The 72,089-nt window shown below is 31.0% G+C and overlaps 4 protein-coding genes across 7 annotated transcripts; 3 read left to right on the forward strand and 1 right to left on the reverse strand.

The window, feature by feature from the left end:
- The first annotated feature begins 17,952 nt into the window (after window positions 1–17,952).
- Window positions 17,953–23,461, forward strand: LOC108322679 (zinc finger CCCH domain-containing protein 64). 3 transcript variants are annotated; one of them, XM_052871488.1, is made up of 12 exons: window positions 17,954–18,164; window positions 18,256–18,529; window positions 18,609–18,736; window positions 18,868–18,989; window positions 19,464–19,581; window positions 20,763–21,199; window positions 21,430–21,715; window positions 21,980–22,073; window positions 22,347–22,492; window positions 22,681–22,896; window positions 22,997–23,056; window positions 23,157–23,461. In XM_052871488.1, the coding sequence occupies exons 1-10, from the start codon at window positions 18,093–18,095 to the stop codon at window positions 22,726–22,728; spliced, it is 1,725 nt and encodes a 574-aa protein (XP_052727448.1). In that variant the 5' UTR covers window positions 17,954–18,092; the 3' UTR covers window positions 22,729–22,896; window positions 22,997–23,056; window positions 23,157–23,461. The 3 variants fall into 3 exon arrangements, with proteins under 3 accessions (XP_052727447.1, XP_052727448.1, XP_052727446.1); XM_052871486.1 differs by having other exon boundaries at window positions 17,955–18,164; window positions 22,653–22,896; XM_052871487.1 differs by lacking the exons at window positions 22,997–23,056; window positions 23,157–23,461 and having other exon boundaries at window positions 17,953–18,164; window positions 22,564–22,698.
- Window positions 23,462–31,335: 7,874 nt separating this feature from the next.
- LOC108322702 (uncharacterized) lies at window positions 31,336–33,268 on the forward strand. Its single transcript, XM_017554882.2, has 4 exons — window positions 31,336–31,470; window positions 31,550–31,650; window positions 32,913–32,991; window positions 33,077–33,268. The coding sequence occupies exons 1-4, from the start codon at window positions 31,468–31,470 to the stop codon at window positions 33,122–33,124; spliced, it is 231 nt and encodes a 76-aa protein (XP_017410371.1). The 5' UTR covers window positions 31,336–31,467; the 3' UTR covers window positions 33,125–33,268.
- Window positions 33,269–39,588: 6,320 nt separating this feature from the next.
- LOC108322708 (probable polyamine oxidase 5) lies at window positions 39,589–41,601 on the forward strand. Its single transcript, XM_017554893.2, has one exon. It carries the CDS (start codon window positions 39,764–39,766, stop codon window positions 41,372–41,374), a length of 1,611 nt encoding a protein of 536 aa, XP_017410382.1. The 5' UTR covers window positions 39,589–39,763; the 3' UTR covers window positions 41,375–41,601.
- A 6,341-nt stretch (window positions 41,602–47,942) lies between these two features.
- LOC108322725 (beta-galactosidase) lies at window positions 47,943–53,774 on the reverse strand. Of its 2 annotated transcripts, none has more exons than XM_017554937.2 (19): window positions 53,423–53,774; window positions 53,234–53,329; window positions 53,004–53,116; window positions 52,806–52,872; window positions 52,615–52,707; window positions 52,293–52,436; window positions 51,875–51,963; window positions 51,696–51,801; window positions 51,475–51,562; window positions 51,170–51,288; window positions 50,918–51,079; window positions 50,503–50,678; window positions 50,270–50,379; window positions 50,083–50,192; window positions 49,875–49,985; window positions 49,655–49,765; window positions 49,349–49,554; window positions 48,920–49,247; window positions 47,943–48,583 (listed from the first exon to the last, which is right to left on the reverse strand). In XM_017554937.2, exons 1-19 carry the CDS (start codon window positions 53,582–53,584, stop codon window positions 48,473–48,475), a joined length of 2,502 nt encoding a protein of 833 aa, XP_017410426.1. In that variant the 5' UTR covers window positions 53,585–53,774; the 3' UTR covers window positions 47,943–48,472. The 2 variants fall into 2 exon arrangements, with proteins under 2 accessions (XP_017410426.1, XP_017410427.1); XM_017554938.2 differs by having other exon boundaries at window positions 47,945–48,583; window positions 53,004–53,099; window positions 53,234–53,319; window positions 53,423–53,557.
- Window positions 53,775–72,089: the final 18,315 nt, after the last annotated feature.

The following is a 72,089-nucleotide window of genomic DNA, read 5'->3' on the forward strand; positions in this document are numbered from 1 at the left end:
CACTAGTGGTTATGTATTCACACTTGGGGGTGGTGCGATTACATGGAGATCAGCCAGACAAACCATTATTGCAAGATCAACAATGGAATCTGAGTTTGTCGCTCTTGAGATGGCTGGTAGTGAGGCTGAGTGGTTGAAAAACTTCTTAGCGAACATTCCATTAGGAATGAAACCAACCCCATCGGTATCTATACACTGTGATTGCCAATCGGCAATAGCTATAGCTAAAAATAAAAATTACAATGGAAAGAATAGACATGTTCAATTGAGACACAATTTGGTGAAGCAGCTGCTAAAGAGTGGAACAATTTCCATTGACTATGTGAAGTCAGAAAGGAATCTAGCAGATCCTCTGACAAAACCCTTGGGAAGAAATATGATCTTAGAAACATCGAGGGGAATGGGACTTAAGCCACTGGCAAACAAACAAGTGATGGTAACCCAACCTTTGTGATTGGAGATCCCATGAATAAGGTTCATATGGGTAAAAACAAGTCACTTGTTAGTTCTGATGGCACTAAATTGATTTTAATCAATTATGTCCATTCCTATGGTGTATGAGAAAGTGCTAGAGACTGCATTTTGAGAGGTTAAACTTTGTCATTAAAATTCTTTATGGTGAAAGAATTTTAGCCTAAACAAAGTTTTTAATGATTTTCATATCCCTTATGGGTGGTGTATGATTTGCAGCATACACTTGATGAAATCACCTATATGAGTGTCAAGTGGGGCCGCTTGCATGAGATCTTGGCATGATCTCTAGAGCACTCATGAATACCGGGCACGCGCATGGCCTAATTAGCGCAACACAGCGATAACAGCAAGAATTGTGGGGGTGTATTGTGATTGATAAACCTCTAACACACGTCAAGTGTTTTTGGTTCATATAGCTTGCTATACCAACTACACTGAGTGTTAAGTTTCTCGATCTAAGACTGGTTCATATAGCTTGCTATACCAGCTCTGATGCATTACATCTTATGAGACTCAGGATATAAATACTCTTATCTTATTTTAATCTTTGATTATTCATCAGAACAAAGATTTGCGCTATTGCTTTATACAATCATTTTCCAAGTTTACACAAAGATGACATACCTTTCTTTTGAAAAAGGATTACCTGCAAAAATGAGAAATCACTTTTGAGACAGAACTATTTGGGTCAAAGACATTTCATTTTCTTTTGCAATATGTGGGGGATTGTTGTAAAATATTAATATTATTGCAAAAGAAACGTTTGTTTTTGAACGTTGGCAGAGAGTTCGGTTTCTCATTTTGCCACATGCAAACATTACTTTATTTTTCTTTTGGCAACGTTCCATTCCTTTTGCAACGGTGCAAAATCCACTTTTGGTTGGCAACGTTCATTTGGCTTTCCAACGGCATTATATATTTGTTCTATAAATAGAACAACCATTTTCATTCATAATAATCATCATAAAAATTCTCTTCTCTCATTCTCTCATTCTTTCTCTCAATTTTCCTCTCCAAAACTATCCTGAGTATAAACTAGAGAGTTTCTTGCTAGTTCTGTGATCCTCGAATATTATTCGAGAAGTTCCTGTTGTATCCTGGGGGACTTGCGCATACACCGCGGATAAGTCCTTAAGGACAGTGAATCTACACGCCTCAGGAAATAGCGGTTCAAGTTTTTGTCAGCACAATTTACTACAGTGGGTTCATTTTGAATAATTTCTTTTCTAAAAAACTTTCATTTTACTTTTAAATAAATGTAACTTTCATTTTACACATGTGATTTTACTAATTATTTTAATTATGAACAATAATTTTATATAGTTTATTGTTAAATTTTAAATAAAAATATCATACCAAAAATAAAATTTAAGATTTAAATATGTTCATAAATATTAAACTTTACTTTTAATTTGGTTGGAAATCTAAAATATTGTAATTCACTACTCAAACTCAATTATTATTATTATTATTATTCAATTTATCGATTTAATGAACTGAGATTTAAAAATCATGAAATTTTTGTTAGTAGAACATTTGACAAAAGTCATTTAATTATGGAGGTATATGATCATGATTGATAGTTAATTTGATTTAATTTTATCATAATTAAGATAGCTATCGGCATGAATTTGTAGTTGCCTGGATAAAATAAATAGTGTTATAGTGAAGTATTTGGATGTGTTTTATTACTACAATATTAACGTCAACCAAACGTTAATGTTAATATTAACTTTGCGAAACCTAGAATCTTATTTATAGTTTTTGAATAAATTATGGCCAATGCAAGATGGGTAATAAAATAAAAGCAAGGTTAGACGTGCTCTGTAATTGTTGCATTTTTTTCTTTAAAAGTTATTCTGTAATAATATTATAAGTTGATTATTCTGACTCAAATTCTTCTAATGTTAAGTTATTATGATAATTTTAGAGTTGAATTTAAGGTATAATTGTATTTAAAAAATTACCCACTCTAAATATTATAATTTCATTACAATTTTATTTTTAAAATAATATCAACACTTAAAAATATATATATTTTAATTATTTTTTACCATGACCCTTAAATAAATAAAATTAGTAAAACTACCGAAAGACATATTAGTGACTGTTAAATAAAAAGTTAAAACCATTTTTAAAGATGCTAAATAACTATTCAAATATTCAATATCTTTATTATATGCTCATATTAGGTTTAATTCCAATTTTAGCAACAACTATTTGAATAAAAAAAGTTTGCCAACAGTGAACTTTACACAGTAATAATTATTAAGTTGATGAATTATTTGAAAGGAATGATGCATAAGTTATGAGATTAAATCCACTACACTTTTTTCAGTTTTCGAGTTTTCTCATTTTCCACACCCACCACTACTATAAAAAACACAAATGTTTTTTTTTTGTGAATTTTCCATTAATCAATATCATAGAGGTATTAAAAGTACTTATACTAAGTTGTATACTGTGACACCCGGGCACGGAGATGAGGGCGGGGAGTGACGCCGGTGCAAGAAGCATGGTGCAGGGGGCACAGACAAGGAGTGGCTCCTGGCAGCTTCGGGTGGAAGGGGTACATGGACGAATCGAACATACACCGGAATGAGAGGGATCTGGAGACTGTATAGGTATGGGACTATACGGTTGAAGGATATCTTAAAGGGATTGATTGGGCTACTCATATCACCAAAAAATGCATTTACTTTTCGGTAGCCTGACCCATAAGAACTCCATGTTTAAGCGTGCTTAGCTTGGAGTAATTCTGGGATGGGTGACCTTCTGGGAAGTTTTCCCGGAAAGTGTGCGAGTGGGGACAAAGCACACTGGAAAGCCTGGTGGTGATCTGTGGGGGCAGTCGATGGTCCCTGCGAGTTGTCGGGACGTTACAGATGGTATCAGAGCCTAGCCTCTCCCAGTACGGTGTGGTTCGAGGACGAACCAGACAGAAGCTGGTGCTCATGTGACACCCGGGCACGGAGACGAGGGCGGGGAGTGACGCCGGTGCAAGAAGCATGGTGCTTCATACACCGGAATGAGAGGGATCTGGAGACTGTATAGGTATGGGACTATACGGTTGAAGGATAGCTTAAAGGGATTGATTGGGCTACTCATATCACCAAAAAATGCATTTACTTTTCGGTAGCCTGACCCATAAGAACTCCATGGTTAAGCGTGCTTAGCTTGGAGTAATTCTGGGATGGGTGACCTTCTGGGAAGTTTTCCCGGAAAGTGTGCGAGTGAGGACCGGAAAGTGTGCGAGTGAGGACAAAGCACACTATAAAGCCTTGTGGTGATCTGTGGGACCAGTCGATGGTCCCTGCGAGTTGCCGGGACAAGTCAATGAAAAAATTACAAAGCTAAAAGTTTGTATTGGAATTGCACATCCATTTCTCCATTTATGAGTTTGAAAAGTCTTTTTTATTATTCCACTACTTTATTTTTGTAAAGTGCTAATAATTCTTCATAATGTTCAGATCGAATGTACATCAATGACTCACCTGACCCAGAAAAGTCACAAAGATTCCACTTTCCTTAAAGATAAGATTTCAAAATTTTGTTTTAACTATAATTTAATGTTATCCGCACTTTTTTTTTTAAATTTTAAATTACAAAGCTAAAAGTTTGTATTGGAATTGCACATCCATTTCTCCATTTATGAGTTTGAAAAGTCTTTTTTATTATTCCACTACTTTATTTTTGTAAAGTGCTAATAATTCTTCATAATGTTCAGATCGAATGTACATCAATGACTCACCTGACCCAGAAAAGTCACAAAGATTCCACTTTCCTTAAAGATAAGATTTCAAAATTTTGTTTTAACTATAATTTAATGTTATCCGCACTTTTTTTTTTAAATTTTAAAAACTAATATTAAAAATAAAAACTTTGAACATCACATCACTCTAACTAGTTAATAAAGACGACAAAAGAAAACTGTACTGACAGATATTCACAGATAAAACTTGTGATAAATATCTTTAGTAAATATTCACGTGTTTTATGTAACATCCCGATTATATAATAATCAATATTATATAATAAGGACGTTAACATTCAAATATAGAGAACAGTCGGAGTATGACGTGTAATTAAATGTGATATTACAGTCATCCAGAAATAAAAGAAACTGAAAATTTAAACTTAAACAGTTGAAAGGATTAAACACTACAAGTGTTTAATCAAGAAATTCTAAGAAGATTACTCTGCAATATCAACAACCTCCAGCTATTGCTCCAAGGGAAATCTCCTCGACAACGTCTGCTCCCATCCAAGTGGATGATCATCGCCAAAGAAACATACCCAAACAGCACATAACAAAAGCAGTGTAAGGGTGAGCTAGATATAAAAAGCATATTATACATATAGCACAGTTAACTCATGTTATCATACTTAGATTCGTATAAAAGAACAATTAGAGCATATTCATTAAACCATAATTCCACCCACTCATACAACATGCAAAAGTCATCCAAACATGGTAAATTGACATCTAAAGACTTGTTACTTTATAGACCGACTCGTTACTTCATAGACAGACTCGTCCGGACTAGAATGAATGTAGAGTTGGGGCGGGTTGTGCACTTGTGATGGACCCTACTGCTTTGCAAAGCCATTGCCGAGGGGTTTCACCCGACCATACACAAGGTTAGTCCGTTACCGCGGAATAGACCTCCAGTGATAGCGTCTACCCTGGGACCTCCCTCTACTCCCACCACACGCGTCAATCCTCTCTAAGTCAGAATGAAAGACCGTTGGAGTGTAGGGATAACCCCCCATATGGAAGCCTCTTACATTCATTCAATACACTAACCGATCCCACCGAGAGATCTTAATTTCCGATTTAATCCCACCATTTTAAATCTCATGATATTTCTTTTGGAACCATGTTCATCATAAACCACTTATAACCATACACTTTCATCGCTTTGAATCACATACCCTTTCACTATAATGCCAACAATGATAATGCATACATACACTCTTAAAGCCACGTAGAATAATCAATTAAAATAGTATACTGGCATGAATAAAACATCAATCGAACACTTAATGAGTAAACCACAAACACTCTGACTTACACAGACCGAATGTTATAAGCTCTAGAAGAACACTAGTACATCACGAGTACAACAGAGATCATGATTTAGATGTTGAGGAAACATTTAGATATTTGTGAGGAAAGAACCTGACAAGGCATTGCCTTGCTCCTACGTATCTCCATTTTCGGTGGAGAATCAAGGCCTACGTAGTTCTGGCTTAAATTAAATGATGAGAATTGATACATTTGGAATTTTCTGAATATTTTAAACTTTTATGAATTTATAAATTTTTAATTTATTAACAGGCTCACGAAATGGGCCAAAGAGAGGAAGAACGGGGTTTTTCTGATCTAAGCCCAACTGTAAGGGGTGCACATAAAAAGATTGAGGGTGTGAGAAGGCAAAATGGCCCAAGGTATTTCCTGATCAGTCCTGGATGACTTAAGGCAGGGGGTGTAATCCTTTAGTACAGAAGTGGGCTTAAAGCCCAATCAGCTCTTTGATTTTCTTTTTCGGTCCAACTAAGGAAAGGGGTCTCCACTTCCATTTTTGTTGAGATGTGATGACCACACAGGAAAGGGTTTTCACCAGAGCAACCCTTTCCTTCTCTTTCGCTCGGCAGCTACGACAGCAGCTTAGAGGCGACGGCGTTAGTGTCTGGGTGGCAGCGAGTTTGCGGCTCAGGGAGGTGGAGGCGCGAATGAGGGTAACCGACTTTGTCGCGGTGGCGCGATGTTGAAGGTGAGGAAACGTGAGAGAAGCGACAACCCCAGAGCGGCGGCAGCGTCCGATTAAAAGAGAACGACGGAGGCAAGGAGGATGGCTCGTGGTCACAGGGATCGTCGCAGCAGTGACGGTTGACGAAGGCAGTGCTGACGGCGGAGATCCGAAGGAGAAGCGTCGAGCTGGGTAGTGTCCGCGGTGGAGGAGAATGTTGCGGTGGTGGCGGATAAGGGTCGCACGACGAAGAGGGTGGCTCGCGATGGTGAATATGGGTTCGATTGGAATGTGACTGGCTCGTGGAGGCCAGACCGAAGAGAAGCCAAGGTCTCCTGCGGGTTGTGGTCACGCGATGGCAGTGATGATGAGTGGGAAGCTGAGTGGCGGTGAGTGCGGAGAGAACGTGGTTCACGGTTAGCTTGGGTTGTTCGCATGGGTTCTGGTTAATCTGTTTGTATTGTGCTTGTGCAGGGGAAAGATGATGACGAGCTTAGATGCGGTCCGTGGACATCTTTCTTGCCCAGGGATATGAAACAGTGGAAGATTAAGTTCGGACAGCCTTCATGTTGAAAGAAATTGGGCTGGCAAGTCATAATGAGACTGTGATGAAGTAGATGGTTCGGTGTGAGGGTGACCGGCGACTACCGTGGTCGGTGAGGAGGACCAGTGACGACAGCAGTCATGGTGGCATATGGGAGCTTTATTGATTGGATTGAAGGAAGAATAGGAAGAAAGTAGAATTTGATTTTGATATATCTTTTCTGTATTAGACATTAGATATGCAGGGATTGTGGTTCGATATCTATGATCAATTACTATGCAAATGATTTACGTATATAACATAAAGGAGAAGCATGCCTCATAAGACTGATATGTTAAGACGGGAAGAGTACCTCCGTAGCTTTAAAAGATTTGATCTTGTATCTCTTCTTCTTACCGTTGTGATGTGTTCAGAGCTTTCTCCTCCCTTTCTTCTTCGCAGCAGCTCCCCTTCTCCCTAGCCTCCTTGTCTTTTTAATTTCTTTTGCACATGATCCCACCACCAAACATTGATCCCCCCGTGAAGAGAAGATAATCATAAAAATGTAATGGTGGCATGTGAACTACAATAATGTTCACGGAGTGGCATATCACTATTCTCTTGCATGAACATGGGGACACCAACTTTCAAGTAGAATATAGACGGCTGCTCTCATTTTTATTTATTTATTATTATATTTTTTTTTAACAAAATTAATTAAATAAAATAAAGATAAAAACAAGGATCTTACATTTTAAGTATGTTTAATTACTCGTTTATTAAATGTGACAAATACTAATATCATAATATTTGATCCATACACATTCATTATTTACCCGTTAATAGTTATTAATAAATTTTATTTGAGTGATTAAAATTCAAGTAATTATAATAAAATTATCAATAAAAAAAATATTAATCATAGAATAATTGTTTAAAATTTGACTTTATTTATTTATATATATTTTTATATAAACTTATGACACGAAGATATTTGTAAAAGATGATTTTTTTTATAAACTTGTATCTTTATGCAACTTATTTAAATTTGTCTTTTTAGAAAAACTAAATTTATTTGTATCAATATTTTATTTATTCATTTAATTTGAATTGGACTGAAAATTTATTATTTTTTATTTAATTTTATATTTTAAATATATTTTTTCTAAATAATTTTATTTAATTTTAAATATATATATATATATATATATAAATATTCATGAATATAAAATTCTTTCAAAAGTAAATAATTTATATTCATGGATAAAAACACGTACCTGCTACGTTAATAAAGATATAAGTATTATAATAATTAATAACTTACGATAATTTTTATTGAGTGTTAATTTGGTTTAAGAAAATTGTTATAAATAGTAAAATAATAAGTACTTATATAAAAAACAGTTGATAAAATGAGATTTTTGTAAATGATAATATAGATATAAATTAATGATATTGATAGAAAAAAAAATAGTTGTATATTATATAATGACTAAACAAGTCAATCTATTACATCTTCATCCTTTATAAAGATAAGAGACGTTTAATAAGGTTTTGAGGGCACAAAAGAATATTATGAAATTTAATACTGATCACTTACAACAAAAAATCAAGGACTATAAAATTTTTACATAATGGTTGATTAAAAGTGAAAAAAAAGAGTATAATAAATAATTGAAAATAGAATTAATAATTAAATTAAGAAAATTAAAAATATTTAACATTTTAATGTTATAATAGTTAAAATACTCAAGTGGTCAACGTATTTATTTAAAATTTTAAATAGGTCTCAAATTTTGATGAGTCTTAATTAGATTTTTTTTACTGTTATCCCAATAACATTAAATATGTGTTATACATGTGAATTTTTTTTGTTTTTAATTTTGTGTATGTGTTAAGTCAGTGTTGTGTAACATATCAAATTGTTGAATCTCAATTTCATTTTTATATTTTTTATTTTAATTTAATTAAATTCTATTTTTTAATTTCTGTCCAAAGACCATATTTAATTATCATATAATTGTAACATTGATATTTTTATAAAATTGATATTTTTATTAAATATTTTTAATAAAATTAAATTTATTTAAATTTATATTTTACACTGAAATGTATTTAAAACTTGTTTTAAAATTTTAAATATATTTGTGTTGATATTTCATTACATCAAACTTTAATATTGTTTTTTATTTGAATTTGTAATTCAAATAATTGCATATAAATTTATATAGATTTATAACTTTATATTTCAAATATTTGTATAATATCATATATCAATAATTTTTATACAGATGTTAGAATTGGTCTAAAAATAATAATTTTATAAATTCAAATGTAAAATTTTAAAACGATTTAATAAAAATTTAAAATAAATATATTTAAAATTTTAAAACAATATTTAAATAAAGTTTAATGAAAAATATAAATTAAATAAATTTAATATTGTTAGAAATATTTAATCAAAATATTATTATAATGTTTATTTTAAAGAAAGACAAAAAAAGTATTCAATTAAAAAAATAAAACTAAATTGAATTAAAATAACAGATAAAGATTATATAATACGAGACATAATTATTACATATTTTAAAAAATAGAAACTTAATTGAGACCAAATAAAATACGAAGATATATTTAAAAATTTCAAACAAATATGAAAAACAAGTATTTTTAAGTTATATAACCATAAATTAATATATAATTTACTTAGAAGAAAATTTCATGATTCATCAACACTTTCTTGAGAGTTGAAATAGCACAATATTTTTCTATAAAAAGAGAGCATAATCTCTGTTATTTGACATGCTCATTTTCTATATCATCGAGAGAGAGATTCAGAAGAATGCTTAGGCATATATTAGAATATTTTTAAGAAGTTATGAAAGGAGAAAAAGTACTCCATGCATTTGCTGGAAATATCATTATGACTAGTTATATTTTTAAAGACAATATGGAAGGAATGAAACCTTGAGAGTAGGGAGCATCAAAGTTTTGAGTAAATTGAAATTTAATTTTCGATGTGAAATAAAATGGAACCATATAACCCGTAAGGCAACAAATTTAAAAACCTAACTTAAACCAAATCAAATTCTAATCTCCACAATTATTAGGCTTAACGATGAAGTTCTAGGCGCAACGACAGTGTGCATTGCGATGTCGGTGTAACAAAGCGGTTCTGTTTTGGTAGATATTTTGTGGGACAGAGACTCACCATCCTGACGTGGCTTGCCTGCTTTCTGACGTTGGAATCGAGTGTTCCGCTCGCTTGGACTCTGGATGTCGTTCTGGGGAGAGGTACCTTAAAATCCGGTCGGTTGTTCATAAACAGCTTTTTGAGTATATTTAATAAGATATTTTATCCAATAGTTTAAATGATGGCCCGATTGTGACCCACCACCTTTTAATCTGGTTTGACCTGGTTGACGAGCGCTGTGGCCCAACATCCTTTAACCTAGTTTGTTGATGAGCGCTACTACAGTAGAATTGACGAACGCTGCTACAGTAGATAGACCAATCGGTCTTAAACGCTAACCGTTTGGCCTAGATATCATACTATACAGGTTCCAATGTTGTAGTGCAAGTACAGCGATGCGACGCAAGTCTGATGCGATACATGACGAAGGATTGAGGTACGTGAATCCTTTGAGAGAGCTAGACTAAGGGTTTAAAAGGGAGAGCAAACCCAATAGTTTAGTAAAAATATAGTAAAAAAAACAAGAATGGAATTTATTAAAATTAGTTTTTTTTAATTTTTTATTATAAAAATATTCAAAAATTATTTCATTATATACTTTTGTTGGAATTTGAAATAAATGTAGATTAATTTTCTAAGATTTAAAAATAAACTTATTAGCAATTAAGAGAGTTCCACATATCTCCCTTACTTAAAACCATTATGGGTTATATTAAGCTTGGCTAAATAATCTTCTCAAATACAATTTGTTTTTAGTGATAAACGACTAATTTCGTCCCTTAAAAATTTCTTGAAAATAAAGTGACGTTCAATATTCTACAAATCATATTCAAAATTTGTTGACGTTGAAGTAAATTATTTAATCAACTTTAAGCATTGGCATCAGAAATGAAGACCAAGACCAACCAGTCGTTTTCTTTCTTCCTCAACTCACTATCACACAAAAGAAATAAAACTTTAGTGATGAATGAAGGTGTGTTGTCGTATTTTCATTCACAATATTAAAATATATATAATTATGATGTAGACTTAAAAGGTTGAACTCAAAAAGATACGTAATTGGTACAAATTTAATTTTACTTAAAAATGTAAGAGTGTGTTATCATTGGAAAAGAATGTCATACTTTTAGAGTTGAAAAAAATCAAGGTGTTTAAAGAAAAAATTTCAATATTTAAATTCAGTAATAGATTTATGGTAACACATCATATATATGTCGAAATAAATAAAACAATTAAAATATATTTTTCTTACATAATTTTTCAATACTTATTTTAAATATAAATTTGTAATTTTGAATTTTTTAATCAAAATATTTCTTTATTTTATATTTTAACTAAATAATTTTTTGTGGGTCCCACCAATAGTATGGAGAAAGAGAAAATTGGTTGTCTAAATGTAAGATCCTTGAAAATATTTGTAAGTTAGATACTAGATAAAAAAAAAAATTTTAAAAAAAATAGTGAATAGTAATTTGTGAATAGTAAAAAGTGAATAGTAAAAAAAAAAAAAAACAAAAAAAAATTATTTTTGGAAAGGATAAGTGTTACACGTAGCTTTGAGATCAGAATTCACCAATTTGCAAATAAAAAATTATTTTTGTAATAGTAAAATGAATAAAAAAATGAATAGTACAAATGAATAGTAAAAATGAATAGTAAACATGAATAGTAAATTTTTTTCTATAAATAGCCAAGGGGGGAGGCTGAAAATTTACACCAAAGAACTTAGAAAAATGTTGAGAGAAGAGAGTTGGAAGAATTTCTAATTGCAAAGGGGATATTCTGGAAGTTTTCAGAGAGCGAGGAGATTAAGTCTGTAATAGAGGACGAGAAGTTGTCTAACCGGCTCTGCCAGATTCAACTTCTTGTTTCCCCAAAACTTTGGTTGTTTCTTATATCTTTATACGGTATTTTTGGAAGGACGAGAAGTTGTCTAACCGGCTCTGCCAGATTCAACTTCTTGTTTCCCCAAAACTTTGGTTGTTTCTTATATCTTTATATTGTATTTTTGGAAGGACGAGAAGTTGTCTAACCGGCTCTGCCAGATTCAACTTCTTGTTTCCCCAAAGCTTTTGTTGTTTTTTTTTATATCTTTATATTGTATTTTTGGAAGGATGTGAAGTTGTCTAACCGGCTCTGCCAGATTCAACTTCTTGTTTCCCCAGAAATTTTATTGTTTTATCTATTCTTTTTATTGCATCTTTGTGGAAGGATGAGAAGTTGTCTAACCGGCTCTGCCAGATTCAACTTCTTGTTTCCCCTGAATTTTTATATTAATATTATTTTGATGGTAAGGGCAACTAATTATTTTTGTATGAATTTATAAATATACGAATGTTGAACTGGTGTTCTCTTGCGAAATTGTTTTATGACTTTTATTATATTGGGTGTTATAACTGAAACTGTTAAATTGTACATGTTGTGATGTGATGAATTTATTGAATGAGTTTGTTGGCTGAAATTGATCTTGTTGGAAGGTCTGGAGTAAGGGTTCTGTAATAGCTTATATATGAGTATTAAATAGATATACAGATACTGTTTGAGGTTGTTGTGAGAGGAAGTAAAAATATTAAAATTAGGCATTTTAGATTTAGTGCATAAGACAACAAGGTAGATAAATTAAATAAATAAATTGATTAATTATTGAGGGCCTCCCTTTGTTGGTAGGATAGAGGAACCTTAAAAACCTGAGTTGGCACATCCCTGATCATAGAGCAGCCCTGGCCTGGTCCAGTCAGTTGTGACTAGTCATATGTGCTGGCGTCGAAGGTGAGTTTGATGCGTTCAGACATCTGGGTCCTCTCCGGTGACCAATTGGGGTAAAGAAAAATCTCTACTAGGATGAAAATAAAATAAAACAAGTTGATTGTAGATGCATAATATTATCATGGTAAAAATTTCATATATATTTTATTTATCATTACATTGAGCCCAGACTTTAATATGTAGTTCCTACGATATGTTGATATATTTTGGTTGATCCATGATCTTTGTTTGGTGAAAATATGTTGAGTTATACTCGTTATGGGCAAAATGAGTTTATAATATGAAGCATGATATATGGCAATATGTTTAATTTATTGATACCAAAACGGGTTATTATGAATTCATGATTAAAGAATGAACATGATTGAGTTAGGTGGATAAGAGGGTATGAATTGTTGGTTTTATGAAATGTTGGAGTGGATATGAGAAATCATTACTTATGAAATGATGTTTACTACCGGGAGTAGTATGTTCGAGTTATACCATGAGAGTTTGGTATGAGCAAAGTAACACCTGAGGTTTATGAAAGCAGGCAGAAAGTGGTCTGACCATAAGGCTTTGACATAAACATATGATTCGTAAGTTATATAGAAGCAGGCAGAGAGGGGTCTGACCATAAGGCTTCAGAAAGTAAGACATAGTATATAAGTGAGGCTTAAGGAAGCAGGCAGAGAGCGGTCTGACCATAAGGCTTCATGAGTAAGCATGGTACACTTGTAAGATTTATGGAAATGGGAAAGATGATTTTGATAATGATGAATTAATGACATCGGAATAATGATATTTTATCAATTGCAGAAATACATGATTATAATATTTTTATTACAAGTTTAATGATTTTATGATATGGTTGGCTTACCCTTATTTGTTTGTACTATGATCATATAACTCATGTTATATGTGATTAGATAATGTTGCAGATGCGGTTGAAAAAGCTTAGAGATGAGAGAGATGCGGGGAAAAACTTTCAGGGATTTTTGTAAAAAGAATAAATTTGTATTGGGAAGATTATGTTGTGTAAAACTTATAAGTTGAAATTTCAATGGTGAAGACTATATTGTTTAAAGTTTGTAAGTTTGGTATTGTACTTTGGAGTAATTGAAATAAAGTTTGATTGTTTATATGAGATATCAAATTAATTTAGTCTCTACTATCAGTAATACCCTTTAAAATATTAGGGTGTTACACTAAAGACTAGGTAACTTTTTTTCAATAAAAGTCACGTCATTTTGTTTTAGTTTTAATTGATTTTTTTTATTTAAAAAATTAAGAAAATTATGAATTTTTCTCAAGAAAAAAAATCACGGATGTCATTTTAATTCTAACATTGAAATTCAATAGTGATCTCTCACAAAACTAATGGACGAACTTATATTATCTAATTTCTTTTTTAAATGTTCTTCACTTTACTGGAATGATATTAAATTAATTTTTGCTTTTAAGAGAATTCCAATTGTGTTTTAACTTATCAAATAATGTTTTTACTTTAAAGAATAATATACGTGTCAATGTGTGTTTATTTTTAATTTTTAAAACTTTTTTCTAAATTTTTTTGTTGTTATGTGTAAAGTTTCTAGTATAATATATGATATTGAGAAAGTACTACTATGGGTTAGTACATAGTATCGATGTTTTGATTTTAATTTAATTTTTATGTATGTCTCCTTGAGACACTTTTCAAAAGTTATTATCTTTTTTAAGATATTGTAGTATCTAAATCATTGTAAGCCATAATAAAAGTAGTTAGGTTGAAGAATATCATGACTAAAGAATTTTGAGCTATACCTCTTATATAGATAATATATATATATATATATATATATATATGAGAGCGTGTCACGAGAATGGATGGAAGATTTATTGTAAGCCATGATGAATTGCAAAAAACATGATCAAATTAATAAATGTGCATCTTATCCAAAAATCACAAATAAACATCAAATTTTTTCAAAAAAATCTTAACTTTTGTTTAATTTATTTATATTTTATAATGATGCCTAAATCTTAACGACACAGTGTTAAGGTGAATCGTCATTAGTATAACTTTTTGACATATATGACGACTTAAAAAAAAGATAACATAAAAAACACGATAATTAAATGTAACTACGTAATCGTTTTTAACTTTTCACCACCCAAAATCCTAACCACCATCAGAATAATAAAATGTATTTAAACGAAATAAAAATTCATCATCTCCAAAGCATAATTTTTCATCAATGAATAAGTAACATAATTTTACTTCATTGAATAATCATTCAAAGTAATGCATATGATAGAAAGGACCACTTATTGAACATGGCAATAGGAGCACTTCATATTCTATTCATAAATAATGATTTAAATCAATGAACGAATAACTATTGGGGTGGAAAGTGTAAGACCCATGAAAAAAAATATTTATAATAGTAAATTTTAGCATTTTATTAGTAATAATAATTTTAATGGATAGAAAAATATATATTTTGAATATAAAATTATAGTAATTTTAGAAGGAGAGGTTAAAATTTTTGATAACTTATTTAGTATTTTTTTTTTAGAAAATCGAATAGTAAAAAAAAAATGAATAGTGAATAGTAAATAGTAAAAAGGGAATAGTAAATAGTAAAAAGTAAATAGTAAAAATAAATTTTCAGCATTTGGATTCCTTAGCATGGAAGTAAGTAGTAGGTAGAAATTAGGATCAGATTTGGTGAGAAAATGATTGAAATATTATTTTTAAATAATATTAAAATAATAAATAATATTAAAATATTAAGGAATAGTAAATTTTTTTTACTATAAATAGCCATGGGAGGGAAGGGTATTTTGCACCAAGAGAAGAGGAATCAAGTGAGAGCTTGAGAAATAGAGAAGAAATAGTTAGGGAGAAATTTTTAGTTGCAAGAAGAGTAGAGGTTCTGAAGAGTTTTCGGGGAAACAAATTCGGAGCAGGAGATTAAGTCTGGAATAGAGGTAGGAGAGCTAACTTTTCTAAGCTTTTTATATTATGATTTAGTACTGTTTTATTACTATTCATGTCTTGAAATTATGTATGAATATTGTTAATGCTTACTGTATGTTTATCTATATTGATATTCGGTGTAAATATTATATGTTGTTGTTTTGAATCTGTTAATAAGAAATTTGTTAAAAACTAGTTGAGGAACACTTTGGCTAAGGAAAGACTTGGTACTTAAGTTGTCCATTGTGACGCACCTCTCTTTCCTGGAAGTCTACTCGACAGGTTTTTAACTTAAATCTTGTGTACAGATTATGTACTGTTAAATTATCATGTAATATATCTTGTTGGAATATATTCAGTTTGTATGATTTCTGAAATGATTGAAGTTTATTTGATTTGAATTTATGCATCTAAACATGTATGAGTATTACGGGGAAATGTCGTAAGGGTATAATATGAGTCGAGGAATGTGAGTATGATATGAGTATCGCGGAGAGATTCTGTAATGTCATGGTATGTGTATGAGGATTATGGGTAGATTTCGTAATGGTATAATATGAGTTAAGGAATGTGAGCATGGTATGAGTTTCGTGGAGAGATTCTGTAATGTCATGGTATGTGCGTATATGTTGATGTTGAGGGTCATGAAGTTGGAGGTTATCCTGATACTCTAATAATCATTCAGTCTCAAGTAGAGAATGATGAATTATGTGGTGAGAGGGGAAGGAGGTCCTGGTCTATGTGCCGGTTTAGGACATAGTGAGGGGACTAACCTTGTGAATGGTATGGAGGGCAGAATGTCCTGGTCTATGTGCCGATTTAGGACATAGTGAGGGGACTAACATTATGAATGGTATGGAGGGCAGAATGTCCTGGTCTATGTGCCGGTTTTGGACATAGTGAGGGGACTAAGAATGACATCACAAGTGAAAAACCTTCCGTTGTATCGCTCATCAACATATCGTTGGGATAAGTGCCTATGGAATATCGTTGGGATAAGTGCCTATTGAATATCGTTGGGATAAGTGCCTATTGGGTATTGTGGAATGAGTGTCTATTGGGTATAGTGGTGTTTATTGGGTATTTTGGTGTTTATTGGGTATTGTGGGACGAGTGTTCAATGAGTGTTTATTGGGTATTATGGAATGAGTGTCTATTGGGTATTTTGGTGTTTATTGGGTATTTTGGTGTTTATTGGGTATTGTGGGACGAGTGTTCAATGAGTGTTTATTGGGTATTATGGAATGAGTGTCCATTGGGTATTTTGGTGTTTATTGGGTATTTTGGTGTTTATTGGGTATTGTGGGACGAGTGTTCAATAGGAATTGTGGTACGATGGTATGAGGGTGTCTGACATAATTATTATATGATGTTTGTATCGAAGTAATTATGCATGTCTTATAAATGATTTGTTGCATGTTAGCTCACCCTACTTGTTTGTGTTTTGTGTTTGGGTATGTGCGATGATCGTATAATTCGTTATACGGGAGCAGATGAATGTCGCCTCACATAGTACCAAGGAAAGGAAGGAGTAGAAGAACTATAATTAGAATCTTTTTACATGTATAGACTTATATCAACTAGGAAATTTTAAAGGGTGAGATTACGGAATGTTACCGTAAATGTAATGTTAATTATCAAGTGTGAAAATTTGTGATGTTACATTAATGTGAAAAGTTAGGATGTTATATTAATGTGAGAATTTGGGATGTTACAGAAAGAGATTATGTTCAGTTAACACATGTTATTTTATTATTCTTTCAAATTACTGGTCAAAATACTTATTTTATATTATTTTAAGTAGTTTTAATTAATATAATGAAACTAAAATCATAGTCAAATAAAAAATTTTTAAAATTACAAATGTCAAGAATACCGGATTTGTACATTTTATTTAATTATAATTTAAGTTAATTTGTTTTACTTTTTATTAAGAAAAAATAAAAAATTAAAGTTATTTAATTATTAAAATTTACTTCTAGCTTTATTTAAATTTGTAAGATTATTTTACTTTTAAGTATCTAAAACAATATTTTATCAATTATTTTCGTGAAATTATTAACCGTTTATTATTTAAATTTATATTTTAAATATTATTTAAAACAATTGTATGATAAAATATATTTTATTAAAATTATTCCATGAAGAATTGAAATACATCTCCATAATAAAAACAGTAAAGGTTTATCCTTCAGTTTTATAAAATATAATGCTTATATTAAATTTTAATTATATTTTCATAAATTTGAATTTGTGTAGTAAGTATATATTTTTTAAAATGTGCATAGCAATTTCTCATCCCCATGTAAATAACGTAAATTCAAATGGGTATAGCCTTCTTGAGATTGAATAGAACCAAACCCAGGTCGCTGCCCTGAGTGAAGAGTTACACTGTGAAATTGAGTGCGTCAAGTGTGTTTCTGTGTTGGTGGTTTCATTATGGCTCCGAGAATCCTTCTATGCGGCGACGTTTTAGGTCGCCTCAGCCAACTCTTCAAGCGCGTCTCTTCAGTGAGTCTCACCCTATCTTTTGTTGTTTCTAATCTAGGGTTTGTTTCTATCGTTACTCTCTCGGAACATTGTTTTCATGTGGTTGCTGCAGGTGAGCAAATCTGCAGGTCCATTCGATGCGCTCTTGTGCGTAGGCCAGTTCTTCCCGGACTCACCGGAGCAACTGGATGAATTCACCGCCTACATTGAAGGTGGATCACAGATTCCGCTTCCGACTTACTTCATCGGAGATTACGGCGTCGCCGCCCCTAAATTTCTCTTGCAAGCTTCCAAGGACTCCGCCAACCGCGGCTTCATGATGGACGGCTTCAAGGTTTGCCACAACTTATATTGGTTGAAAGGCAGTGGCAAATTCCCCCTCTTCGGTACCGACTTTTTCTTTTGCTTTGCGAATTCGATAAGGACTTGCGAATTCGGTGTCTTAAATGTTGCAGTTGCATGTAGGGTTATCCGTGGCCTATTTATCTGGTAGGAAGTCGTCTAGTGTTCAACAGTTTGGAACTTATACCGAAGATGACGTTGATGCTTTGCGAGCTATTGCAGAGGAACCAGAAATTATTGATCTGTTCTTGACATATCCTTCAATTGTTGTGCATTATCTCATGTAGAGACAGAGTTAGTTAGTTACATGCTTGTTACTTCTCACATTGCATTTAATATAAGCTAAGAGGATTCTCTGTGTTCACTTCCTTGATTCATTATTACTAATGAATGGCCCAGTGGCATCACCAATGGAGCAGCTGCTTCGGACATTCCTGCTGGAGCCTCTGATGTTGTAGGCAGTGATTCAACCATATCGGAGTTAGTACAGGAGATCAAGCCACGGTAATTGTTATTTGTTTTCTGTGCAAACTACCTAAATTGTCAACAGCCTATGCATTTTATATTTGACAAATGGTATTGCATGCTTAAGCCTCATTTCACATTATTTGCTTGGAATTGGATCGTGCACATGAGAGTTGATAGGGTTAGGTCTGTGGTTCCTTGTTCACTTGAGTGACTTTTGTGTTCTATCATGTTTATTGTACTTGTTGTAGGACGGTAAAACTTAGTATTGTATTTGCAATTCTTGTTATTGGGAGTGACAGTCTCACGAGTGGTAAAAGAAAATGGTATTTGGTTGGGAGAAAGATTAATTAAAATTTTTAAATTTAAAGGGGGAACTATAAGATCGGGATTTGTAGAGTATTCTGGAGGAATTTGGTAGGGCGAATGTGGCTTTTGTAGTCTTTCTTGTGGCATTTGTAGGCCTGATTCTGATCATTGCAGTTATTTTCTCATGGTTATTTTTGGGGTTAGTTATCACATTGCAGGCACAAAAGGTATGTACTATGCCCGTGAACCATATACCAATGTTGACGCTGTGCATATCACCCGTTTCATAGGGCTTGCATCTGTTGGAAATAGAAATAAACAGGTTTGTTTTTTGGTCTTTATCGTTCTTCTTTGAGTATTTTGTTTATTTATTTAACTGAAAATTTTGAATTAGCAGATACTTTAACATTTTCATGCGGTAATAGTAGGGGTGACAATTGCATCCATTTATTCATCAGCCACCCAATTCATTCATGCATAAATATATCAAACCTGCCCTATTATATGAACAAAAATAATGAAGTGGACAGACTGGATCAACAATCACTATCGAATGGTTCATAAACGATGAATCATATTTTAAACCAATGGTTAATATGAGTTACTATGTTGAACCAAGATTACAAAGAATTGAATAGTGAGGATGAGGAGTAGCTTTTTTAAAATTACCCTTGGAATCAATTGATCCCTCATATGTGTATGTGTGTGTAGGGGAGGAATGAATTGATACCGGTATAAGTTACATTAACTATGGCACCTTCAATAACTCTTTATCAAAATCAACATGTTGAATTACAATTTACCTTGATTGTGTGTCAAATTTTAGAAAAAATGAACAACAATAAGATGCTAATAAAATAGTTCATATTGGTGTATATTTCAAGAATTTTATATTATGTGATTTTGATGCATATAGATGGGATATCTCGTAATTTTAGATTAATATTTCTTTTGTAGACATGATTTAAGACTTTCACTCCAACATTGATTTTTTAGGAAAAAAAGTTTATAATTAGAAGATATTGAAGGTTTCATAGTTGATGTGGTGTAGTGTCATTTGATCTCTCTCTCCACACACACACACACACACGCTCGAATAAACACATTTCATTGAAGAGGATAGGAGCATTTACAAGTGAAACATAATTGCTATGAAATATGAGCATTTTCTGGAAGGTGAAACAGTTCCACCCAAATCTCAAAATTAGCCTCACAAAAGGCCTTTCTACTGTTTTATTGGAGATCAATGCTATTCTCAGGATTTTGGATACCATCAGGATACCAGTGCCAGAGTAAAATGCCTTTTGCAGCCACTATGATGATGTATGAAGCTATGACAATTCATATGTGCACTCCTATGCTGCTATAGCGTGCTATTGATAAATCTGATTTCAGATAGTACTTTATTTTTCTTATCAACAAAATTAACATACTGTTTTTTCGGTCCCTAAAAGATTAATAGCTTTTCAGTGCTCTGACGTTGTACTTGCTTCTGCATTCCAGAAATTTATTCATGCAATCTCTCCCACACCTTCTTCGACCATGTCTTCAACTGAGATTGCTATGAAAACCACAAATACCACCTTATCACCTTACACATTTGTGGAGAAAAGAACACCTCCTATGGATTCCACGAAGAGATCCAGTGATTCTATCTCTGAGTCTCAATATTGGAGATATGATGTTTCTCAAAAGCGACAAAAACATGAAACTGGACAAGCTGATAAGACGTGTTTCAAATTTGTCTCTTCTGGATCTTGTCCACGTGGAGAGAAGTGCCATTTTCGTCATGATACAGATGCAAGGGAGCAGTGTAAGAGAGGTGTTTGTTTAGATTTTTTGATTAAGGGAAAATGTGAAAGGGGCCCAGACTGCAATTTTAAGCACAACTTGCTGGATGAAGGTGACAGGGATCCTTCTAGGAGGTCCGGATCTGGCAGGTTTGTCTTCGGACTTACTATGTTCTATAATCAATGTGCATTCTGTTAGTCAGTAATACTTCATTTGTAAGTTTTAGAGTTATGTTATTTTGTTAATACTAATATTAATGCAATAAAAAATTGATTTTGCAAGTGAGTTATTCCTCGTGTTTGTTTATTTGCTTCTTCATTGTTGTCTCTAACATTTAGGCATTTAGTCTTTGACACATCTATCCTAAATATGGCTGCAGCTCAAAAGAATGTTGGTTTTGCTTGTCAAGCCCAAATGTGAAGACACATTTAATCGTTAGCATTGGGGAGAATTATTACTTGGCACTGGCTAAAGGTCCACTTGTTGAGGACCATGCACTGATAATACCCGTTGAGCATGGGTTTAATACCTTATCTATGTCTTCTGAATCTGAAACTGAGCTCTCTAGGTTCCAGAACAGTCTCAAGAGTTACTGCAGGGGCCAAGAAAAGGAAGTGATATTTTTTGAGTGGGCCTCCTTGCGTCGCACTCATGCCAATCTTCAGGTAGAAGTTTCTGTTGATAGTTAACGATATAGTTTACTTTTACTTCTTCCCTGTCCACTTTCCCTTTTTATAATTTGCTTAATTCCACGTTGCATGGCCAATCTCTTAATTTTTCTGGTTAGCTGTTTTGAGCTCTATCAATAGCAGTTTGTTTATGAAGTTTCGTTGTTTTCTCTTCGTGGAAGATTATATTATTTCCTTTTTAATTTTTGATTGACTGTTTTAGATTTGCTCTTTAATTGAATTTTCACCCTTTTGATGTAGGCCATTCCCATTCCATCTTCCAAAGCAGTTATGGTTGAAAAAGTGTTCAATTTAGCTGCACAAAAGTTGGGATTTGAATTTGTGGCCAAGACATGTAAGTATTATTCTTCAGATTATGCTTCATATTTCATTGCCTACATGATCTGAGTCAGACCTGGATCCATTAATTTTTTATCTCTTTTTCCCCCTTAACTTCCTTGTTTTTCCTTGGCTCTATATATCAATTGTAGGGCACTAATTACCTGACTTGAAACAATGGACTTTGATTTATGTATTCTGAAAATGCTTTACATTTGTTATTTATTATTTTGGCTGGTTCTGGGAGGGTGTTTTTGGTCTTCTGCTTATGTTCTTTATTGCAACACAGTTGATAGCATTTCTGATGGAAGGAAGTTTTTGAAGACTCAAATTGGTGGGGGTTCAGGATTGTTCTATGCTCAGGTTCCAGGAGGCAAAATTCTGCTGCATCATGTTGAAAAGAACGAGAAATTTCCTGTCCAGTTCGGCCGGGAGGTAGCCTTCTAATATTGATGCACTGAATAAACAAATCATATCAATATATTTCTTAAAAATTTCTTTTTCAGAAAGAGGTCATCAATGGTAGCATGCTTTGGTTAAGATTGCAACTCTTTGTATTTATCAGCGAGAGTTAATACCTGTAAACGTGACTTAGGTCATGGCTGGGTTGCTCAATATGGCAGATAATGCAGATTGGAGGAGTCACAGACATAGCAAAGATGAGGAAATGAAAATTGTTGAAAATTTCAAGAGTCGATTTCAAGAATATGATCCAAACTGCTAATTGTTCATGCACTGGATTCTGAATTTACTCCGAAGTCATCATGGTTATGGGGATTCCTTGTTCATCTTTCAGTTATATGTCGTGATTGATTCAGTATTCAATGCTAAACGAAAAGGTGCCTTCTTGTTTAATTTGATAATCATCGACCTGTTTACTTGTTTATTGAACAACCTGATCTTATAGTAGTTCGCTTTTACCTATGAATTGGTGCTTAGGAGATTTGTTGGTCATGATGGATGTTAACTGGTAACCTTTTTCTGTCGGCAGCTTCTGTGGTAAGCATCACTTTCCTTTCCTAAATTTGCATTGCTATTTTTTGTGAGATGTTATATGCACATTACAAAACGTCTCAACCTTGCTATTCTATATTTTCAGGCAAAGAATCGCCGAACGGAGTTTGATATTCTATAACTCCGGCTATTTGTGCGCGTTAGTCAGAAAGCAGAGGAGCTGCCTGCTCGTAATTGACAGAGTATTCGTATTTGTTTCGAGAGGCAGGGAGATAGAGAGGGTGAGAGGAGACTTGCTTCAACTTTCAGGTAGTCAGTAGTAAGTATCCTTTTATTTAATGTAGGGATCTTTCGGATTTGTATACTCTGTATTTTCCCAAAGCTCGATTCTACCTTTTTTTATAATTAATTCAACTTCATATATATACATATACATAACAAATTTAGTGATATTAAGTGTAAAAGTTGAGGGTAAGAATTCTCTGTATAGAACTTTCTCTAATCACCACAACAAAAATAGGATTTTTAAAACTGAGGTATAAGATGAGATCAAGTCTAAATGATCGAGTTAAACCAAATCGGTTTTGATAACCACTTGAAAGAATTTAATTAATAATATAAAGAAATTTAATCAATACAAATATAAAAAAAATGTACCAACTAAAATCTTTAATTTCCGCAGTTATTGGGAATTAGTTAATGGAATTTTACAAAATAAAAGCTCGACAGAGTAGTTTATGTTTATGTTGTTTGTTCTACACTAATGAATAAATATAATTTGGTTTTCCATTTAAGTTATATATAATATATGATTTGAATTCACATTAAATGTTCATTTTGATCTAGTGATAATGGGTGTTAGATGAAAGGGCGGAACCGTACAATCCCGTCACCAATAATTTCCAATTGGCAGTTGCTCCCTGCACCACCACCGAATACTTCTTGCACCACCCCATACTAATTTTACTTTTCTCTAAAACGGATGTCAACATCCGTTTCACCTCCAACAGATGTCAACATCCGTCCGTTCCTGCAGCAAAGTCTTTTGTCGTTCCATGCCAGTGCTAATTCCACCAAGTTCCTACAAACATCACAAGGAAGAAAAAAAACATTGTTTCATGAATAGATTACATTAAGCAATAAGCATGATGTTGTGAGAGAAGGGAGCAGTTAACCATCTCAGCATTAGTGATAGTTCTTAGTCATAGAAGAAAGTTGACTAACCATACATGAAAAGCACAAAGTAGGAATAAAAAATGGATTTAAAATTAACTTTAGCACACGTCATGAGAAGAATGCATACTTTAACATTTCTCAAAATAGGTTAGCGTGTTCGTACAAAAATTGCACTGCAACATGAGTTGAATTACCTACAATTTAAAACAACTCATTTAGAAAGGTTAAAATACCTAAAACGTTCACTACCAACATTTGACAAACAGAATACATGAAAAACTTCCAGACTAAACGGATGTGGTACATCCGTTGAAGAATTTTTTCTTCAATGGATGTCGACATATGTTGAAAAGAAAAGGAGGAGGTGTAGGATATTTTAAAATATAAAGAATAGTTTTGGAATTTAAAAAAAGTGTGGTGGTGCAGAGAGCAATGTGTGGTGGCGTAGGGAGCAACTCTCTTTCCAATTTCATTCTCAGAATTTTGCATGCAACATTTCCGTGAAGGCAAGATTTCTATGCACTTAGGAGTGGAATGTAGATTGGTTTGGCCTGCAAAAGCTTGTGTTTAATAATGGGCAAGATAAGTCCGATTCGTAATATAACTAGGGACTCTAGGTCAAAATATAAAAGGGGCCTTTTCTTAAATGAAAATGAAAAATCTATTAAATTACAAGATTTTTGTTTCTTTTAATCAGATTCTTAATGTCTTAACAATTTCAACAATTCAAAACACAGCCGAATATTGAAGTTTTAATGTCTTAAAAATAGATAGGAATTGAGTTTTATAATTTTTTATGAAAATATTACAAAGTTGTAAATGTTCACGAAATTTGAGCTGAAAATTGAAAGCTTTTAACCATTGTTTTTCCTCAATTACTTTATTTGTAAATTTAAAAATAAGAAATTAACTAAAACTTAAAATATCAAATATTTTCTTATCCAAACAGTCTTTAAAAAAGTTTATGAAGTTTCAATCCTAATTTATATAATTTGTAAAATAATAATAGTTGTTAAAATGTGCAGTTAAACCTAATTTTTAAAAGTAAATATCGTTATCAACTAAAAGTAGAAAATAAAATGAAAAATGTAATTTAGTTTAAACATAAACAAATAATATAATTCTGCATTCTTTTAGTTGATTGGCATGGGAGTTTCCTTTAAAAAAATTTTGACCGGCACCCAAGTCAAATTCATAGACTGTATAACCTTCACATTATTTGTTGCTTGAGTAAAGTTTTTTTAGAGAACTAAAAAGATAAAATTACTAAAATTCACACTTTATGTCTACAACTAATAAAAAATATTATAAGTCTTAAAAAATAAAATTAAAAAACACTAACAAATTTTTGAGTCTCAAAATTATCATATACCTCTTTCATTCGTAGTGTAAAAAAATTTGGTCAGTATCTAAAAATTTACTTCAACTCTATCTTAGAATCTACTCAGGGTGGATGTTAATAAAGTTTGTAGTTCTTATAAAATCGGGTTCCAACCTTTTGCATCCCACAACTTTCTCCAGCACCTTCTATGCAATTCAAATTAGTTTTTCGGAATATTTTTTTATATTTCAGAAAGCTCATTCGAATCTCCATATGCATAGGCGGTGTTTCAAGAAAATTGAAGGTGTTAAAAGAAATCTCAAAATCTTGTTTCTTTTTTTTATCCTCATAAAAATGATCCTTTTATCCTCCCACTTCCAGATTATATATTCTAAAATTTTATTCAAACAAGTTGTCCAAAATTTACAAAATAAATTTTTGGAACAGAATTTTCCGGACGCAAGAAATAAATTATGAAATAATTTTTCCGAAACGATTTTTTAAACAAACTTTTCAAAACATATATGATACCTTACGGAATAAATTTCTTGGAACATCATGAAATATGTTTCGAAAGATATTTTTTTCGTGCTCTCTTCCTCCTTTGCTACAACGGCGATGATAGTAGTGACGGTGTGCAATGATGAAAGATAATTAGTCTTTTTCTGTTAGTGTGGGGCTTCCGTTAGTAGTCGTGAGTTGCAGAAAGCAATAAAAATAAGTTACGGGTATATTAAATAGAACTATATGCCTTGTTAAAGGTTGGAGCGATGCTCCCTTCACCACCCCATCTTCTCCATGTACCTTTCTAGTTTTTTTTTAAAATTCTAAATTTACCTTTTTTATTTTTTATTTTTTACCAATTTTACTTTTAAATTTTTAAAATCCTAATTCCAATCCCCTCTCATTTTCAATTTCCCTTTCAGCAGCAAGTCACTACCTCCCACTATTACTTTCTTTTTTTTTTTAATTTTCACTTCTATTAATATAAAATATGACAAAAAAAGCAAATTCTGCATGAATAACATGAACAAGAAAATAAAGTGAACTAACTATTTTTTCTTTTATTCACTTTTTATTTTGTACTCAACATACTTCTCTTTCATTGCACCATTGTAAGCACGAATGTAATTTTAAGTATAGATTTTCAAGTTTGGTTATTTAAAGACAAGGAAGTGGGGAATAAATTTTTAGCAGATTATATTGTGGAATCATGATACTTCAAAACTCATAAGAAGTTATAAATGTTTTAAATTTATACCATTCAAAATTTGCTTTTTCTATCCAATTTTGTGTTAATGAAAGTGAAAATTAAGAGAAAGATATAAAGTGATAGTGGGATGGGGGCTTACTGCTGAAAGTGAGAGGAAATTAGGATTAGGGTTTTAAAAAATAAAAAATAAAATTGATAAAATTAAAACAGATAAATTTAGAATTTAAAAAAATTGAAAAGGTGTAGGGAGAAGATGAGATTGATGGAGGGAACATCACTCTAAATGTTGGGACAAAGAATTCTTTACGAAAACAAAATAAAAAAATTGATTTTGGTAAAGTTTGCACTAGATATAGTTTTGTGGATTTCTTTTTAAATAAAAATGGACAGTATTTATTGATTTGGTCGATAACTGACATACTTTAATAATAATAATAATAATAATAAAAAAAATAAAAAACTCCATGTAAACAAAACTGTTGAGGTTGGCTATGACAACAAGGTTTGCACACCACCTGTGTGTTCTTGTCTTCACTCTTAAGGCTAGTGCCCTCACTACTAACTACAATCCAAATAGAACAATCAAGGATTTGTTATTTTTTTAAGTCGGAGATAAAATAGTTAGCCATCGAATTTCACTTTCTTTCAACCTTTTATCACTTTCTTCTTGTCCTCTTGCGTTGTGTTCCCATCTTTTCTTTTCTTTTCTTTCTTTGTACATAGATTTTTTTTAATTAATGTAGTGGAGAGTCATGCAGTTAACCTATGATCGAACTGTCCTCACAATAAGAACGGTAAAGAAATCACCTAAAGATTGAATAATTGTACCATACATACCAAACTATTATTCTTAAGCAACTATTAAGTTTGGTGAAGATTAATTTATGATAAAATATGACTAATACCAATTGGGTCACAATTAGGTCGTAATCCAAAGCTCATCTTCAAATTTATAAATAAAAATTTGATGTAAAAATGTAAGTGATTGCATTTATTACACATTAACTATTAAACTTTTCGAATCTTTATTCATTTTGGCATTTGAAAGTAACCTTTACGGACTATTTGAAAAATGAATGGTAACTGAAGACAAACATCAGTATACATAAGACTTAGACGAACATGAATATACACAAGACTTGGTAAAGAGATAACATCAACTTCATTACATTATCTGTTTTCTCACACTCTTTTTTTAACTTCTAATTAATTTACAATTAACACTTATATATTGAAACATATTAAAAGGTTTAAAGAATAATTCTCATGTATTATTTGAAAGAGTAGAGTACCACACACACACACACACACACACATATATATATATATATATATATATATATATATATATATATATATATATATATATATATATATATATATATATATATATATATATATATATATATGAGGATATTTTAATTCTTCATCTATTAAAGGAATCTAACACAAAATTTGATTGTCTAATATCCGCTAGTATAATATTTGACATATCTTAACACTCTTACAAACTCATAATTTTATTTGGTTTAGAGCTCAAATCCGATAGCACGTTTTTAATCCACAAAAGTTCACATACACCTAGTGTCATGCATCTGAAATCTGTTTCAGCACTATATCTTGCTAGTACAGGCTGTTTTTTACTCGTCCAAGTTACAAGATTCCCTCCTACAAAAATAAAGTATCCAGAAGTTGATCTTCTATAATCTTTTAAACCTGTCCAATCTACATCAGTATACCCTTCTACTTTTAAGTTTCCATGATTTGAGAACAAAATTCCTTTTCTAGGAGCAGACTTCAAATATCTCAAAATCGTTTCAACAACATCTATATGAAGCTTTCGTGGGTCATGCATAAATTGACTAATAACACTCACTACATAGGTGATATTTGGACGTGTATGAAACAAATAAATTAATTTTCCTACTAGTCTTTGGTTTCTCCCTTTGTCTATGCTTGTTGAATTTGAGCATTGAAAGAGTTTATGATTTTGTTCAATTGGTGTATCAGCTGGTTTACTCCCAAGCAGCTCAGTTTCTGATGGTAAGTCAATAGTATATTTTCTTTGGTATAGAAAAATATCATGTTTTTGATCTAGCTACTTCAATATCCAAAAAATATTTGAAGTTTCCAAGTTGTTTCTTCACAAATCGAGATGACTAGAAATATATCATCTTGGTCATTTCCTTTTCCTTTAAGCTTAACTCAATCCTACAAAATCAGCTTGTAAGATGAGGTTTGCACCTACTTATATATTATAAATTGCCCTTATCTCTAGTCGATGTGAGACTTCCAACACACCCCTTCACACTGAGGTTTATAAATCTCGAGTATGAGACTAGACATTAATGGGTGGTCCGATAGCAGGTGGAACAACATGCTCAACAAACAATAAATATCATTAGAATAGACTCTAGCCATAACTCTAATACCATATTAAAAGGTTTAAAAAATAATTCTAATGTATTATTTCAAAGAGTAGAATACCATATATATATATATATACATATACATACAAGGTTCTTTTTCTATTAAAAGAACGATAGGTGCACAAATTATATTAATATCTAAATTATAACTTAGTATTTGAAGATAAAAATGTTGATAGTATGCATGGCAATAAGAGTCACCTGGCAGGGCCATTTTCACCGGGTATTTATAAAAGTCTTGTCCTGTTTATTGCTATAACTTGAACTTCCAGAGCCGCTTTCAATTGGTATTTGATACACATTTGCTCTTCTTCTGAATATTTGAACAGTTCCAAGTGCAACACCTTCTGCTAGTATTCCAAAGCCAATTCCCAGTTACTAACTTTGATTCTGTGCCTGATATTGAAAGAGGCTTGGAAGCATCAGAACTGCTGAGTTCATCAGCCAGATTTAGCAGGGTGGAGTCTGGATCATTGGTCCTCTGAGAACCCGAAGAATATGTTAACCTTATGATCAGATTCCCAAAAAGAAATTGCATTTTTTTTAAGTTGTGACTTGCACTATCCGGATTTGTTAATATGCAGTTCATAATCCTAACATTGCAAGAGGCATGCACTCAGCTTGAGAGTCTTACTAGGCTTAACTTGGGAGTATCAGCATGCTTTGCTGCTGCAAAAATACTAACTGTTACCATTACGAGGAAGCAATGCCAATCTGCCTTGAAAAGTTAAAATTTATTTACATAAATCTGAGTTTCAAAATTGATGGATCATTTCACCATTACGATTACACGTAAAAAAAATACATTACTTTAATTCAAAATCTTCCAATAATAAATTTATACACGTGGCGTTCAACTTTTTTTTTTATCTAAATACACGGTGAGATTTAAAGTCAGATTCACAATAAAAAAAATTTAATGAAGTGGTTTAACCATTCGTATCAACACTTTTTTTATGTGGGAACTTATAATTAAAATTTTCAGTTAAACCTTTCTGTTTGTATAATAATAAGGAGATAAATGGGAAAAACGGTGAGACGGAATAAAATTATTTACTAAATATAAAAAAGTTCCATTTATAAAAAGTTGAAAAAAATGAATAAAACACAGAATATTTCTAAAAAAAATCCTTTTTGTTTATACGAGACAAAACCCCAAATTGAAAAACGAAAGAAAGATTGAGTCAAGAGGGTTACTCCCTACACCATACATTGTTCCCTGCACCACCACACTTTTTTTAAATTCAAAACTATTCTTTATATTTTAAAATATTATTTAACTTTTTTAAAATTATTACTTAATTATTTATAAATTAGTTTTATTTTATTTAATAAAATAATTATTATAATTTAATTTATATATTATTATTTTAAATAATAATTAAAATACTTTTTAAAAATTAATTAAAACGGATGTTATCACATCCGTGAAGTTTTTTTCTTTTTAAAGTTTTTAGTTTTTTATTTTATTATATTTTAAATTAATATATAAATATTATTTAATTAATTATAAATTTATTTTATTTTATTTAATAAAATCATTATTATTAATTTAATTTATGTATTATTATTTAAATAATAAAATAGTTTTTAAAAATTTATTAAAATGGATGTGGGCAACATCCATGAAGTTTTTTCTTTTTAAATTTTTAGTTTTTAATTTATTATATTTTAAATTAATATATAAATATTATTTAATTAATTTAAAATTATTACTTAATTATTTATGAATTAATTTTATTTTATTTAATAAAATAATTATTATTAATTTAATTTATATATTATTATTTAAATAATAATCAAAATAGTTTTAAAAATTTTATTGAAATGGATGTGGCAATCCGTTAACGGATGTGGCAATCCGTTAACGGATGTCGTCACATCCTTTGATGATTTTTTTTTTTAAATAAAAACAATAAATTAAAATATAAGATATGTGAATGGACAGATGTCAAATGGATGTTGACATCCATTTTAAAGGGGGCAAAATTGATATGGGATGGTGCATGGAGCATTCGGTGGTGGTGTTGGGAGCAACAGCCTTGAGTCAATTACTAGATAATTTGCAACCCACAAATTGGGGTGGAAATAGAAGCGCTCCTTGGGTCAATTTGTAACCCAATGTTGGAGTTTGGGCCTGATAAATTGGGCCATAGAGAATCGAAATGCTAAGTTGGGCTTGGTGTAAGTGTAAGGTGAGGTGACTAACGCTGACGGTGAAATATAGAGTAGAGTCAGCAAGAAAGAAGGGGTTTGTACTCTGCATCTGGCACTTCGGACCTTGCAAGATCCAGTGCTGTTATCTCTGCATTCTCTAATGGTAATTCAATTTCGTTTTCCTTCTCTCTTCTCAATTTCAACTTCGATTTCCTAATCTTGTGTTTTAATTTCTGTGAAAGGCTCCAAAACCGATTACGAGTCCTGTGCCCGATTCGTGGTACCCCACACTCTCCGTATTTACCCTCGCCATCGGCCTCGTCTTAACCGCATCTTTCTTCATGTGAGTTCCTCTCGATCTTTCTTTCCGATTTCGATCTCCAAGTTTCAATTTGCTTGCAAATTATGAGAAGGTTTCGGTGGATTTATGAATCTTTGGAATTTTACTCAACTGTAACAACGCTGGATTTCATTAATCTGAGTTTGTTGGAAAATGCTATCGTTGTGTTGCTACCTTGATCTCCGTAAGTGATAGCAAATACGGAGTCAACGCAGGGCAAGTTTTCTGAGATGAGAGCACGAAGTTCAGAATTGGAGTTTCACACCAGTCATTTGCGTAATAAGGTTTAATGGTTAGCTAGGTTAGTAAGGCGAAACCTCCAATTCTAATCCGAAAACAATAACAAAAATAATTAAGCAAGTTTTGTGCTCTTGATAAGTGCTTGTCATTGGTGGAACGTAGATTTCTCTTGCTTGTAGGTATGGAATTGGCTGCTTGGGTGAGAGATTTTGTGCACGAGTAAATTTAACATAGGGTTTAATTTAGACTAACAAAGGATCTTGCTGAGCTACAATCTTCTAGGCAGGCATCCTGCTCAAGATGTTAAATTTTTACGTGTGACTCTAACATTGGCCCTTTTTGCCCATTTGTTATTTAACCACCTAAATGAGATGATGTGCAAGGAAGTATAGACACTCCAAAATAGTAGTTGAGTCTGTGTCATACCTGGGTTAGACATATTGTTGGAAATCCACTTTATTTGTGGTTAGCCCTAATTCACCTTAGTAGTAGACTCTTTTAGGATTGCTTTAATTGCGATCTCAAAGGTGGTGATTTAGTTCCACATCAAATAGTGATGTGGTTAAAATGGAGTTAGAACATTATTTTATAAGTTGGTTTTATGAAATCGATTTAGAGTTAAATCCACATTTTAAGATATATAGATAGTTTCTATGTTAAAATGGCTGGATTTGACATCCTCAATCTGTGTCTGGCTTCGTGTTATCTTGTGCAAAAAATGTGATTGGTGTTCAACGGAAGAACTTTTGTATGTGGCACATGCTTATATATATGAAATCTGACCTCATAGCTGAATGATATTATTGTGACCAATTAGTAATTAGTTGTAGGTGTGTGTCCGGCTTGGACTTTTATTGTCTTGTATTTTGTGGTATATAACTGTTTTTAATCTTAAAATCATTAGGAATTTCCCCGTCTCCTGTTAGATCAAGTATCATGAACTTTGAATATTCATACCACACTAACTGCTATCATGGTATCTATATTCTTCTTTAGTCGTAAAATAAATGGATGATTATTTGCAGTTATGAAGCAACCTCTTCTAGGAAAACTCGTTCACTTGTTCAGGAGCTGACAACTGGAGCAGTTGCATCAGTCTTCTTGGTATGGATTTTTTGTTCAATCACTTTTTGCCGTTGTACTGGTATGGTACAGTAAACTTATGCTAATGTGTGTATTTTCTTCGCAGGGTTTTGGGTCCTTGTTCCTCTTAATTGCTTGTGGCGTTTATGTCTAATTAAACATTGAATTGGATGAAAATTTTGTGAAGCAAATAGTTTTATATGACTAAAAGTTATGTTCTTGATCTATCAATGACAATGTTGGTTATGTGTAATGCTCAAGAAGATTATGATATATGAGGATAGTTTTTAAACTTGAATCTGGATTACATTTCTATATACTGAATGCTGATGAACGTCATGGTTGATAGTATAAACAGCGTACATCTGAATGGATAGTTTGGTTGGTTTTGAGTGTGCATTTAGGCTTGGGCTCTCGACGAAAAGTGCAAGTGGTTATTCGAATTTTCTTGCCACTAAAAATTAGTCTTTTGATAATTTTTTAAGAGGGTAATTCATTTTGTAAAAAATTTAAGAAATTTTAAAAGAAATTAAAATTATACATTAGTTAAATTAGAGAATTTTAAATTTAATTGAAACTCTTGTTTCTATAAATTTATTATTGTTCTCTTTAATTTGTTTCTAGTCAAGGTTTCATCACTTTGATTACAATCGCAGATTAAAAAAAAAAAAGCAGAAAAAAAAAATGTTACAATCAACACTGTTAACTTAGCCCAGTATTATAATCTTAACATTTATTTTGCTAAATGTTGAAGAATTCTTTCAAACTGTGGATAGTGTCTGTTCTTTTGTTAACATAATTAGAGTTATTTTATTGTTAATATTAAGTTCAAGTTATTTTTTAATAAATTATTTTTTAACATAATTAGATTATTTTTCATCTTTATCCAGTTTGAGTTGTTTGTTACATGTGTTTGATTTATTTTTAATCAATGTTAATTATGATTTTATTAGCCAATGTAAGCAGAATTATTTATTATTTATTACATGTGTTCACTTTTTCTTATAATAATAAAAAATAATAAAATCATTATTACTACAATTAGAAAATTAAATATAAATAATTTATTATTATAATTATAGAATTAAATATAAATAATTTTTATAATTTTATGGTAAATAGTTTTTATTTAGTTTGTAGGTAGTTTGGTAATTAAAAAAGTTATTAAATTTAAAAAATCAGCCAAATCGAAAAAAAAGAGTTAAATTTAAAAAGACAGTAAAATTAATAAAATAATTATTTTAAATTAAAAAATATATTTAAAGAATAAAATTAGAAAATAGATGTGTACAACAAAAAAAGGAAATCCCTATATTGTTGTGATTATTTTTATTTCCATAAATAACTGATCTTACTTTCTAGATATTATAATTTAGAATTTTCTCCAATGAAGCTTATTTTTTTAGTGTGAAACTAAACTTTTTCGGTTGATATGTATTGTGATTATTTTTTAGTTTTGGTGATGTAGTGATTAGATCTTCTAGTTTTCTTTATTAATAACATCAATATTGTTTTCTTTCAATAGTTTCTTGTAATTTTTTTAAGGTTGACCGAAAAATTTTTAGTCAATAATAATTAAAACTTTTTTTCATAAATGTGTGAAAAAATTTCAATATCGATTAAAAAGTCAACTAAAAGAAATATCCAACTGACTTATCAATTGGTTCAAGAATTTTGGAAAAAAAAAAGTAACAGTTAAAATTTCTTAAATAATAACCAATATTAATATTTCTAAATTATAAATAATTGTTTAATATTTAAATATTTTTAAATTTAGCAATAATTAAAATATTTTATGTAAGTAAAAAAATTAAATTTAATAAATTTAAATTATTTTCTCTAAACAAAGTATTTAAGAAATTAAAAATTAAAACAGTATTAATTTAAATTAACATAATAAAAATTATAGGGTTTTTTTTTTATCCAAGTCCTTCTTATTTTTCATGAGTGTTGCGCTTGTTAGGGCATGCGCGTGCCAATATTCATGAGTGTTCTAAAGATAATGTCAAAATTTCATGCAAACCACATTATATGGCTGATTTCATTAAATGTATATTGCAAATCATACACCACCTATAAAGATATGAAAATTATTAAAAACTTTATTTAACCTAAAATTATTTCACCATATAAAATTTTAATAACAAAGTTTAACTTCTCGTAATATAACCCCTAATACTTTCGCACACCATAAAATAAACATGTTAATTAAAATCAATTTAATCCTAATCAAAACTATGACTGACTTATCCATGAGATCTCTAATCACAACAAAAGTTTGGTTATCATGACTTATTTGTTTTTAAATAGTTCAAATCTCATTTATTTGTTTCTAACCTTTTATGTATGAATGTGTCAAAATAAATAAATAAATATATATATATATATATATATATATATATATATATATATATATATATATATATATATATATATATATATAAGTTAAAGACAGTAAGAATTAAAAAAAGAATCAAGTGATAAAAGAACAAATTCAAGTTGAATAAATGTATAAAATTTTATATTATAATACCAAAATTATTATTATTATTATTATTAAAATAATAGAATAGTAAACAATTTATGGAAAATAATAGAGCCTATGTAGTAATAATTAAAATTTATTATAAATAATCTAGAACAATAAAAAAAACAACAAATATATAGATGTAGAAAAAAAAAACTGATATGAAAAGATAAAAGTCACACGTTTAGAATAGCTAGATAAACTACATATATATGTATCATTGTTGAAATGGAGAAAAACCTAAATAAGATTAGAATTAGAAAAATGCCACATATTTGAGTGGGATTATATCATGGGAATACTACTTATGAATAGAAATGAAAAAAAAATCATCCAAAATTAAAAATAAAAATCAATAGAATAATCTATTAAAATCGTAATGAAAACTTTCCTATTTTATTGCCTACTAAAAGAAAATCATGATAGCCTTAACTGAATAGTATAAAAGAATTTAACATTTGAAAATATTGGTTAAATATCACATTTTTCTTAACAAAACTTTAAAATACTTGAAAAATTCAATCAAAAATATTAATATATGTGAATGTGTTCGTAGTGTTCGTAGTAATATGGGTGACAGATTTTAGTGAGTGGAAAAATGGTTTGCCACTTTTGTTGGCATTCTTAGATTAATCACTGTCTGTCAAACTCAGTCCAGACACACTCTCAATCATGTCTCTCTTTTTTAACAAAACTACAAACAACCAAAGATATTCTAAACAATTCAAGTATCATTTCTCACACCCTCTCATTTATACTTCCAAAAATAAATAAAAAACGAATTTATTTGTGATTCACTCCACATCACAAATCATGTAACAATGATTACAATACTTATAGTTATTATTATTTTAAATTCAAGTGAAATTAAAATTTAAAATATTATAATAATCATATATATATATATATATATATATATATATATAGGTAAGTATACCAATTTTTAGTTAAAAAAAATTGTAAGTATACCAAATTTTAGTTAAAAAAAAATCCCAATTCATAAAAAAAACATATTTTAAATACAGGAGTATCTTAATAATTTTTATTTTTAATTTAAAATAAAAAAAATAAAAAGAATTAGAAATTATTTAAATACTTAAAGTTTAAAATTTATAATATACAAAGGTATTTTTGTCAATTAAAATTTAGTACACTTTAAGATGTTACTGTTAGCAAACCTCTATAATTAATTAATTTTATATTTCTAATTTATTATGTTTGTTTTATCCATTTTTATATTATATAATATCTCTTTTGACAATTTAATTCGCTCTATATATAAAGTTTTCTCATTTGTAAACTATTTTTTCTTTTAATATTACAAAAATAGTAGATATGGTTATCTTTATTAAATTTTAATTATATGTAATTATATTTATAATTGTAATTGTCACTTATTACTCCATCTTCTGATTTATACCATTATAATTTTATTCTTGAAATTTGATATTATAAAATATGTGTCCTTTTGTTTATATACATTTTGCTTACATGATAAACTAAAAATGTTTTAGTAATGTAAATAAAATACGAATATGAGAATGATATGAATATATACATACTCGTTATCAAACATAACTTAAAAATTAGCTAACGTAGAAATTCTCATAAAAACAAGATCAATCCACGTAATATTTATGAATACATATTTATTTATTATTATTAGATAAGAACTTTTTGTTGATTAAAATATAGATTACTTAAACTTATAATCTTACCTAATTTGATTTTTTTTTGTGGTATTTAATATTTATGCAATTACTGGAAGGAGTAGAACATATAAAGAATATGTATAAAGAAAATGCTTTGATTACATATTGTTATACTTGAAGATTTTATAATAGACTTTTCAATAATGTAGTACAGGTACTTAACCTTTTGTTATGATAAGAAATATGTTGCGAGGTTGTGTAAATTGATTATTATTATTAATAAAATATAAATGTGTTAATGTTGAAATTTATTAATAAATACTTCTATATAGTATAATTGTTATTTATTTAAGTTAACTATTCTTTTACGTGATTGTTTATATTATGATGATAATACAAAAGTAGATAATATTACAAGTTCAAACTATAACATTCCAAAATATAATATAAATACTATAAAAGAGTTAACACAATTTTAATAAAATAAATTAGTCAACAAAACAGAAAAAATATAAAGTTATTATAGTCAACTAAATAACCATAAAAGAAATTTATATACAAACCAAACTAAACCAAAATTATATACATTCATATAGTCTAAACCAAAAGACAAAATATCTAGGAGTCCTTCATCTATAGTCTGCTCCACTGATACCTCATTACCCTCTGTTCACGTCCACCGGATGATCATAGTCAAGATTAAAGCACAAGTACATACAAACATTACACAAACAAAAAGGTAAGCTATAAATACAAAAAAAACAATCCATATAAAAAGTTAAAATCTCAAACATCACAAGTAAGTCAAAAGATCTTAAACATGCCAAGACTTAGATTGGACTATCCAGATTAATATGAATATCGAACTATGACATCTTGTGCACTTGCCGTGGTATGATACAAGGTTAGTTCATTATCACTCGTCTTAGGCCAAAGTAGAACCTCTAGACTAAGACTTCCTGTTATTCTCATGACATGTCTCACCTCTCTCTACTTGAAAATGGATAACCATTAGAATGTTAAGATGAGCTCTAAGACTGAACTTTCTATATTCATACTTACAATACTTTGAAATAATCAATCAAGAATTTCACTTTAGTAAAAAAAATAATTTATTGAAAAACTTATTAGAAAACAAAATTAATGAGAAATTAAATTTTTTTTTGAAACTTTACAAAATATTTAGACTTTACAGTTGTGACTCTCAATATGTGATTATTGTTTAACAAGTTTTTACTATTGTCTTTTCATGTTATAGCTCGTGTACATGAGTTGAGTATGTGTTGCACCAATTCTATCATTGTTTCCTTATGTTAGTCATTGTTTCATTGATTTTAATTGTCTCCTAAAGTAAACTTGTTGATTTTTGTATCATCAATTCATGATGTTTGAAATTTTTTAATAATATAATAATGTTAATGTTTTATTTTGTAGGAAGAATATCACGAATGAGGTGAAGTAGCAAACCACACAAAAAGACACAAATGTTTCGCCTTCTACATTTGTCTGTGAATGAAATTAATTAGCAACTAGTTGCTAAAAAAGATGTGAAAGGAACTTGTATGAGCTTGTTGGATTGAATGAACAAACTCAAAGTGCATTATGTTACAAACATCATCAATTGTTGTAGAGGTGAAAGAAAAAGTAAAAAATAAGATTATGAAATTAGATATTGGACGTGCTGCAAAGAAAGCAAAAGAAAAACATTTGAAATATAGAAAATATATATATATGATCAACAAATGCACTACACATTACAGTACCTCCAGAATAAGTCTTTAATGTGAATCTACTCCTCTTCCACCGAATTAATTCGTTTGTCTGTAAATGATTCTAAGTTGAGATTATATTGATGTAACAATTTTCTTTTTTCTTTTTTTGTTTTTGATCCCACTCCTTTTCAAACAAAGCAGAAGTTGAGCTTAGAAATTTTGTTTTCTCCTTTCTCTAAAAATTGTCTCTGCATTGTACAACTGAATTTGTTTGTTCTGGGCGGTGTGAAGAGGGCCACAGGTTATGTGGCTCAGTGCTGACCACAGTACTACCTGTCTTTGAATTATTACTCTAACTTCTGCTCCATATTTACTTTTTTACCATTTCTACTTCTCCACATTTATTCACTTCAAAACATTCAACATGGCCCCCTTTCCCTACATTATTATTACATCAATAAATTTTAAAGTGCGATAAAATTCGTAAAATGAACCTTCAATTATAATCAAAGAAGAATTGGTGAAAGAAAATGACTTGAATAAAAGTAACATTTTCAAAGTAACTGTAGTCTTACAGAGAGAAAAAGCAAAAGTAGCGCCGTGTCTTTATTAGGGCATAATAAATTATAGTGTGCGGAAAGAAGTCACTAGAAAAAGGTAAATGATTACGTGTCTGTTCTTTAAACTTGTTTTTGAAACATAGTATGTCACTTCGATTTCATTTTGGCTCGTAACATTTTCTTCGAGAAGTACTTTTGAATCTTAACAACACAACAAATCACCCACTTATAAATTCATTGCCAGTTACTCAAATCTCACCTTCACACTCATACACACCGCTTGTTTTCCCTCCTCTAATCTTTATTCATTGGTGTGACAAAAAGCAAAGCTAGGTGGCAACCATGGCGGTGAAGAAGGCACGAATTGTGATCGTTGGAGCAGGAATGGCGGGCATCACTGCTGCCAACAGGCTTCACAGTGTGAGTGCCTCAAAGAACTTGTTTGAGGTGTGTGTTGTGGAAGGTGGAAACAGGATTGGTGGGAGAATCAACACTTCAGAGTTTGGTGGTGACCGGATTGAGATGGGTGCTACTTGGATCCATGGAATTGAAGGAAGTCCAATTCACAAAATAGCTCAACAAATCCATGCACTTGAGTCTGACCAGCCTTGGGAGTGCATGGATGGGAACGACAACAAGGCTACCACCATTGCTGAAGGTGGCTTTGTGCTAAACCCTTCCTTTGTTCACCCCATCACCGAGCTTTTCAACAATCTCATGGACCATGCTCAGGGAAGGATGTCAACAGCAACAACCAAGGGTGAGAGCGGAATCCTCAGTATCGGTTCTTTTCTCAGACAAGGCCTCGATGCTTATTGGGGTTCATCAAAAGAGGAAAAGGAGCTCAAAGGGTTCGGAAAGTGGAGTAGGAAGTTGCTTGATGAAGCAATCTTTGCCATGCATGAGAACACGCAGAGGACTTGTACATCTGTTGCTGACTTGTTGACTTTGGATTATGACGCAGAAAGTGAATACCAGATGTTCCCGGGGGAAGAAATCACAATTGGTAAAGGCTACTCAAGCATAATCGAATCGTTAGCATCTGTGCTACCACCTGGTTCGGTTAAGTTGGGAAGAAAAGTCACAAGAATCGAATGGCAACCCGAGAGACACGAGGCGATGAATATGGAAAATGGAACACGTTCTAGGCCCGTGGTGCTACATTTCTCTGATGGCTCTGTTATGTCTGCGGATCACGTCATTGTCACGGTTTCACTGGGAGTGTTGAAGGCTTCTATCCGTGATGATGATTCAGGTATGTCAATGTTCCATCCCCCTCTACCATCCTTTAAGGCTGAGGCTATTTCAAGGCTTGGTTTTGGTGTTGTTAATAAGTTGTTCATGCAATTGAGTCCTCCTCATGGAACAAGAGACGAGCACTCCAGAGGGTTCCCCTTCTTGCAAATGGTTTTCCATTCACCTAACTCTGAGTTGAGGCAGAAGAAAATACCCTGGTGGATGAGAAGGACTGCTACTCTTTGTCCTATCTACAACAATTCTAGTGTCCTCTTATCTTGGTTTGCTGGGGAAGAAGCTCTGGCACTCGAGTCACTCAAAGATGAAGAGATCATTAAAGGGGTTTCGGACACAGTTTCATGTTTCCTGTCACATTCAGTTGAGTTTTGCAACGGGAATGGGAATTCTGAAAAGCACTCCCAAGAATATAAGGTAAAATTCAGTAAAGTGTTGAAGAGCCAATGGGGAACAGATCCTTTATTTTTAGGCTCATACAGTCATGTGGCAGTTGGATCAAGTGGAGATGATTTTGATAAAATGGCAGAACCTTTGCCAAAATGCAGCAGCAGCAGCAGTCACCCTTCTGCTTCACCACCACTTCAAATCTTGTTTGCAGGGGAAGCAACCCACAGAACCCACTATTCCACAACTCATGGAGCTTACTTCAGTGGTCTTAGGGAAGCCAATAGGCTTATTCAACATTATTCATCATGTTAAGATTTATAATATAACAACCTCTTTTTTATTTTCTCCCCTTTTAAAATTTGTATCATTAGTTCATATGATAATATTCTTAGTTTGTCTTTGGGGAAGATTAGTAACCGATTGCCAAAAATTGAGATTAGAAGTGGCAAGATAGGGAAAGCCAGAGTAGCCAATTAATCCCCATATTACTTTGTTTTAAACTTTTTGGTGCAGTTTCTTTTTGCTTCATCTTCTTTAAATCATTAAAACAAACGCATAATGTTCTTAAATTTAAATTTTGAAACACCAACCTGGCCTTAACAAAACTGTTTTAGATTTTTGAAAACTATAGATTTCTTTTGAGACATCATTAATTTTGAACAAATGAACAGGGGGGGAACTAACTATAAACACTGTTTGATGTGTATTTTCTGGTTTACCCCAGAGGAAAGGATCCGGTAAAGCCGGGTCTTTCAACTCACCTACGTATCCGTTTTTGAATAGAAAGTAATTTAATAGCCTCTGTTTGAACAGGAAACTGGAAATAACTCATCTATTTGAGTCAGATCAGAGTTTTACTTGGAACAATAATTGATGGTCTTTACGTTTTAACTTTAGTTCGCCGCAATTGGGAATAAAACATTGCACAATGCACTTTCCGTGACAGTAAAAAAATCCTCCTTTCGGCCAAACAGTCATATAGTTGTACAAATAAGCACACATCCTCCTATTGTACAAATTTAATAACGTGAACTTTCGCACTTGTCACCTCGATTTGCTTTTCGTATCTACAAAATATCTTTCCATCAACTAATAAATTCTTCCATTTTATTTTGTTTCAACCTTTCATGCCAGAACCACAAGGAACAACAGTCTAGTAAGAGAGGGTTGGAATACATAAATCAAGATCCTAATGGATCTTATTTGTCCATATCACGTGATAAGTTGAAGTTGGCAAGCACATGTAAAATAAGATATTAACATAAATTTATATATTTTTGGATCATAAAAAGTGAAAAATAAAAGATGATGAGTATTATGACCATGAAACTGTGAAAATAAACAAAAAGATGTTCAATATTAATCATTGTATACTCAAAGATAAGAGAAAAAGAAATAAAACAAGTAGAATAATGAAAGAAAATATAAATAAAAATTAATTAAGTATGAAAATTAAATATACTTTTAGTTCTTAAATTTTAACATTAAATTAAATTTTATCAATATAATAATTCTTAATATCATTTTATTCCAAATATTAAAAATAAATAAATATAATTACCATAAGATATGTTTCAATTCAAATATTAATTTAGATAATTATTTAATATATAAAAAATAATATATTTAGGTGTGAAAAATAATATTAGAAAAACACAATATTTTGTAAAATTTGAAAAGAAAAATGAAAAATTGAAATAGAGGTTTGATGTGATAGAAAAAAGCGAATGATGGTAATTGAGGGACGTCGAACGACAGGGTCCCATGGGTGAAGGAGAGCAGTATCCAACCACAATGTCCTTTAACGTTAACAATGAGACAAAGGTGTAGTAGTGCCAAAATTCACATCACTCTACTTTCAACTCATTTTTCATTTTTTCTCTTTTCCAGGATTCATCAATATCAAACGTCCCATCCCATCCAACCTCTGCAGAGTACATTACTACGTGCATACCATCTATTCCTCTTAAACCCTAACAAATCTAAAGATATATTTTTCACATTATTTATTTATCTTTATCATAATAGTATAAAAGAAAATCTGAGTATTATTAAAGATTAGTTTAAAATCGGTAAAACAACGAATAAAAACCATTATCTATTTCATCCCAATCATTTATGCTTATCGTTTTGTTTTTATTTTCTTTATCCAATGCCGTTTTTGTGCAAGCTTTAACTCACAAGAGTTTTCTACAGACAATACTCCAACATGTGGCCTACCAAGCAATAACTATTGGTGCTAACGTTGGATTTTTTTGCAAAGCAAATCATCCAAGCTTGATACTTGTTTTAATTTGCTTTTAGATATTGTCGAGAGAAGAAATCCAAGAGGAACAGACATGAAAATTTGAATGGATGAAAATGAAAACTCCCTTCCAAAAATAAAAGAACAAAAATGAGAAATTTTATTTCTACTTTTTTGTTGTTCTACAAATAAAACTTGTTTTGTTTTTACTTTATTTGATGAAAATTCCCTTCCAAAAATAAAATAATAAAAATGATAAGTACTAAAATGAGCTACCGAAATAAATCAGAAAAAAACAGTAATGTCCCACTTGCTGTCTCGTCCTGTTTTCTTGTGTGCCTCGATCACACATTAAGTAAGGATCGGACATCACAAACCATTGCTTTACGTAATAGATCTTTGTCTGACACGTAAACGAACAATTCTGAATAGTACACGCTTAACAATTTCTTTCGTATCTTGTACTAAACAATGCATTTACGCAATGTGAAATTTAATTCTTTTTGTTACAGCATGTATTATTTTCAAATATATATTTTGACTTGTAAACAAAAGGTTAAAAAAATAATGACAATGACAATGTCAATTCGAAATTTGAAAGGAGTTAATTTTGACAAGAAGAGCTTTTTGGCTTTGATCATGGCTATGATACTTGGCCGCAACATGTTTGGTCTGTTATGAGTAAAAGAAATTGATGTCTCAATTATTGGATGGAATGTGAGTGATGATATCGAATTGTATTATGCAGATAATGATGGTATTTATGAGAGATAATTGATGCCATATATAGGTGGTGAAGGTTTAGTTGGAGAGAAGAGTGGAAGGACCACTGAAAGGACGAAAGGTGGGAGGAAGAGAGATTGTGTTGCAAAGTGTAAATTCAAAAGTCATATTATTGATGCACGTTTGTTTTCTTTCAATCAGAGCACGGTGTGCAGCGTACTTGCCCCCATAATTTCTTTGTCCCCCATCAAATTCTAAACCCCAACTCATTAAAACAAAATCTTAATGCAATTACAATACCAACTATAATAATATCTTATTTTTAAAAATCTAAACCTACTCATGACCATGATACTAGATACCTTATGAGGAATTATACATTTGTAATCAAAACTTATCTAGCTCAAATGTTACTATTATAAGTCAGTTATATATTGTCTTTTTTTTCTAATAAAAAGTTTTAACTTAATCCAAGTTGAAAGATGATATGCATGAAGAGAGATGAAACATGAGAATTAGAAAAAAAAAGTTAGAATGATATCGATGAATGTATATTATGAAATTTAATGCAAAGGGTATAATTGAAAGATTCAAAGTTAAATTAATTGTAAAGAAATATACACAAGTGTGTGAAATTCGCTCTTATAGCCAAAGTTAACACAATGTGAGTATTATTGTGTCTAATTATAAATATTGACATTGATTGGTTGTTGACAACATACAAATGAATCAATTCTTCAAATAAAGGAGATTGAAGTTGTGTATTAAAGACTAAACTCCAATTAACAAGGAAAGATATCATAAACTCGTTGAGAGATTAATGTATCTTTCTCTCATCATATCAAATTCAACTTATATTCTTAGTATAATTAGTCAATTCATGCACAATCTAGGTGAAAAAATGTTGTAAAAACTGATAATAAAAGAATAAAGATCACAAACAAAGAATTTTCTAAGGTGTGTAAATCACTGTCTTTAAGAACTTATCTGTGGTGTATTGTGCAAGTCCCACAGGATACAACACGAACTTCTCAGAATTTTTTAGGATTTCGGAACTATCAATGATTTCTAAAAAGAGAATAAAATAAATCCAGAATATTTTCAGGAAAAGAAGAAAAGAGAAACTATGAAACCAAGAGAAGAGAGAATGAGAGAATAATGATTTCTGATTATGTGTTTTGGAGTGAAGGAAGTGTTCTATTTATAGAGTTCATGGATCAGACCCATGACTTAAAAAGATCCAAAATATCTAGAAAAACATATGCTAAAAAATGATTTTTTTTAATACAATAGGAACGTTGCAAATAAAATAAGAACGTTGACGGCGTGAAGTTTAGAAAATATCTCCAAATCAAAATGTTGGAAGCAACACTTGCGTCCAAGCTCATAAAAAATCTTTCGCAACTTATGGCATCCACAACTTTTGCAATATTATATTAATAAATAATAACAAAAAATACATGGGTATTGTTACACAAATTTTAGGGTACATAAAAGTTGCTCTTGGAAAGAGAATTGTGTTCAATAACAATTTCAATTATAAAGATATGATGATTTATATTAATGTAAGTCGGGCAAGTGCTTTTGATGATACAAAATCAACTTGTTAATACTTCACATTTGTAAGAGATAATTTTATTACATAGAGTAAAAAATGCAAAGTTGTGCTAGATGCAATGTAGAAATCGATCTAGGTGAAAAAAACACACATATTATTATCACACAAATTTTAAGGTACATAAAAGTTGTTCTTCTTCCATAACAATTCTAATTATAAAAATATTATGATTTATAATTGGACAAGTATTTTTTATGATACAAAATTAACTTGTCAATATTTTATATTTATAAATATTTTATATTTATAAATATTTCATATTTATAAGAGGTAATTACATAAAGAAGTAAAAAGTGAAAAGTTATAACTAGATGCAAACTTAGAAATAGTTCTTGAATGTTTTTAAGCACTTCTCCAATATTTAAGTTATGCACATAGGAGTTTTATTTAATTGTATTGTGATAATAAAGTTGTATATAACATTACTCACAACATTATTCAACATGGTGATGTAAATGTTAATAGCTTTTCCATTCAGAAAAAAATAATAAAAACATTTAAAATTACCAAATATTAAATATGAATACCAATTCACAGATGATTTTATCAAAATTCTGGTAGAGCATATTTTTGAAAGATTATTAGAAAAATTAGAAATGTATAACATCTCTATATCAACTTGAGGAAGAAGATTGAGATAAAAACATTTTATAAAATAAACTATAAGTTTATATAACCATAGAAAATATAATATATTATAAAAGAAATATTTACATTAAAATATATTCGTGAAAAATATTCATTTTGTTAATTACACCCAAAATAAATTTTAAGTGTAATTTTTCAAGTAGTATTATGAGTTAACATTAGTTTTTAATATTTATTATCGAAACAAAATCCATTTCATCTAAAATTAATATTTGTTTTAAATTAATTTTGTAAGATGATGTAAATTGAAAACAGAATTTTCATTTAAACTATATACCTTCTCAAAAGTGTGTTCCTATCACCTTTACCTTTAGGCAAATTAACACTCCTTTAACTTTGCGTATCCAACTTCTTTATCATAACTCACTTTTCCTTCTTTTTCTCGCAGACTTAAAAGATGAATAGACACTTGTGTAGTAGTCTCTATGACTCTTGACCCTTCTCTTTTCTTTTTTCTTTTTTTCCACACAACTTTTTCTTAATTTTTGTGTAGCTAATGATGAGAACGAACAAGATGGAAAATTTATAAACCTAAGTTGGACATTTAAAATTTACACTGAGACATTATATTATATTTATAAAAAAGATTTTTATAATTTTCTCCATATTAAATTACTTATCTTAAAAAGACAAACATTTATATAAATACAACTTCGTCATTTTAGCTATTGGGTTGATAGCTATATCCTTTTAGGGTATGTTTAGTTTACATAGGAAAGAAAAGAAAAGAGAAATTATGTTGAAAAGTGTTTTAGAAACTACGTTAATTGTTTAGTTAGTATTTGAAATCCTTTTGAGATTAGCAACAACCAATGATGAATAGACAACAAATGGATATTGGAAAAATAAATACATTGAAAGTAGTTTTCCTTTTACTTTGTGGAGGAAAAAGGAGGAGTAATCGTGTTTATGTCTTCTAAAGCTTAATTAGTGGAAGGTGGTCCTCACTTCTTTCTTAAAATTGAACTTTATATCCATAAAGCTTGTTTTCTTTTTCAATTAAGTACAAGCAAGTAAAGTTAAATCAGTTTTGGAGGTCAAATATGATTAAAATGCTTCATTTATTGGACCTCAATTCACCATTTTTTGTAACACAACATTGCTTTAAGTATTAAATATAACAATACCTCCTCTAACAGTTTTCAATCCTCAATTTTTTTATTATATTATTGTTCACTTTCTTAATAGTCTTTTTTTTTATAAAATGAAATAAACAATTACCGGACTTGAATGATGTGTTAAAAGGTTATCAAGTCACGTTAAACGCCAATAATTTGTGAGAAAATGAAAGACATTAAGTATATTTGTATAAAATAATTTTTATATTGCTTTGCTCTCATCAAACAAACTTAAATATTGTAATTTTTCTATCTATTAAATATGTGTGATTAGTTTATGATAAATTTTAAGTTCACTAAATTTTTATTGTTGAATAGTAACATTATTTAAAATAATTTTATTTTAGAGTTTAATGTTGTTTTATTATAGTTTAATTTTGTCCTAAGGTATTGAACCCAATTATGAAAATAATTATAGTACAAATATCACAGCTCATATATGTTAAAAAATAAAATTAACAAATATATATAATAAAGTGAATCCATTAAAAAAGAGAAATCTTTTTGGATTATTCTTTTATAGGATACAGTTGATGAATAGCATAACTAATCCATGAACAACAAAAAATAAAATAAGTTTCATAAACTACATAGCTGAATTATTATTTAACATTATGTCCAATTTAAGAGACATAATATGTAAAGAGTAAGGATAATGAGATAAAGCAAGTGGTTTTCAATCCATAAAACAACGTGATAGGAAGCTGAATCTTTTGGGTTTCAACCAGTAGCCCGATACGCAGAGGCCCGTTAAGGTTATACAGGAGGCCCAAGTCATGATTTTGAAATGAGTTTTTCTATAAATAAACGTTATTGGTTGACTATGTAATTGAGAATTATTATCCAAGTTCCAACTTCTAGTTTATTGAAAGAATGTGTATGAATAGCCTGATTATGTAACACTTTCAGCTAATTTCTTTTTATCTACATTTGTTTTGGGGAAGCTGGTGCATGATTTGGATTCTGTATGTATTGGACTTCAAATACTTTTTCTCTGTGCTAAACCTAATAAATCTGCTCCATGTTTTTTCTCTGATTGTTGTATTGAATAACATGATCTAGCTGCATAGTGCCTCAAGGGACAACTTCTTTGGAGTTCCCGGACATGGGTCTCCCCCAAAAACTTCAGCAGCTACAGTCACAGAGCAAGATTGCTTGCCAATGCAGTTCTACAAATAATACCAACAATACATAGTACAAAGTAGCAGAAGAAAAAGGTAGCACTGATAATAAGCAAAAGATGCATGAGCATAACATGGTAGAGCTAATCATTCAGAACCAAATGACTAATTATCCAGCAATTACTGGTTGTAGATGTCACCAAGGATTAAGTGAGCAGATGAAACAAAAAGGGTGCCTACTTATACAAAATTTACTAGTATTAATGACCATGGTAGAAAATTCAGAGGAGAACTGGGTGAAATTGTGTGACAGAAGCATCAGAAGCAGCACCAGTATGCATCAATACAAATCTAAATTGTAAAGGGTCAAGCTGATTGTGGTACCTTTTCAGGAGCATCATATGATCTGTGAGCATGGCAGCTTCCCTCTCTATAGTTTCCACAAGTTCCCTGAGGCAATCCATAACTAGCAAATTTAATCTGGGAAATCTTTAGCCCAGGTGGACACCACAAGTGAGCCTTGGGTCTATTAATTTTGCCACTGGCCAGCATCTGCCTGTTCTTAAGAGTTGGTTGCCCTTCATATATATCAGAACAAACACTTGCTGTTGTTCTTTTCACCAAAGAAATTCCACTAGGGTCTCCTCCCCATTCTTCAAACACAACCAGGTAGTTCCCACTTGGGTTCAGCCACGACCGAGGAAAATGGTACCTGTCCAATGCCAACAATATGTTGTCAATGTCATGAATCATGATGATGTTCAAGTTACTTACACCATTCACTGCAGAAAAATAACTTGTATCAGCTCTTACCATCTCTGGGAGGGCTCTCCACAGTTTGTCTGGCATTTTTTCTCAGTGTAAGTTCCAGCGTAGGAACATTCCCCACAACCACCGCGTGCTATATATCCAGGCCAATGGCGTCCAATGCTTTTACCATTTATCCATACTTGGCCCTTTCCCATGCTAATCATGTCCAGAGCCAATGGATCATTGCCTGCTGGTGTGCTAAAAGTTGTCTATTGACATTACAGCATAAATGTGTCAGAAGAAATAGATATTCTTACTTCCGTGATCAAGCACATAATAAATGCAAGACTTGTTGAAATTCAATCTTACCTTGTACCATGTCAAAGGCTGTTTTTTAGCCAATAATGATCCTTCTACCCATTCAACTGAGCTACTCCCACTTACAGTGTTAAGGTTTAAGGCTTCTCCCTTGAGACCAATCTGCCAACAAAATGCAGATGAGTAATCTCTTATTTCTTAGTGACACACACATAATTATGATGAAACCTTTCAATGTTGCAACTGAGCAAAACAATAGTAGATGACAAACCTTGTAAGACCATTTCTGTTTAGACAAGTCTCTAGTCCCCTCATTTAGACCATTTAGTGTGACTGGGCCTAACACCCCAGCATTCCATGTCTCAAAGTGAATCCCAACATTCTGGCATCATTGAAACATTGGCATAAGATAGGAAGAGGAAAAGAATCTTGAAATAATTTATATTTGTAGAAATAAAAAACAAAATTAGATAACTAACCGGGAGACCGACGGCAATACTTAGTAAAGATAGCTTATTATTGCCAACCCTCAGCTTCACTCTGTCACTATATGTTAATTTAGGGAACTCCAATCCTCCATACACAGTACCTGCATTTATACAGAAAATGGATAAGTACGAGCAGATATTATCATAACAAAAAAATGGATTGAAAATATATCATTACCTGAAAGTTGACCATTGATGAAAACATGCAAAGCATGGCCAGCTGACATCACGGTAAGAACAGGAGATTGTCCTCTCTTTATAAAACCTTCATTTGCATCAATATTGACACTGGACAAGGGACAATAATTTATTAGATGGAGCGAGGATACGAATAGTAAGTGTCAGGAAGTTGAACATTTCCATTATTAGTTTTTTAGAAGTCAGATACATGATCAATTGAAAGATACTTACTCTGTCATATACCACAAATAATCTGTGGAATCTCGGGTGATATTAATCTGCTCCCAGAGTGCATATGCTGTTAAGGGATCATCTTCATTGGACGATGCTGGCTCTTCATTGTATGACTGCCAATCAAATGCAGTGTTCACAGCAGTCATCTTCAGCAGAGAGCTTTGAGCACCAACCTGTTTACATACATAGCATTGATAACATGAATATTCATACTTGGAAAAAAAACCAATATGAATACAGAGATTTTCTGCTAAAAGTCTGTCTAATGTTTCTGTTCTTGAACAACAGAAGAAGTACTGAACATTACAATTCGTATGAGAAATATGTTAGTGACAGAAAAGTTCTGCACAAATAATTTCCGGGTACACTCCTTCATAAAATAAAATAAGCTTGATAAAAAGTATTGTCTTACTCTTGCAGTGTTGAAAACTTCAGTTTTGCAATCAGGAAGGATGCTGATAGACCAAGGTGGTAGGTCATATTTTCCATTTCCAAATGTAACTGTAGCGGAAGATTTGGTGTCATAGTTTCCTAGGAATGCAGCACAAGTACCAGAAGTCTTGAACACATGTACCTAAAGTAAAATTAAGACAAACGGCAAAAAAAATTTCAACAATTCTGTTAAGTATTTTTCACAAGTCACGTCCGTGTTTAGGGTCCTTACCTCAAGGTTTTGACCAGGCCATGTCACATTGGGATCTACAGACACTAAAGCTGGCTCACACAGCTTTATTGCTTTATGCAAATCCCTCAAATGCCCCCATTTTGGCTCATTTAAAAGTCCTGACATAGTTAAACAAGCTTCAGACTAATATGAATATGTACAATTTGCAAAAGCATAGTGATTAATATTCACCCCAAGCATCAACATAAGCAAGTAATTAAAAAACATTTTTTTAAATAGATTTAAATTTGCATGGTGTCATCATTCAAATCATGTCAACAAATCAACCAAATGTCTCAGCCTACCGTATTCATCAAGGAGACCATCATAGTCATAGCTGGTGGCAATAAAGGGGCCACCTGATGTCCGATCAAAGTTAGTTCCTCCATGGAACTGGATCCAAAAATGATACATTTTAGACTCAAATCAAAGTTTCCAATGCATGAATACATATTACATAAAAAGGTGGGAAGAATCTATTGACATTGGCCAACAGATAGACCGTAAATGCAATGTTCTAACCTACCATGTAGTAATTAACAAATGAACCACCATTCTGTACGAATCTTGCAACTGAGAAGGCCATGTCTTCTGCAGGTCTACGAGGAACCGCGCCACCAAACTCAGTGTACCTGCAGAACACGAAACATAAACTGAATACAGGATCCAGACCAGTTATTACTATAATTTATTTGTCGAACATACCAGCCACTCCAGTTCTCTGTCCACATTTTGGGTTTGTACTCCTTGTTAGGAGTGAAGTTTTCACAGTAGTATCCATTGCAGGTGTTAATCTATCGAGAAAGATGCAAGGGAGTTCAGTCAATTTTCCAATGAAAAAAGACAGAAATGGGTGGATGACACAGAGAGAGGTACGTTAACTATAAGTTAGAACAAACTATAAGAGAAAAGCAACAACAGAGAAGGACAAATGGGCCAATGAACCTACATCAAAATATCAAACCTAATGCAACAAAACAACCAAAACATTACTGAAGACTGTACCTAAAAGAAACAAATCAACGAAGGTGGGGCACACAAATTTATGGGAAGACGATAAGAATTATTCTCCAAATGTTTCTTTTTTATTTTTCTTAAAAGGGTTTGAGCAAAAGGGTCTTACAACAGGATCCGGAGCATCTTCTTGCTTGCACATAATCCAGGGGACACCAGTATCTAAACCCACAGCCATTTGAGCAGCCCATTGGGCATAAGCTTTTCCAGGAGCACCAATTTCCCACTCCACTGGTCCAAATTCGTTTTCTATCTGTCACATTCAATTTTTGGCCAAACAGAATGCCATCAATAAATGGTCATTATTGTAATTGATTGGTTGGCCTAACTAATAAAACTTCAGTCATAATAAAATAACATCACAAAATGCAAAGTTGAAACTTGAAAGCAATCCTAAGAATAAATATCTTATTCAAATCCCACTTCCTTGCCTGTGACATAATTATAGGACCTCCCTGAGTCTGGAACAATTTCTCCGCCTTCATCATGTTCACAATCTTCTCAGTAAAATTTCGCATTGCCGCCTACATCATTACCCAAATTGAACGATTGCTTACAAAATGATCAGGATTTCATAATTAAACCATAACAATAATAACCGAGCAAAATTGAAAATTCCAACCTTAAAAGGTTCATTGTCTGTTCTGAAAGCAATTCCCGGAACATACTTGAGCCAAACAGGAAACCCCCTGAATATCAAACAGAAAGAAAAGACCTTTAAACATTGCTAAACAGTGTTGTTCTTTTCCAAAACAAATTATCCTCTGAATATACATATTATGTTATGTAGAATTATAAGACAGGTTATCAAAATCATTACCCAAAGTTCCACTCAGCACATACGAAGGGACCAATACGGAGATGAAGATAGAGACCAGCCTGCTGCACCACCTTGATGAACTTAACCAGGTCGTATCTATCCTCGAAATAATACTGAATTTTCAGTTACCCAAATTTCATATAAAAGAAAAAGGAGTGAGCTTTCTATCAACTTTTTGACATGTGGAAATGATATATTTAAAAATATGAATATAACATTTGCATAACTACCTTTCCAGGAGAAGGTTCGTGTCCATTCCAAAACACATATGTTTGAATGACATCTAAGCCTCCATCTTTGGCCTTTTGAATAAGGTCTGGCCACATCTACAACAACCAATTAGAATGGTGGAAAAAAAAGGTTTTCAGTGTGAAAAATGAAAAGTCTTTGGTGATTTCAAAATAATAAAAAGCAAGTACCTCAGGTGTGCTTCTTGGATAGTGGATGGAGCCTGAGATCAAAATTCTTCTCTGCCCATTAACAATAATGGCTTTGTGATCATAGGTCACAGAGGCTGTGACTGCACAAACCCACAAAAATAACAGCAGGGTATAAAAAAAACCCTTTGGTAAATTCTCCATAAGAACCCGTGAACCCGTCAGTGTCCTTCACACATTTAAAAAACAAAAACTGAAAGTCCAAATGAGAAGAAGGGGACAAGAGAAACACGCTTCTGATGTTTCCTCACAATGTATTTTGATGCTTTTGAGGTTGAAAGGAGATGGCAAACAAAGACTTTAATATATCAAAGGTAATTTGGTTGTGGAGCAGTTTTGGTGGGTTTGTGCAGTTTGAGAAGGCTGCAACTCCTTTATATACATTTGAAAATCCAAGCTACTACTACACTTTGGAGTCTAGCAACAACTGGGTCCCATTTTCTCCCTCTGATTCACTATTCTGCAGATGTTTATGGAACAAATTATCCATATCAGATATCCACGTGTAAAACAGAGTTCAACATATTGTAATAAAACCATAATACCAAACAATAATAATAAAATAATAATAATAATAATAATAATAGTAATAATATTAATAATAATAATGATGATAATAATAATAATAATAATAATAATAATGGTTAGGGATGATATCTGATGTATTAGAAATAGAATAAGAAGTTAGTAATTTAAGAAGTGTAAATAAGATTGTAGAAAAAAAATGAAGATATTTATAAAAATAAAAATCTTAAATTATAAAAAAAAGTATTTTAAAAAGTTATATTTATATTAAATCGTAAATATAAAAGTATAAAAGGGCGTATTTTATGAAACAATGCATATAAACAAAATTTGCAAAAAAAGTATTTTAAACATGAGACTAATATAAAATAAAATAAGACTTTAATCTAAAATATTGAATCAACTAAACATGTCTTAAATTAAATTTAGTAAAGAATTAAACAATTTAGATCATGATATTTGTTATCTAGACATTATTGTATCACTTGATGTTTAGTTAAGGACCTTTATTTAAATAATACTAATTATTGTACTTATTAAATATAATAATTCAATAAAAGTTTATTAAACATATAACTTTTCATCACAATTTCTAAATATAGAAATATTATATTAATACTTTTATTAGACAGATATTACTGTATCAAGGTTGCTGTTAATTTGATTAATTTATTTAAATCATAGTAACTATTTTATTTATTAAATTTAATAATTAGAGTATAATTAGATGCATAACATAACTTTCTCTATAATTTCTGCATATAAAATATATTTTTGGATGAGGATAATAATTTTAAAACTTTTTATATAGATATATTAATATTTATTCATATATATATATATATATATGTGTGTGTATGTATATAATTTTACAAGTCAAAAATTAATGTATGACTTAGCTTTTACTATTAATTTAGTGATTTTATTTGAATAAAATAGTATTTATTAAATTTAATAATTAAAATATCAATTTATTAAAAGGATGAATTTTATTGTAAAAACTAAAAAAATTGAAATTTTAGAATGGATGGTAATTAAAGTGAGACTCTATTATTTTAATATTAAAAATATTTAATATAAATAGTTTGTTATAAATGAGTTTTATTATTTTAAAATACATTATCTCTCCAGAAAAAATTACTTTTTAAAAGTTTTTAAACTTTTTTTTTTAGTTCTCACTCTTTATTTGTCTATTTCAATATTTGAAACTATTTAGGTGATGCTCGTGACAAGCACACACGTTGGACCGATAAGTTTCTCTAAGATAGTTTTCTACTTCTTTTCTCTTAGTCCAATTTGTTTTGTTGTTACATATGGTTATTTTTTTGTTACATGCGTAGTTTAAGTTATCAATATAAGTTTTTTTCAATTAATAATCATAAGAACATTATGTCATGATGGTTCTTATAATGTTTATATGTGTATATAGAACATCTTATGGAGTTAAAAAGTTTTTGAGGTTTTAAAGTTGTTTAAGCTTAGTCACAGATAATGGAAACAAATTGCATTATCTCTAAATTATAAAAATGTTAAAATTACTAATTAGATGATTGTAATGTGATTTGTCTGATTAAATAATGATATGATTCCAAATAAGTAAATATTCAGGGATCAGGACAAATAATGATATGATTCTAAATAAGCAAAGATTCAGGGATCAGGACACTTAAGAACATAAAATTGAAAATTTTAAATAAAATAGAGAATACTTAGATAGAGAAAAAAACACCAAAAACCAATGTTTGATAAACATAGGGAGGAGCACCACAAGAATTGGGAAATTCTTAATAAGATCACAATATGTAGGGAAAACCACAATAGAAATAACCTAGTTTTATTTTTTGGCAACAATGTTCTGCTTTATTATGAATTCCAAAAATTTTAAAAATATAAATTAAGTTGTAGGTTTTGCTTCATTTGCAAGTAAATAAAAGAAAATTACAATCCCTCACTTTTAAGAAAAGATAATATGTTATAATGGTCATGTTGACACATTTTAAATGGTTTTAGGTTCAAATAATGATTATAACTATAATGTTGATATATTTTTTTTTAATAATCCAACCATGTAATATATGTAATCAAATTGGCCTGTTCAAGATGTGGAATCTTCAATTGGGCTCCAAAAGATGATTTATATTGCGTTGCAATGTCTCTTAGGCCTTTTTAAGCCTTCATTTTGTCATGGGTCCATGTAAGTCTTGAATTGAGTCCTAATCATCGTCTTAATGATCCTCATCATGTGTGTTGGGCTTTGATGTCTACATCAAATGATCTGTGTGATGAGTTTTATATGTTGAATAGAGATTATGGTAATAAATTGAATAATTTAACCTGTATAGAATAACATAAATATGCATATTTGTGATATACATACTCGCTAGGCGAGACCAAGGTCAAAGAATCATTAACCTGAAAGTCACTAGGCGAGGATATTCTCACTAAGAGACATTATAGTCATAGAATTCACTGACTTAGTCATTATTGGAAGTGAAAGTTGTTCGCTAAACAAATTACGAGTGATTTAATCTTTGTGAGTTTTAGTGCTAGTGTTGTTAGGTGAGGAGTCTAGTCACTAGACGAGTGGATCTTGAGGTACTAATCGTTGAGTGAGTGGATATTTTATTGAACTATTATAGTAGAGTTTCAACCATGTCTATTTTCATTTTGTTTGAATATTTAATTATATTTTATAAATTGTTGTAATAACAATTGTGTATGCAATTTGTATGATGATGGTTATTTATTATTTAATTAATTACATTATTTAATGAGAAAAATAAAAAACTTCGGAATCTTAAAAAAATGAAATTATAATGGTGAATAAATCCATTTATTCAACTTTTTTAAACACAGTTCACCACACCAGAATTTCAGTCACAACACAAAAAAGTTTAAAATGTGTCCCGACAACACAATTATGGTGGCATTAGCTACATTTGTTTGCAATTCCTTAGAATGTTGAAGAATATGATAAAAGCAGAGAGTGAGAGTGAGCAGGATTTAAAATCTTGTCCAAAAGGAAGTAGAAAAGCAATATTAAGGGTTTGCGTTGGGGTTTGGTAAATGTATCTCAATTTCCTTTGTTGTGACTGTGAGTGCACATAAAATACAAGTGTGATAATTGGCGTAAAAAAGGAGCTACTTTGGGCTACTTTCACTCTATCATGTTGCTCTTCTTCCTCATAAAGGAAGATTCCAAAGTTTCAAGTACGTTATGTTAAGCTACTTTGAATCCAATCCCATTCTTATTCTCTTCTCGCACAAATAAATATCATCCTCTTTTTAGCTTCATCCATTGCACGGAGGAAACCAATATTCCACACTATAAAATATCATTAAGGCTTGATTTCGTATTTTTTCTCTTTTACAACTTACGACGTGAAAAATAATTTGGAAAGTAGAGAAATTATTAAAATAAAATATAATTTGATCTTATATTTATTTTGTTAAAAAGCATACTTAAAACTTAATTTGACTTTATGAAATTAAATTTGTTTGATAAAACAAAGTTTTACATAAGATAAAATAAGAAATGAATATTAATTTTGTATATATTTGTAAAATATCTTTTAGAATCATACTAAAAACAAATTTATTAAGGCTTCACGTGAAACTTTATATAATAAATTATTTAATGAACTATAGATTCATCTACTAAATCCGTGAGATATATATTCATTTACTAAATTATTTTTTTCTCACTTAATATTTTTTTGTAATGTTTTAATGCATGCAGGTAGGTACTGAAAACAAAAATTGAATGAAACAACTTCACACTAGTTCATACAACTCTGTTTCTAATATTACCATTTCCAATCGTGATATTGTCTTCAATTTGATTTTCAACATTAAGTTCCGTTATTCAATAATAAAAGTAAATGGAAGTTTAGTTCCATTTTTTTCCATTATTATTATTATTATTATTATTATTATTATTATTATTATTATTATTATTATTATTATTATTATTATTATTATTATTATTATTATTATTATTATTATTATTATTATTATTATTATTATTATTATTATTATTATTATTATTATTATTATTATTATTATTATTATTATTATTATTATTATTATTATTATTATTATTATTATTATTATTATTATTATTATTATTATTATTATTATTATTATTATTATTATTATTATTATTATTATTATTATTATTATTATTCATCATCATCATCATCATCATCATCATCATCATCATCATCATCATCATCATCATCATCATCATCATCATCATCATCATCATCATCATCATCATCATCATCATCATCATCATCATCATCATCATCATCATCATCATCATCATCATCATCATCATCATCATCATCATCATCATCATCATCATCATCATCATCATCATCATCATCATCATCATCATCATCATCATCATCATCATCATCATCATCATCATCATCATCATCATCATCATCATCATCATCATCATCATCATCATCATCATCATCATCATCATCATCATCATCATCATCATCATCATCATCATCATCATCATCATCATCATCATCATCATCATCATCATCATCATCATCATCATCATCATCATCATCATCATCATCATCATCATCATCATCATCATCATCATCATCATCATCATCATCATCATCATCATCATCATCATCATCATCATCATCATCATCATCATCATCATCATCATCATCATCATCATCATCATCATCATCATCATCATCATCATCATCATCATCATCATCATCATCATCATCATCATCATCATCATCATCATCATCATCATCATCATCATCATCATCATCATCATCATCATCATCATCATCATCATCATCATCATCATCATCATCATCATCATCATCATCATCATCATCATCATCATCATCATCATCATCATCATCATCATCATCATCATCATCATCATCATCATCATCATCATCATCATCATCATCATCATCATCATCATCATCATCATCATCATCATCATCATCATCATCATCATCATCATCATCATCATCATCATCATCATCATCATCATCATCATCATCATCATCATCATCATCATCATCATCATCATCATCATCATCATCATCATCATCATCATCATCATCATCATCATCATCATCATCATCATCATCATCATCATCATCATCATCATCATCATCATCATCATCATCATCATCATCATCATCATCATCATCATCATCATCATCATCATCATCATCATCATCATCATCATCATCATCATCATCATCATCATCATCATCATCATCATCATCATCATCATCATCATCATCATCATCATCATCATCATCATCATCATCATCATCATCATCATCATCATCATCATCATCATCATCATCATCATCATCATCATCATCATCATTGCCAATCTGTCAAAATGATTAACACGTTGCTTCAAACGAATATCTAATAATATGGCACACTTGTACATTAATAATAACACGAATGTTTATGGGTTTGATAATTTAATTTTAATTAATTGAATTAAGTTATTTTTATTATTAGATAAAATATAACTTTTAATCAAATTTTTAATATTTAGAGAAGTGCTGTCAAAACGGGCAACTTGGCCCAATCCAGTCTGATCCACTACGGGTTGATCACTTAGTGAGCCAACTTAATGAGCTCAGTGAACCGGAAAAATTTAAATTCGGTCTGGATAGTGAATCGAAAAATTTAAACTCGATCCGATCCACCACGAGTTGGTGGGTTAAATTGATTTTGTAATTCAAATTTAAGTCATTTCATTATAAAATGATGTTGACCTCCAAAAACAATTCAAAATAAAAAAAATTAACATAAACTCAAATGTAATCCAAAAGCAAACCTAAAAAAGTGAATAAATAAGTTTATAATATTGATAATTTTTATGTCACTTATCTATTTATAAGAGTAGAGTCTTGAATGAATAAATTTATAATATTTTGCTCTCTTGAAACATATCTTTCTTTAATTCCATTTACAATACAATAAAAAAATGTTAACTAATAATATTGAAACACACAATAATAAATAATTAAATTAAACTAGGTGGGTTGGTGAGCCAACCCAACTCACCACGAGTTCAACCCAGATGAGTCGAGTTGAAAATTGACTCGTTAAAAAAATTGGTATGTGAGTTCTAGCTCATTTTGACAACACTAATTTGAGTGAGATATATTGCATGTTCAACTCAATATCATCTAACTCACGTTACTAAATAATATTAATATAATTATTATTTAATATACTTTATTAGTATATTAATTAAGTATATAATTATGAGATATTAAATTATTCAATGATTTAAATATTTTGTATTATAGTTTATTTTTTTAAAAAAAAATCTGTTCACACTACAAATTTTAGAAAAAAAGTAAACATCATTCAATATAATTCGACTTAGATTGTGTGTAGTAAAAAAAATATAGAAACTCAACATAATTCAATTTATGTTTTTTTTATTGAGTAGTAGGATTAATTTGGGAAAAAAAATTTAACCTAGTGTACTTGTTTACACCCTTGTTGAAAACATATGGTTTTAAATATGGAAACTATAAACTTAGAGGTACTATTTTATAACATATATTTATATTATAAAACAATACAAAACCGTATATCACTGTAGGTTTTGAAGTGTCTCTCGTATTGAAGTTAGACTATTTGGATTGTCTGATGTTATTTTTTCAAATCATATGAAATGATGTGTTTAAAATTGAATCTCTTAAAATATAAAAGTTGTATTGGCCAACACAATAAAAAAAATGAAGTACAATAAGATTTTGGTAAAGGATATTAAGCTCCTTACGAACCAACCAAACATATTGATGTCATATATTTTTCTTGCATAGAAGAACAAGTTATGTATCCATTTTATACATATTAATTTGGGTCAGACACTGTCCACTTAGAAGCCCAATCTGCATTCGGCCCATCAGATTGGAAGATAAGCTGAAAGTGAATGTCTGCGTGGCATTTGCGTAAAGTAAGGTGAAAATGGAGAGAGAAACGTTAGAGACTTTCTCTGATGAAAAGAAGAGAAAGAGGCGGACGTCGGTAGCCGGAGGAGCTCCGATACGGCGGCGGTTGCTCTTGGTACAGAAGACAAAGTTGGAGATCTTGAAACGGTGAGTAAGAAAAACCTCTTCTTTTATTATTTGTGAGTACATTCAAATATACAAAGTGTATACATTCTTAGCCCGGGAAAGGGGAAAGGAACTCTGTATATATAGAGTTCCAAAGAGGGAGAGCGAGAACGAAAAACAGGGAAAACGAAAAACAACCCATTGTTCAAACATAACAATGAAGAACTGTCCAACCAAAAACAGTTAAGAGAATCGAAAGATTCTCAATACCCTCCCCTCAAGCTGGACTATGTATTGACCAGTCCAAGCTTGGGAATGATATGTTTGAAGCTGACGCGATGCGGAAATTTGGTGAAGACGTCGGCCAGCTGTTCATCGGATCGCACAGGAAGAAGATGTAGTAGCCCTTCCTGGATCTTTTCACGAACAACGTGACAGTCAAGCTCAATGTGCTTGGTCCATTCGTGAAAACTCTGGTTATGAGCAATGTGGCGAGCAGACTTGTTGTCACAGTATAGGATAGGCACTCCAGATTCTTCAATTTGAAGATCTTTAAGTAAATAGTGGAGCCACTGTATTTCACATACAGTGGCAGCAAGGGCTCTGTATTCAGCCTCAGTAGATGATCTGGAAACGGTCTTTTGTTTCTTAGACTTCCAGGAAACAAGTGATGTCCCGATAAAGACACAAAATCCTGTAGTTGACCTTCTAGTGTTAGGACAACTAGCCCAATCAGAATCACTAAAACCTTTCAGGTGCATAGGAGAGTCAGCAGCGAAAAACAATCCTTCATTAGGGGTAGATTTGATGTATCTGAGCACATGCTGAGCAGCCCTATAATGGTGTTCTGTAGGAAATTGCATAAACTGGCTAAGTAAATTGATAGTATAACATAGGTCAGGATCATCAATCTTCCCTATCAATCTTCTGTAGGGTCCAGGATCATCAAGTTGGCTGTCCAATTTGTATAATGGATTTGTGTCTCTAAGAAAGGGTGTAGTAGAGGGTTTGCATCCCTCCATTCCTGTTTCCTCAAGTATGTCTAATGCATATTTTCTTTGACACAAGTGAATTCCCTTTTTAGACCTAGCCACTTCAAGTCCGAGAAAGTACTTGAGTTCTCCAAGATTCTTTATGCGAAATTTATTATGTAGGAGCTCTTTGATACAATTGATTTCTTCCAAGGAATTTCCTGCCAACACAATGTCATCCACATATACAAGTAATGCAGTGAAATATGCACCAGTTCTTTTGGTGAACAATGAGTGATCAGACTTAGATTGTTTATATTTAACAGAGATTAGATAAGAGGACAATTTTTCAAACCATTGTCTGCTTGCTTGCTTCAAGCCATATAAGGATTTAATTAATTTGCAAACCTGTCCCTTTGTATGAATACTTAGTCCTGGAGGAGGTTGCATATAAATCTCTTCATTGAGGTCACCGTGAAGAAACACATTGTCCACATCTAACTGGTGTAAGAACCAATTATTTGAAGCAGCTAGTGCTATCAAAAGTCTAACAGTGGTGAGTTTCGCAACAGGGGAAAATGTGTCTAAGTAATCTATCCCTTCTTGTTGGGAATATCCTTTTGCCACTAACCTAGCCTTATGCCTTTCAATGCTTCCATCAGCTCTAAATTTTGTTTTATATACCCACTTGCACCCTATAGGAGTTTTTCCTGATGGCAGTTGAGTTAAAAACCAAGTATTGTTGTCCTGCAAGGCTTTAATTTCTCTCTGCATTGCTTCTATCCATTCCCTTTTGTCTTTAGCTTCATTGTAAGTCCGAGGCTCCTTATTTTCAGTGACAACCATGATATATTTGGAGTGTTTCTCTGACAAATTATCACAACATAGTAGATTAGTTATCGGATAGGGAGTTTTGAAATTGTTTTTAACAGTCAAGGATTGATTCACCTGGTGGATGTAATCTTCTAGATAGGCAGGAGTCCTTCTAACCCTTTCTGGTCTTCTGTGTCTGTAGTTTTCCTGACTGTTATTTGTGACAGTAGGATTCTGCAGTTCTTCCTCCTGATTAATTTCTTCTTGCTCATCAAAACGGTCTTCATTAGTAGGATAGTAGTCTTTGGAGAAATCAGTTAAGAACTCATTTTCATCCTTCTCATTGTCTTTGCTTTGCTGATTACCTTGAAAGTTCTTATAGGGCAACACTTCTTCATGAAACATGACATTTCTGCTAACAAAGAGCTCTTTGGTATTTATGTCTAATACAATATAGCCTTTGACACCACTTTTATACCCTAGGAACACTCCTTTTCTAGCCCTAGGATCCAACTTGTTTCTATTATTTTCAAGTGTAGAAGCAAAACATAAACATCCAAAGACTTTGAGGTCTAAGTAAGTAGGTGGTAGATTGTAAGGCATATCATAGGGAGTCTTATGTCCTAGACTAAAAGAAGGCAATCTATTTATCAAGTAAACAACATGTCCAATAGCATAAGACCAGTAAACTTTAGGTATGTTGGAATGAAAAAGAAGACTTCGTGTCACGTTAAGTATATGTTGATGTTTTCTTTCAACTACAGAATTCTGTTCTGGTGTCTCAACACAACTCTTCTGATGAATAATTCCATGCATATCATAAAAACTGACACAGTTAAATTATGGCCCATTGTCGGACCTAATGATTTTTATCATCTTGTTAAACTGATTCTTGATTTTAATGACAAAATTTTGTAGTAAGTCTTTGGTTTGTCCTTTATTACTCATTAGAAAAACCCATGTGTGTCTGCTGTAATCATCAACTATACTAAGAAAATACCTATGCCCATGAACAGAAACAATATTCAACGGCCCCCAAATATCACAATGAATAACCTAAAAACATTCAGTAGTAACAGATAAGCTTTTTGTAAAAGGCAACTTGTGTTGTTTTGCATAATGGCAAGTGTCACAAACAATATCAGTATTAGTCTTGACATAAGGAAACATTTCACATATGTGTTTTACAACATGATGTCCAGGGTGTCCTAGTCTAAGATGCCACAGATTAACATCAGTCTTTTTAAAAGAGAAAGCAGTCTTGGCAATATCTCTTTGTTCTGGTTTAGAGAAATCTTGTAAGTAATAGAGACCATTCCATGGTTTAGCACATCCAATCGTCTTCAATGAACGATTCTTCCTTATCTGACAATTCTCATAGGAAAAAGTTAGATTGCAATCCAAGTCTTTGATAAGGCTTTGAACAGAGATTAGATTGAAACAAAAATTAGGTATGTAAAGGACATTGAAAATGATAAAATTCTCAGCAAACTGGACAGTTCCAGCATATTCAGCAGTGATGGTAGTTTTATTTGGTAATTTTATGGAAATGGGTTTAATTTTGTGAAAAACAATAAAATTGGATTTGTCATGTGTAACATGATCAGTAGCTCCCGTGTCGATAATTCAGGAAGAATTACCTGGTTTATTCTTAGTCTCTTTCCTCTGAACTTGATTAACTTTGTGAATGGATGAGTCTTCAGCCTTATCAATCATTTTTAGAAGTCTCTGCATCTGTTCTGGCGTGAAAGAATTGGTATTATTGCTACTGCTGGTCTGTTGTTGTATCTTCAAATTGCCTTCAGAGTCAGTGTTGCTTTGACTAACATTAACAGAGTTCCAATCACTCTTCCTTTCTTCTTTCTTGTACCATGGGGGGTATCCGTGCTTAGAATATCACTCATCAACAGTGTGATTCATCTTATTACAATAAGAGCATTACCTTCCATAATTCGGGTTTCTGCCCCTACCTCTGCCTTGTGCACGAGTTCCAGCAAAACGTCCTTGATTCCTCCAGTTTTGTTCTGGTTTCCAGTGATTGTTTTTATCGGCAACATTTGCCAGAATTCTGGTTTCTGTAATACATTGCTTTTCTTGTCTTTCTTGTTGAATGATCAAAGAGAAAACACGGTTAACATTGGGTAAAGGATCCATTAAGAGGATCTGCGTTCTAACAGTATTGTAAGAATCATTCAATCCTTTCAAGAAGCAAATTACATGCTCCATTTCCCTATATTTCAACATAACCTTGGACATGTCACAGTTGCATGGAGTCTCACAAGTGCAAACAGGAATGGGTCTTAAAGACTCTAATTCTTCCCATAATATCTTCAGATCAGTGAAAAATTGACTGACTCCTCGTTTCCCTTGCTTAATCGAGTGTATGTCTTGTAGTAAATCTGAGATTTTGAAATAATATCCTTTGGAAAACCTCTCCTTAAGCTCATCCCATAGCTCCTTTGCTTCTTCGACGTAGATGACGCTCTCTGCGATATGTGGAGATAAGGTCTTTGTCATCCATGACAGGATCATCACATTACACCTTTCCCAGGTGTCATAGGCAGCATCAGTTTTCTGGGGTCTCTTTATGGACCCGTCTATGAATTTAATTTTGTTTTTCGAAAGCAGAGCCCTCCTCATGGCTCTGCTCCAGGACGAGTAGTTATTCTCGTTGAGAGTTTGTGTAATCAAAGTCAAACCTGGGTTTTCTCCCGGGTGTAGATAGAATGGGCTGGCGGGATTGGAAGACTGATCAGATTGATCCATGGCAGCAAAGTGGCTCCAAGAACCCAGCAAAAAGAAGACCCAAGAAACCAGCCCAAGAAGACCCAAGAAACAGCAGCGGTGGCAACGGAAGCAGAGCAGGTACTAGACCTGCTCTGATACCATATTAATTTGGGTCAGGCACTGTGCACTTAGAAGCCCAATCTGCATTCGGCCCATCAGATTGGAAGATAAGCTGAAAGTGAATGTCTGCGTGGCATTTGCGTAAAGTAAGGTGAAAATGGAGAGAGAAACGTTAGAGACTTTCTCTGATGAAAAGAAGAGAAAGAGGCAGACGTCGGTGGCCGGAGGAGCTCCGATACGGCGGCGGTTGCTCTCGGTACAGTAGACAAAGTTGGAGATCTTGAAACGGTGAGTAAGAAAAACCTCTTCTTTTATTATTTGTGAGTACATTCAAATATACAAAGTGTATACATTCTTAGCCCGGGAAAGGGGAAAGGAACTCTGTATATATAGAGTTCCAAAGAGGGAGAGCGAGAACGAAAAATAGGAAAAACGAAAAACAACCCACTGTTCAAACAAAACAGTAAAAGACTGTCCAACCAAAAACAGTTAAGAGAATCGAAAGATTCTCAATAATACATACGGTATACATTATGTACTGTGGAATTTTTATTATAAGAAATTTAACAGTATATATTCTAATTAAACATAATAATTAAAAAATAATTTAGAAAGTCCTATTAAAAATCATAATATAAAGCTATAAAGTAGCTTGCTTTCTCTCCAATCAAAATTCTATTAATCTTCAAAATTTTCCCAAATATGAAGCAAAGAATGGTGAATCAGGGTTTGTTACTGCTCCATGCGAGACGAAGATGCGTGAACGGACATAATCATGTGACATAGCTTCATATTCAAGGTTCTTATTAGTTTATTTTAACGCTTTTCAAAACATTTTTCAAACTCATTCTAGAAAAATCAAAGATCAGATTTTGCTATAAATAATTTATAATAAAAACATTAAAATAAAAGGTTGGTTAAACATATACCTTATTATTCCTCCACATGCATAGTGCTAATTAATTAAAATTATTGAATACTTTGCAAATATAGTATGCAGATAGAACAATCTCAAACGTCACATGTGAGGACCACAAACAATAAGCCATTTGCAAGTTGTGAACATCCTATTTATTGCAATTAAATGCAACTACCAATTTAAATGGAAATGGCAATGGCTATCATATGCCTTTGTTTAATCCTAAATTCAACAATAAATAACTAATTTCATTTCGACCACAGTTTACCAAAATCCTAAATAAATATATACGTAAAGCTATACTCTTTTAGAAAATTTATCATAAAATATAACCATATCGACTCCCCTCGTCATAAATTCCATTCATTCCAAATCTAAGAACCTACACATTGAAAATGACATGAGAGTGGAATTGTTATCTATCAAGTATAAAAAATATGATAATCTTCAATTTGGTTTTATAAAATTTAAATTTATCTTGGTTATAGTTAATGTGAGATATCTAATATATATACTTACATCAAGTATTTATATTTCAAGTATAAGATTATGATAATGAATGAAACTATATAACTAATAAATACCAAAGTTCATTAGAATAAACTTTTAAATAGGTATAATGCTAATTTAAGAATTAAACTTTAAATTTAACTTAATTTTATAAAAACTTGTAAAATAAGATTTGTATATTTATTTATATACACAAAATTTATTCTATCTGATGTCTAAACTTAATATAAAATATATTGCAAGTAAATCTAGAGAATTTAAATATAAGTCTAACTTCAAAAATAACTTTGTCGATTTACCTAAGTTAGCTTAGTGAATAAAGATGTGATCGATGTCGTATTTATTTTATTTATTTGCAAGCTAGTGTTGTTCTTGCTTTGCCACTTTACCATGGAGTAATGCTAAAGTTACTGATATGATTTAAAACGAAAGTTAGAAGAAGCTAAAGAAAGGTGTACTTGTCAAAGAGTGGGTGGTTGAGATTTTCTGTTACGATTTGATGGGTCTGATTCATTAATATAATAATCATAATCCAACCCACAAACCACTGGAATCGTGCAAATTATAAACTAACTAAGCTGTCAATAATGGATAATGGAATATCTCATCATAGACCTAAACTTTAGAAATTATTCTCTGCAACAATAAATAATCTAGTTATTATTATACAATGTACATTAATTTGAGTTATTAATATACTGAATTTGAATCAGATAGCTGTGCAAAATGCACTAGATGGTCCAAGAAGATGGGCCTGGTAGAATTTATACTTATTGGGCCTTCTTTTGAATTTGGGCTTGAGAGGGTTTAGAAAAGGGTCTTGTATCATGGTCCAACCTGGTGGGTACTTGGGTAGAAGAGGGGAGTTTCTTCTTGTACCTCTAAGTTTTCGTCCTGTACTTCAAAAGTTTTTTAAATTCGTAAACTATCTTTATGACAAGGTAAACATTGTTTTTATTCTTCTATAATTACTCCACTCATCCACTTTTACTTTCACACTTTTTCTAACCTAAACCTAGCCTTCGCATCTGCTTTCTCCTTCCTCTCTTACTTTCGTCTCCACCTTTGCACCACCACAATTCCTATCTTCCACTCTTTCTCACTAAAGTGCATTCCTTTTCGTTTACATTTTTTTCGCTTATATTTGTTTATAAATGTTTAATACATATATTATAATTTTTTAATTTTAAATTTTTTAATTGGTAATGGTTTTGTTATTTTATTTAATTTTAGTTTTGTGTGTGTTGTTATTTTCTTTATTTATTCTCTTTAAATTAGTTATTTTTTATGTTTATTGATTTAATTTTTTATGAATTTGTTTGTTATAGAAAAGGAAAAAATATGTGGTAGAAGTGGTTGTCTTGACAAAAAAAAAGACTACAACATCACTTTATACAACACAATTATCTTTTTCAAAAAAAACATGAAGTAAGTAGATTTGCATATTGACATGATACATCACTTTTGATGAGTTATGTCATCATGTTAGATTCACGCTATAGCAAAATCATACTAGTAAAGTAGTTAAATATATATTTTTTTAATTTTGATGTTTGAAGAGTTGTTTGAACTTTATATGATATCTTTTTGTCTATGATCGAAGGAAGATCAAGTTGGTGTCGCATAGAAAAAAATTAAACAAATTTTAAACATGTTTGATTGTTAAAATTTTTGTGATGAATTTCAGTTTGATGTATGGTTGATGAAGATTTGATATTATCATTTGTTGGATAACACTACTTTCCATATCTCTATTGGTAATATAACCGTTACATTAGATGACATGTACATGTGGCTACATTTTTTTTTTACAGTGGGACAATTATGTCCGATGGAAATCCTAAATATTTAAATAACTTTGAAAACATGTCAGTTAGAACTTAGCTAAGACAATGTTGTTGTCTCCAAATAGTTGATTAAAAGACCTATATAATGATGGTTGTGAAAATCAATAGTAAGAGTATGTCTCAGGCGCCTCTTGTTGTGTCTTGTTGAATATACTACTTCTACGGATATGTGAAGATTGTTGGATGCAAAAGTGAGAGTTGAAGAGCTTCTGAAACCATACCATCACACGAGAGAACCACCAGTGAGACGAGACAGGAATTTTTTTTTGAAGATTTGGGGGTGCAACGTTACCGTAAATGCATTTTGATAAACAGAAATTATTGTTTACTTAATTTTTTATTATATATATATTTTACTAAAGGTGATTTGTGTTACGACAGTAAAACTTAGATGTGCAGAAAAAGAAGAAAAGTTGGAGTTGGTGGAAGAAAACTCCATAGAAGAGGTGTGTTGTGGACGTGGGCATCCCAGTCTATATCACTGTCATGTTTGTGGTCGCGGCGGAAGGTGGCGGGGCACAACAGCCAAATGTTGATGCTACAACTAATTCGTAATAACCAATCAGCTCCTTTCATGAATATTGGTCACGGAATCACGTTACTCTTATTCTCCACCATAACATTTTTTTCCCACCCATTTCACTTCTTCAATCCACGTGTCAGCCATTAACCCAAACAAAAATCTTTCAAATAGTATTATTTAAGAGAATTTAAAATATTTTATTATAAACATGCTATTTAGATCAAATCTTATAAAGATATTCAATTTTTAGAAGTTTGTGAAAGTAATTTAATTACTTTACATGAAATAATTTTACTTAAAATATAAACGTTTAGAAATTTTTACATTCCTTTTTATCGTGAATCTATGTTTTTTTTTTCTTTTAAATTATTTTATTGATTCAACCATAATTTGGGTATTGTTGATTCAATTTTGATTGGAGATGTCGTGGATTTAGTTAAGGTTGGAACAATGTTAAGATGACATTGTTTTTTTATAATATCGATGAGGTTCCTCTAAAAATTAATTATTTTATTATTGTTGTTAACAATTTTCTTTTATATTAAATATTTTATGTTAGCATCAATAATATTTTCTAGATGTTGTTAAATAGAATATTTTTTTGTTAATTTCAATTATAATTATTTTGAGTTTATATAAGTAGAAATTATTTTTCAATCAACATCAATTACGACGTTGGTCAAGGTTATCTGTCAATCAACATTAATCAAACTTACTTTCAGTAATATTAACATAATTATTTTGTTGTCTACGTTAGACAAACTTTTTTTTTATCTATATCAATGAAACTATATTTAGTTTATGCAAGTCGTGAATATTTCAGTGATAGAAGTTACATTTCACTTGACATTGTTTTAGTGAAAATTAGGATTATTGGTGAGTTGATGTTTGCAAGAATATTTTGTTCACGGATAAGACTATTTTTCGGTCTATATGAATCCATTTTTTTTTATTAAAATTTGTAATAGTTATTTTTTATTTATGTATACATAAATTATATTTTATAGTATTCCAACAAAAAAAATTGAGCATCTCTTACTGAAAACAAAAAAAATATGAAAAAATTTCTCAATCGAAAGTAAATGACGACCAAAATAGTTTTTTTTTTCTAATTAATATTTTATTTATAAGTAAACTTTTCTTTCTCAAAAATAAGAAAATGTTTCAATTGCAAAAATAAAAACAAAAATAACAGAGAAAAAATATAATTTTTTTAAAAATAATAACAAAAGATAATAACATTAAGATGTCTTTTAAATAATTATATTTAAATTAAATACGAATTTAGATTCAATTTTTTAGATCATAAACTTTAGATAAACTTTTACATGTTTAATATTTGAGTATTAGATTACAATTCGTAATTATATATTACTTTTTCATATTTTTTTCTAAGCTCTTTAATTTTAATTTGGATTTGTGTTACAAATGATTTTTTTTGTCTTCTTTTTTTACTCCTCGTACAGAAGGTTGTGTATTTGCAAATATATTCTCTTGCTCAAGTTAATTAATGATGTTCAAGTTAGTAAATAAATTAGATGGGTTATCACAATAAAATTTTAATTTTGCAATAAATACAGTCACGTACTTTTTTATTTTATTTATGTATTTATAAGTTTTGAAGTAAACTTTTAGAGCTGGTCCAATTAAGACTCAAGAGTCCATAAACATATTTTATCTTGTTAAACATGTTGAATTTGTAATAATGATTAAAATATGTACCACCGATCGGTTCTCTATAGAAACAATGATAAATTGGTCGAAATAAAATATTACTTTGGGTTTGGGAAAATCTTTGTTCTCTTAGAAACGTGGACTGCTCAATAAATAAGCAAATATTTTCACCATACTCTCATACCGTACATAAATAATAAAAATATTCAATTCCAAAAATTAAAACTCAATTCTTTTCAATCCAATAAAAGATATTTTAAAAATTAATGTTGGAAGTTCCACATCGACTAAAGATAAGATCAAATTATAATTTATAAGTGGGTGTAAACCTCACCCTACAAATTATAATTTTGTAGGGTTGAGTTAGACTTAATCTCACCTTCTAACAATTAAAGAATCTAAAATTGAAGAAATGTTTTGTGAATTAGAAACATTGATGATGGGTGATTAGGTTAGGAGAATAGCCATTGCAGGCAGAGTGTATGAGCACAGAACCTAAAAGAAAAGCCTATCTCAATCTATAGAGGGCAAAATATATAACGAGTCATCACATAGTGCTCGAACTGAAAGCCAACGTGCAACTATGCAAGGACGATCTAGTTTATACAGTTAACCATTACCAAACTGAAGTGATGATGAGTGTGAGTTGGAATTTACAGGGCAACCGTACATTCGCATCAGAAAACCATCAACTAATCCTTCAACTGCTCTCAAAAAGTTCTCTGTTACAAACTACTCCCGTCAAAACTTCCTTTTCAATTCTTACTTTCAAATACCCAACGTCAAAACTATCACCTGTTAACAAAATATTTATATTCAATTTAATCAACCAATTCTAATTTTTCTTTTAGTGTATTTAAGATTGGGTATTTTTTTATGGTATTATCTCTTTTACCATCTAACATTTCTGTTAAGTATATCTGAATTTT

The sequence above is a fragment of the Vigna angularis genome, chromosome 1 (assembly GCF_016808095.1).
Source record: "Vigna angularis cultivar LongXiaoDou No.4 chromosome 1, ASM1680809v1, whole genome shotgun sequence".
NCBI classification, from domain to species: Eukaryota; Viridiplantae; Streptophyta; class Magnoliopsida; order Fabales; family Fabaceae; genus Vigna; species Vigna angularis.

Coding starts and splice junctions, on each gene's coding strand:
- LOC108322679 (XM_052871486.1), top strand. CDS start 18,093: ATGGCTCCGAGAATCCTTCTATGCGGCGACGTTTTAGGTCGCCTCAGC. Junction 18,530..18,608: donor TGGCAAATTCCCCCTCTTCG/GTACCGACTTTT, acceptor AGTTGCATGTAG/GGTTATCCGTGGCCTATTTA. Junction 22,493..22,652: donor CTGTCCAGTTCGGCCGGGAG/GTAGCCTTCTAA, acceptor AACGTGACTTAG/GTCATGGCTGGGTTGCTCAA.
- LOC108322702 (XM_017554882.2), top strand. Junction 31,651..32,912: donor TTAACCGCATCTTTCTTCAT/GTGAGTTCCTCT, acceptor GATTATTTGCAG/TTATGAAGCAACCTCTTCTA. Junction 32,992..33,076: donor CAGTTGCATCAGTCTTCTTG/GTATGGATTTTT, acceptor TTTTCTTCGCAG/GGTTTTGGGTCCTTGTTCCT.
- LOC108322708 (XM_017554893.2), top strand. CDS start 39,764: ATGGCGGTGAAGAAGGCACGAATTGTGATCGTTGGAGCAGGAATGGCG.
- LOC108322725 (XM_017554937.2), bottom strand. CDS start 53,584: ATGGAGAATTTACCAAAGGGTTTTTTTTATACCCTGCTGTTATTTTTG. Junction 52,873..53,003: donor TGTGCTGAGTGGAACTTTGG/GTAATGATTTTG, acceptor TTTGATATTCAG/GGGGTTTCCTGTTTGGCTCA. Junction 49,555..49,654: donor AGCCTTTGACATGGTACAAG/GTAAGATTGAAT, acceptor TAATGTCAATAG/ACAACTTTTAGCACACCAGC.